At 36.7% G+C, this 60,948-nt stretch overlaps 3 protein-coding genes and 1 long non-coding RNA gene across 6 annotated transcripts in view; 2 read left to right on the forward strand and 2 right to left on the reverse strand.

Annotated features, from left to right (window-relative positions):
* Nucleotides 1–305, forward strand: part of LOC145062132 (cytochrome P450 76T24-like) — a 2,001-nt gene extending 1,696 nt beyond the window's left edge. Inside the window, exon 3 of the mRNA XM_079009767.1 lies at nucleotides 1–305. This exon is cut by the window's left edge and continues 512 nt beyond it. Coding sequence (XP_078865893.1) covers nucleotides 1–97 — 97 coding nt within the window. The 3' untranslated portion in view covers nucleotides 98–305.
* Nucleotides 306–14,591: 14,286 nt separating this feature from the next.
* LOC145062767 (uncharacterized) lies at nucleotides 14,592–17,475 on the reverse strand. Of its 2 annotated transcripts, XR_013687711.1 has the most exons (8): nucleotides 17,075–17,475; nucleotides 16,883–16,924; nucleotides 16,663–16,784; nucleotides 15,906–15,998; nucleotides 15,791–15,822; nucleotides 15,597–15,686; nucleotides 14,975–15,066; nucleotides 14,592–14,867 (listed from the first exon to the last, which is right to left on the reverse strand). It is a non-coding gene; the product is annotated as an uncharacterized LOC145062767 (long non-coding RNA). The 2 variants fall into 2 exon arrangements; XR_013687710.1 differs by lacking the exon at nucleotides 15,906–15,998.
* A 19,918-nt stretch (nucleotides 17,476–37,393) lies between these two features.
* On the forward strand, nucleotides 37,394–57,694 carry LOC145063102 (BEACH domain-containing protein C2-like). 2 transcript variants are annotated; one of them, XM_079010694.1, is made up of 32 exons: nucleotides 37,394–37,507; nucleotides 38,092–40,115; nucleotides 40,201–40,985; nucleotides 41,294–41,941; nucleotides 42,024–42,158; nucleotides 42,233–42,337; nucleotides 42,498–42,611; nucleotides 42,983–43,059; nucleotides 43,169–43,250; nucleotides 43,585–43,896; nucleotides 44,583–45,193; nucleotides 45,679–45,763; nucleotides 46,138–46,332; nucleotides 47,175–47,738; nucleotides 48,280–48,423; nucleotides 48,508–48,960; nucleotides 49,573–49,718; nucleotides 49,872–49,941; nucleotides 50,036–50,119; nucleotides 50,631–50,687; nucleotides 50,758–50,826; nucleotides 50,901–50,987; nucleotides 51,070–51,186; nucleotides 52,093–52,242; nucleotides 52,352–52,436; nucleotides 52,524–52,644; nucleotides 53,142–53,238; nucleotides 53,320–53,433; nucleotides 54,290–54,659; nucleotides 55,340–56,118; nucleotides 57,056–57,178; nucleotides 57,297–57,694. In XM_079010694.1, exons 2-32 carry the CDS (start codon nucleotides 38,138–38,140, stop codon nucleotides 57,369–57,371), a joined length of 8,832 nt encoding a protein of 2,943 aa, XP_078866820.1. In that variant the 5' UTR covers nucleotides 37,394–37,507; nucleotides 38,092–38,137; the 3' UTR covers nucleotides 57,372–57,694. The 2 variants fall into 2 exon arrangements, with proteins under 2 accessions (XP_078866820.1, XP_078866819.1); XM_079010693.1 differs by lacking the exon at nucleotides 37,394–37,507 and adding an exon at nucleotides 37,514–37,709.
* A 949-nt stretch (nucleotides 57,695–58,643) lies between these two features.
* LOC145061811 (Tetratricopeptide repeat (TPR)-like superfamily protein) lies at nucleotides 58,644–60,720 on the reverse strand. Its single transcript, XM_079009386.1, has 2 exons — nucleotides 58,837–60,720; nucleotides 58,644–58,749 (listed from the first exon to the last, which is right to left on the reverse strand). The coding sequence occupies exon 1, from the start codon at nucleotides 60,649–60,651 to the stop codon at nucleotides 58,864–58,866; it is 1,788 nt and encodes a 595-aa protein (XP_078865512.1). The 5' UTR covers nucleotides 60,652–60,720; the 3' UTR covers nucleotides 58,644–58,749; nucleotides 58,837–58,863.
* Between the last annotated feature and the right edge of the window lie 228 nt (nucleotides 60,721–60,948).

Consider the following 60,948-nt stretch of genomic DNA (forward strand, 5'->3'; position numbering starts at 1 on the left):
TGGAAATATAAGAGCACAAGATATGGATATGGAGGAGAAGTTTGGACTCACATTGCCAAGAAAAGTACCACTCATGGCCATTCCGATTGAACTTTGATGGTTTTTAAATCATTGTATTTGTTGTTTTAGCTCTTGTTGGGATCATGGTATCGGTATCATATAACTTTTAATAATGTTAGCATGACATATATATGAGTAGACATGTATGATTAGCGATCAGTTGGGTCGGTTAATAAGTAAATGTATAAAATAAGAAAACAACAACTATCGATGATTTTATGGTTTTATGTTGCTATTTAAGTTTAGTCCCTGATATAAATTTTTATTGATATTTTAGTTGAAAATCAATCTTTGTATTGATGAATACTTGAATGTAATATAAAGTGGCAGATTTGTTCCAGGATTTAATCCGTTGTAGACACTTGCAATTATTTAAACTAGGTAGAGTAACCCCGCTTTGCGGGGCCAGATGTCTGATTTTTTTGTGTAAGTCATCAAAGACATACAAATGATAGAGAGATATGAAGCTACTAAATTTCCAACAAATTTGATAGTTTTGACCCCTGTTATAACCATTTTATGTTTTTAGTAATAAATGAATTTTCGACAAATCACTTGAATTACTAGGGAACTAAAAACATTGATTTTCCTATGCTTTATCCCAAATTTAAGACCTAAGTGTTGTGGTACTTAGCTGGCACCTCCAAATCTGATGTAATTAAAATAGGAGATAAAAAAAGTATCGTGAACAAATGTGGTATAACAAAAGGTCCAAATTTGTATTGAGCATAATAAAGAAACTAACTTTGTTATCTTAAAATAACTGAAATATTTCCAATATATCAACCATGTTTAGCTAATTTTCTTTATGTGAAATAGTTGTGAACACAAAAAATACTAACTTTTGCATTTATGTAATAAGCAAATGAGAACACTATTTAATGTGAGAACGTGAGAACACTACTTTATGTTACTATTCTACTATGAATTTAATATGTATAGTATTATAGTAATTATAATATGAATATATTCAATTTTATATTGCTATTCTACTATATATATATATATATATATATATATATATATATATATATATATGTGTGTGTGTGTGTGTGTGTGTGTGGTAATTTAGTAAATTCTAATGTGAATGTTAAATATGTAATGTCATAAAGTTGTACATACAAAATTTTAATGTAAATATTAATGTGTGATTGTTCGTATATTTGTTGATGAATAATGTCATATCGTTGTATATACAAAATTCATAGTAGAATAGTAACATAAAGTAGTGTTCTCACATTAAATAGTGTTCTGATTTGAACTTAACCCTATAAATTTAGTAAGAAGTTATTACACATAGCTATGGAATTCCAATTCATATGTCAACAACAACCTACAAAAATATACATAGATAGATTCAGGAAAAAAAACTTAATATCATAATCGGCCCCAGGCGAAGAAGCCCAAAATATGTTGGGGATAAACCTGTTGTTAAGGTATGTGATTTGATGAATTTCTAATTTTCTACCCTTTGAGTTGGTTTGAAATTCAGAAAATAACAATGTACTTAGCATCAATAACAACTATATACATTTCATAGACACTAAAAGTCACAAATTTATATTTTTATAGTATGTTGTGATGCTAATTTCTACACAAAGAAAGTGCATTTATCTCCAAAATTTATTATTAGCTGCTAAATGCATGTAGGTTACCTAAGTTATCCAAATCATCTATATGCGAAATTAATAAAATATGTTCGATAAAATTCAAGTTAATTGTTGCTATATTTAGTAAAAATAAAGTTACTTGATGATATTTTCTTTCTCGATTAACAATTTTTATCTTTCCGTTTAACTTAAATGCTTCGTCTTGCATTCTATAGAAAACAAAAGATGTCATGTGTAAAAAAGACAAAAATACCCTTGGTATTGAATTTTCATCAAATTCCATTCCTTCATATGCAAAGCGTAAAGAAATGGAATTGAATTCCATCAACTAACCCAAATGTATGTTAAGTCATTTTTCTGATGATGAAGATGAAGAGGGAATTGACTCTACCCTTTAAATCCATTCAAGAAGCAACAAAACCACCATTGGTCAAGTAAATGATGAATCAAACGAAAGTAAGATAATGCAAACAAAGAATAATCGCTCTTTCCCAAAGCTCATATTTCTTGAAGCATGTATCAATTCAATCAACTATTTTGCAAATGAAAGTATAAAAAAACATATTATCATAATATAAAAGGTGGTAAATGACAGTGGTATGGGTTTTAAACAAAAAGCCACGCAAATTGGTCAAAATGTTTTTTTTGCTGTGTTTCTATTTAATGTAATTGTATCTAATATTTTTAATAAATTTAGAATGAGAATTTAATTTAGGGACCTTCCTTGTTTACCTCTATCCAGTAATAAATTAAAAATAGAATGGGAAAATAGGTTATTGAATAGAAAAAATTACATGTTAAATCCATTAGAGGTTCTTTGTTAAAAACCGGTACCGATGTGAACAAACAATGAACACGAACAAAGTCTTTAAGAGGCAAGCGGTTGTTCCAAAGTGGAACTCTTTACATTAATCATTTTTCTTCTTAGTAAAGTAGAAAAGTTATATAAATTAAATTATTAGATAGTTAAAAGTTAATAGAATGACAATTATAAATTATAAATAATATCAGAAACAATAGTTATATACCATCTCAGTCATTGTATCATCATTTTCCTCCAAACTACTTCTAGGAGTATAAAATGTCATGTAGATTCCAATCCCAACATCCCAAATGAATATGAGGTTTAAATGAAAGATGACATGGGGAAAATAACGTGCCTGAGTAAAGTGATTAATACCCCCCATACTTACTCGCTCCAATCCATACATAAAAGAAGTTTCTCATTACTCTGTTCTTAAAAATTCTTAATTGAAAAAAAATATGTGAAACTTTCTTATATTTTGGCTATTCAAGTGGGAAAAGAAGCTCATATAGTTGAAATTTTCATTTGTTTTTTCGTTTCCAAAAACACGCTTGAATAATGAAAAAGACGGAATGTCATTGTCTAGAATTATAACAATGTGTCATTTGTAATGTTGAAAACCATCAAGTAGTTAACTTTAGGTTGAAGTTTTGTAATTCCCTAAACTGTCCGTGTATCAGTCAGATCCGTTTGATGGTGCGGAATCTCAATCAAATGGATGATGTCAAATAAAATAGAAGAGAAGAAGGAAAAGAAAAAGATGAATCTTCGTATGATATGATTAGAATTATGATCCGGATACAAGAGATTCACACACACATAAGCTCCAGTTTCTCTCTGGCCGTAAACTCTCTACGGTTCATCAATCATCAATCTCTACTCCTCACCCCAACACCTCTATTTATACATGTTGGATATGGGCTGGAAACAAATGGGCCTTAAATGGGTTTACGGCCGTAAGGTGTTTACGGCCGTAAACTCAGCCGTAAACTAGACCGAAAACTCCACAATTATTACACAAAAATACAATGCCCAGAAAAGTAAAGTATAAACCATATTTTGACCCAACAATCTCCCCCTTGGTTTATAGCTTTCTTTTCTTAATTGACCCAACAAGCTCCCCCTAAAAAGTAGTTGACTTTCTTGATAATCTTCATTGGGAACTTGGCTTCAGTATTAAGCTTCAAATTCTTCACAGCATCAGGATGAACATATGAATCTTCCATGAATGACTTCATCTTGAGCAGTTGGGCTTTTCTTCAGAGTTTGGCATTGATCGCACATTGGGTGAGGAGGCTTCTTGTACTGATTCTTGAAAGATGGCGCATTCAGCTTTAGAATCTTCAGAGAGAACATCAGAGAGAACAAATCTTCTGGATCACTTCAGCAAGTTCATAGACAGCAGCAGACTGATTGAGGAGGCTTCAATGCAATTCGTCACATAATCTTCAATTGCAGCTTCACCTTGCTTCTGGGGTTGAAGGATTGAATGTTGAAAAAATAATCTTCATTTCTTGCTCCTTCGAATGCGAATTCTTCGATGCTCACGGACGAGGCTTTTGCTCAGAAATCTTCAACACAAACTTCATGAGCTTTACCTATACCTGAAATCACTATTCAAGACAAAACAAAACTAAAAGAAAACTTAGCACACAAATTAAAACAGAAACAAAAATATTTTTGTAATTTTTTTTTATTTTTTTTTATTTTCTGAACAAGAAATAAAACATAAATAACACTATTTTTGGATTTTTAATTTTTCTGATTTTTCTTTGATTTTTGAATTTTTTTTTTAATTTTTTTTTTTTTTTTTTTTAATTTTCATTATTTTTAATTTTTTAATTCTCCCCTAATATTTAAATTAGAAGAAACTATGACAAATTTAACAAAAATAAAAATGATATCTAACTTTAAGAGAGATTTGGGATCAAAGTTTTTAAACAACCTTTATCCACTTGTCGGTACCTTCCATATTCACATCTTTGTCTGGTCGATCGTCGGTATTGTTGTCCACTTAAACACGAAAAATTTGTGACTTATTTAGGACATACTACTTGTAACAAGACAAAGTGAACTTAAGTTCCTAAAAATTATATCTAATCCTAATTTCTTAGATACTATATCTTAAGGTCCATTCATCTGACGACGACCAGGGATATTGTTGTCCACCTAAATTGAGCAGCGAGATCTATAGACAATCTTTGAGTGTTCAATTTTAAGTGTACTAGAACGTGTTTCCCGCTTCCTGCTATGCCCCAGCCATCAAGAACTTCCAGAGTACTCCTTACACCGGGTGAGCAGACAACCATTCAGAGAGAGAAGAGATACAGAATTTTATTGCTAACTACTTCAGAGGGGTTGAGAAGAAGAAGGTTGCATATGCTGTGTACCAGGTCGGATTAGAAGTCGCGCAAAGGAGACAGCATATGGCTAACAGATGAGAAGTTTTTCACACATATATTTCACGCACATATATATTTCCTACAGAGAAATGGAGTTGCATATGTTGTGTACCAGGTCGGATTAGAAGTCGCGCAAAGGAGACAACATATGACTAACAGAAAGAAAGAAAGAAAACGATTTTCTACAGACCTAATTTATTGGAATTTACCAGTCGCCCCATCCAACCGGAATTAAGGACAGAATCCGCATATCGAGGAAAAGTTAAGCCACGGTTCCAAGTACGGGTTCAATTAATGTGATGAGTAGATTCCCATATATATCTCCCTGCTCAACCTATCCGAGCGTCGTATTGTCAGGCTGAACGTATCTAACTAAGTCAAGATTTTTCAAGTCTATAAATTTCCTAAGTTCAAATCTTCCTAGTCAAGTCCATTTAAAATTTTTTCGTGCCTACCGACGCATCAAGTCAGAGCATAGACCCTTCAACTTCGGGTACGTTACACAGACGCAGATTGCCTGTTATCACTTGATAATATCACTTCCCAAAACATCTCCCTCAAGCACAGACTCATAACCAATATATTTTTTTTTGATTTTCTGATGTTTTTGGATTTTTTTAAAATTTTAAAATTTTTGTTTTGTTTTTATTTCTCCCCCTAAATTTGTGCATAGGAGAGAAACGAAATTAAATGCGCAAATTTAAACTATCCTAAAACAAAAATTAGTCTTTAAAGCGAATCAGGTTAAGAAAAACTTAGGAGTATAGAGAAGAAAAAGCAAACCGTAAGTCACCGATTGAATTTGCATCCAGAAGGTCTGAGAACAGCACACATAATCTCATAACAGATCCGAAAATTCTTCATATCATTAAGCACTAACCCCATGTGATCCCTTCTTTTCTTCCTTTCCCGCAAAAGGACACATACTCTCAAACAAAATTCTGAATGTTGTACAGTTAAGAGATGCCTCCTATCATGTGCCTGGAACAACCACTACCAACAAATCGAAGTCTGATGATATGCCTCCATAGCTGCTCCGACACATAGCAGGATTAGTTGGTCTTTGGAACCCAGTCCATTTTGAAACTGGGTCGACCTTTTTCATCCTTGCACGGTACTCTCTCCCATGACATGTCCTGCTTATCAGAAACAGAAGATGTAGAAACATTAGAGTCATTAGGAGATTTGGGAGAGTGAGCCTTTGGAACCCATTTGTAATTGGGTTTAACCCATTTCTTTTTCGATCCTATGGGTGGCTCAGTACTTGATTTGGCACTTGAAGCCGATCTTCGAGATGACTTTGACCTAGCCGGTCTTGGTTTTGTTGGGGCATCTCTTGGATTGGACTTCTTGGTCGACATTCCCTCCTTGCCCTTGGGATTTTGATTCTTGGCCTTGGAAGATTGATTATTGGCCTTCTGCGCGTTCCAATCAGCATTATCTGAACGTGACCTTGAGGGGCTTCCTTTGGAGTATCTCCCTCTTGGCACGTTCTGCCACCCTTGTGCATAGTAAGGAACGTATGCGCGATTTGGGCAGTTTCGGGCAATGTGTCCAGGTGTTCCACAGTGAAAACAAGTCATTTTCTTCACTGGGAAATTGTTTCTTCCTGCCCATGGTGGCGTATCCTTTCCTTGTCTCTTGTTGTTCCCATATGCACACTTACAACAAGCACTTTGTTGCGCTGGAATTGGAGGCCTATATTTCTCAACGGCTGGTTTGTTAGAAGCAGCCGAGTTCGAAGCAACAGATTAGAGTTCAAGGAGTCATTGGTTTGTTCAGAAGAACTCTCCTTGTTCTCATCCTCTGCTACTTTACCTGCACATGTAACAGAAACATCAATGTTTTCAACATTAATAACTCTTTCTGACACAAATCCAGCTGGTTTGCCATATTTAAGATGTGCCTCCTTGTCAATTTCTTCTTGTTTCATGGGGATGGATGTGTAGTTATGATTGAAAGGAGGAGGTACACTATCATACCCTAGACCCTTGTTTTGATTCCTTTTAAACTGCATGCTTTGGTCTATCATATTTGCAACCACCTCACTTGAGAAATCATATTTTCTAACATCAAGTTTGGCAGTTTCAAACTTTCCTTTCAAAGATTCAACTTCAGCCACTAGCTCAACATTTTGTTTGACTACATAATCATAGTTTTCACATTTGTTACTGTAGTCTTCCTGAAGTTTTCTAAAGTCCTTGGTTTTAGCTTCTAACTCAGCCTTCAGGGGTTTCTGTCCTTTCCTGAGTTGATATCCTTTATATCTCAGGTCCTCAACTTCCACTTTTAATAAATCAATTTGTTCCCGAAGAAATTTAATCGTATCTTCACATGATTGAGAACATGAAACTTCACATGAATGAGAACACGACACTTCATTGACCGGAAGGTTTGCTGAACTCATTGTTTTTTGACAATTCAAAGCGTTAAGTTCTTCAATTATATCAGCCAGACTAAGACGATTGAGATCTTTTGTCTTCTTGATGTCAGCCACGTCCATGTCCCACGATTTTGGAAGTGAATTCAATAGCTTTTTGTTGATCTCGGACTTAGTCAAGAAGATCCCGGCTATATTCATCTCAGTAGTGAGTGTAGTAAACCGCTGCAACTGAGTTTCGAGCGTTTCTCCAGGGACATAATCAAAAAAGTTGAAATTTTGTCTTAACATATCCTGACGACTTTCTTTCATGTTTTCAGACCCCTCGTAGACTTTAAAATCAATTAATTAAAAAAACAACTAGAAGCAAACGTAAAATTTAAAATGTCTTTTTTTTTTTTTTTAAAAACAACCTTAAAAGTCAAATTTAAAAAAAATTAAACTTGAAAAGTCAAACTTAAAAGTCAAACCGAAAAGTTACATTTGAAATTTTAAAGGTTAAACGAAAAAGTCAAGTTTTAAAATCAAAGGTCAAACTTGAAAGTCAAAATCAAAACTTAAAATAGAAAGTCAAAAATAAAAAATAAAAACAATTTATTATTATTATTATTATTATTTATTAAATTTTTTTTTTTTATTTATATGAAAGAGGAATTTAAAATTAAAAGGAATTGAGTTTTTGGGTTAAAAGTGTCAAATTTTCGAAAGTAGGTGCGAAAAAGACGGGTTATATTTTAATTTTCGAAGGAGAAGAACAAGGAATCAGTTGGTCGACTTGGTTAAGTGGCTGCCTTGTGAACTAGAGGACCCGGGTTCGAACCCCGGCAACCCCCAAAACCCTTTCGACTTTTAAGAATGCGCTAACGCGAGCTGCTGAGCTGAGCCCTCTTCTACCGAGCCGCGATTCACCAAGCCGAGACCCGTAAGCCGCCTAGTCGCAAGCCGTTGCCGAGCCGAGATCTCCGGAAACCCTAGCCGTAAACACAAACCCGCCGCCGGCCGTGAACTGTTTCCGGCCGGAGCTACTCCGGCCGTAAACTCTTCCAGATTACGTGAAAATTCGACTTTGAAGCTCCAAAACTCGATCAAAAACCCTTTTTTATGAAAAACACAAAGAACAAACCCCCCTTATTTTTGCGAGATCTATCCAAAAACGCAAAAATATTTCGAAAATAAGATCAAATAATGCTCCAAATAGAGTTTACGGCCCAAGAACTCGGTGTTTACGGCTGTAAGCTTGGACCGTAAACACAGAATATTTGATTTTTTGATGAAACAATAAACCTTTTGACTGATACAACTTGGCTCTGATACCAATTGTAATTCCCTAAACTGCCCGTGTATCAGTCAGATCCGTTTGATGGTGCGGAATCCCAATCAAATGGATGATGTAAAATAAAATAGAAGAGAAGAAGGAGAAGAAAAAGATGAATCTTCGTATGATATGATTAGAATTATGATCCGGATACAAGAGATTCACACACACATAAGCTCCAGTTTCTCTCTGGCCGTAAACTCTCTAGGGTTCATCAATCATCAATCTCTACTCCTCACCCTAACACCTCTATTTATACATGTTGGATATGGGCCGGAAACAAATGGGCCTTAAATGGGTTACGGCCGTAAGGTGTTTACGGCCGTAAACTCAACCGTAAACTAGACCGAAAACTCCACAATTATTACACAAAAATACAATGCCCAGAAAAGTAAAGTATAAACAATATTTTGACCCAACAAGTTTTGGTAAGGGAAAGTTCAATTGATATGGGATATAGCAAAGCAGAAATCATCGCATGTAGTTACGGCCAAACAACATTTACTTAATTCCATTGGGTGAAAAAGATTTTGTATATTGGAATATTTCTCAGTCTAAAAACTAAACAGATTATGATTGATCAAGTAGAGTAGTGAACCTCTACGATACATGTTGCCCCTTCTCCATCCTAGGCTATATATTTGGCAAGCCTTGAATCACCTGAGCAATATCAAAAAACACTTGTAAATGCATATAGCAAAAAAGGAAAAATGAGAGCCTGGAAACTTATCAGAACAATAAAACCCCTTGACAAAAACAGGTTAACCCATTATATCTAAATACCACACATATATACCAGTAATCAACAACATAAACTACAAACTTTCACATATTCAAAAGCATTCATTCACCAGCAAAACTTATAAAATCAAGTTATCATTAAGTTTTGATGGTTTCACAAAATCTAAATGCCACATGTCTTATTGTTTGTTTGTGGACAAAGAACATCCTTCTACCATGTTTCCGATTAAAGTAAAAAAATGTAAGCATGTGTTGGGAATTTAGAGTTTGTGGTGGAGATCTGGATACCAACTTGGATCGTGATATCACTTTCTGAACTGATATTTCTACCCTATGTCTGGGTTACAAGAAATTCAGCCTAGGATAATCCAAGTGGACACTTAAGTTTCTAGGCACAGAAGACGTAAGACAATATGCTAGAGGATTCTGTGAAAGCCTGATGAAAACGAGAGCTTAAGATCGTAACCCTCTTCTATAGAGGAAGAGCTGTTTATATGTTAAACACGATTAGGGTTTCATGAGGGTTGGGCCGTCATTAGTTGTTTTGGAAGCAAATAATGTTAATCTGGATTTAATGAGGATTTAGGGTTACCAAAAACTAACGAGTTTCGTTAGTTTTACTATAATCACCCTCAAGAAATTGAATTTTCCATTATGTTCCCATATGTAAAATTCGGTGAGGTTTTGGGGCGCTACCTTAAACCCCGCGGGGGCTCTGCCCCTCAACCCCGCCCGCTGACCTGGCAGCAGGATCCTAGCTAGGGGATCTGCTCCTTGGACCCCGCTAGGGGAGCTTCCCTAGACCCCGCCAAAGGGGCGTTGTCCCTTTGGAAACCCCGGACCCGGGGGTGCTGCCCCGGAACCCCCGACTAGTCGTCGAACCGGCTTCTGATTCGATCTTATACATGTGTGCACTCTGCACAACCTCGTACATATATTAGAGTATAAATCCTGAAGCCCCTTAACTCACATGTTGGTTCCAGTTACTTAAAATGACATGGTGACACTAAAATCACCAACAGCATAAACATGAGAATGGAAAAAAGAAAAAAAGAAAAAGTGGAAAAACCTACATTGTCCCACGTAGACATTCATTTGGGCCAGAGGAATCCCATGTAAAAAGGTTATAAGATACATCCCTGAAAAAACATATATTGGGAAAATATTATACTTTTAGTTTTACTTTTTGATTATTTAATGATGTAAATTATGTAGGGAAAGATGGATATTTAAGAAAATATTGTACTTACACAGTTTTGTAGCTTGAGAAGACCCATCCAGGTATAAGTCTAGTAAGATAATTGTCTGTCAAATAACTATAAAACAATGTCACTTTTTAGAAAATCGACAATACTTATTAGAAGACAACATAATATTGTTGAAGATAATTCAGTTACATGTAATATGTTTTAGTTCAAAAAAAGATGATGGGATTTCACCAGTCAATATATATCATGAATAAGTTACAAGACAATGTAATTTTAAACCTATATTAACCTTTATACTTACAGAGTTTTCAGTGTTCTCAGATTCCCCACGTATTCAGGGATTGTCCCATGGATCAAACAATTTCTAAGTACCCTGTGTAATTCCTGATGGACCAAGTATTTGCCTACATCCAAAAATGAAAGCGTAATTTTGAAGCTATCAGAATTGAATTGTAAAGAGAAACAAAAACCGACCTAGGCGGGACAGGGTGGTGGTGGAGAGCGACATTCATCTGCTTGGTCTTGTAAAACACATTCAATTAATTTGATAAACAAAACTTGCAATAGCAAGAATACGAAATAAATGAAAATAACAAACCTGCTGACGTACCTATCAAATTAAATGAAAAGTCATATGCCTACCAAAATAAAACTTTCCAAGAGTTTGAGAGTGTTAGAAAGGGTAGAAATCGGACTTACAATAATTTTGGGCTTGTCCGGATCGTGTTGTGGTAGAGGTTGACCAGATGGCATCTACTGTGAGACAAATCGAACTCATTGAAGTCAGTAGCGACCGGAATCGAATAAGAGATAAAGGAAATTAGGGATCGCCTGTGTTTGTAGTGGTGGAGGAAGACCAGTCAACGTCTGTTGCGGTAGAGGTGGACTCGCCAATGTCTATGGTGGCCGACTCCATCTCCATCTTCTCCGGTCCCAGCTAGTAATACCCTCCATCTCCACCATCTCCATTCCAAATCTAAAAACGAAGAGAAAAAAAATAAGGGCTCCAACTATGCAGGGATCAAACACCGATCCAACTCAAATAACATAAAAATTGTAACGCCCGTGTTTCTAGGCTAGACATTAATAATGGTGTAACAGTCTAGGTAAACCTTTGTAACTCATTTTGAAATAATAAGAATGTATTATTTGAGTATTATGTGTTTTATGCTTAATTGTGTGGCTTAAATGAATTAAGAATAAAAATAAGCGTAAAAATAAAATATTAGATAAGCCCAATATATATGAAGGAAGTTGTAGTGGTCGTGACATGGGTTCCGGATATATAAAGAATGCCGAAATCCAAGTTATAACAAAGAACTTATGACATGTCGAAGTTTCGCGACAGAACCGGCACGACGTTGTATGACGTAAAATATGAATTTAAGATAGAGTGATATTTAACCTTAGTGATCTAAACGAAAGTTGTAGAATACGTTAAACCGAGAGCGTGCATAAAAATAATGTCTAAATCTGACTTCGTATGAGGAAGTTGTGATTTTTCTAAGTTTCGACTTAGCGGTATGCAGCCCGAAGTTCGGATTTGAGATCGAGAGATTTCTAGCCGAAACAATCTAAACGAGAATCAAAGATCACGTCGATAGTAGTCCAACGGTAAAAAGACAGACGAAAACGGATGTCCAATGAAGAAGATATGCATGTCTAACGGAGTTTTCCTGTCCCGACCTACTAAAAATAATAGAATAAAAATAAAAGTCAAAATTAGCTAACGGAGTCTAAACAAAAGTTGTAGAGCATAATCTCACCTACGCGTGGATATAAGTAACGTCAAAAACGGAGATCGTATGCGAAAGTTATGAATTTCTGAAGTTCGAGGCACGCATCCCAAAATGGGAACGCCCTGCGTTCAGTGCTTGGCTCCGGATTGGCCACATCGATGCTAACTCAACGGATAAGGGATAGGATCGGAACCCCGCTCTTACGCACCGCGTTTGAAGGGAACGCACTGCGTTCGTTTGGGGAACGCACTGCGTTCGCGGCAGACTTCACCCTATAAATAGATATCAAAGGGCAACCGTTTGTGGTTGCCAAATCTCTTCTCTCTCACCCTTATTTCATCGATCTACATTCAAATTATACCCCCGAAGCCCCGGTATCATCCCGAGACCCGAAGCAAGTCCCGAAGCCCCGAAGATCCCGAGAAGTAAAGTTTCGGAGCCGAAACTCTGCCCGCAAGAAGCCCGGTTTTTGTGAAGATCTCCCAGTTTCACCGAAGAAATACTACTCTTAAAGCCGTAGTGTTGTCCGATCATCTTTTGATCAAGTGAGTGTATATTCTTTTTCTTCTAACACATAGATATGAAGTATCTACTTTAGAATACATGTTAGGTGTGTATAAATATTCGTGTATGTATATATATATATATATATATATATATATATATATATATATATGTTATCTGTTTATTTGGGATGAGTATTGAATGAGTATCTTTATCAGTTTTTAAGTTGCATATGAATGCATATGTATGTTATTATCTACAAAAATGTTCGGTAAAACTTGGGTATATAGTTGATGTGTGATAAACTGATGAGAGGCCTCGATGTGATTGTGATCTAGTCATTCAGCAGAAAATGGATGACGACCACAGACTCTTTCTAGACTGTCCTGTGGAATGCTGGCAGGCTCATAACCTGTAGGTGTTAGTGAACTTGGGTGTTCATTTGTTGTATTTCATCCCCCTCATGGCTGCCTTTAAGATATCTATTGTTGAGGAAACCCCTTTGCAATATTGTCTGTCCTGATGAAAATCCTAGATTAGGTTCCTTGTGATAGTTGTTGTTTTAGGGACGTAAAGTGAGGATAACAGGAATGGGTAATTAGGTTATTGTTGGTTGGTGAAATTAAATATAATTATTTATTGTGAGTTGAAATCCTTATATGCTCACCAGGCTCCCAAGCCTGCACTCGGTTTCTTTGTATTACAGGTAGTGGCGCAAGAGCATAAGTTGGAGAACTTGTGAAGATGTTTTTGTTTATAGACCAGTAGTTATATATAACTGTGTAAGGTCTATGTTTTATTGTTTATGCTTTTATGTCTGTATCGGAACATAACATCCCGAGTTTTGATATATGATGAAAATACATTTCTTTAAGAAATGCTTTGATAAACTTTATTTTATCATGTATTAGTTTGGGGACAAATTCCGCAACTCTTTTAAATCAATGGGTTAACTCTGAAATTATTTTAAAAGCATAAATGAAACCGGTCTTTTCTGGCCGTGATTTTGGGGATGTCACAAAAATGGACGAAATTGCAACTTCAAGAGAAAGGCGGCGGAGGATAACAGTCGATCCCAAATGGTGACGATTCAAAAGAAAAAAAACAGTGCGACAAAAGATGAAGCGGTGGGTTTATGGGATGGTCCGTTGAAACAAAACTGGAAAACAATTACACCAGTCAAAATGTGATTGGATATGAAAACGGTAAAGAAGATACGCTTAACAAAAGGCAAACACGTGGACATAAACTATTAACAAAACAATAAATACTACCCAAAATAGAAACCAACCCAAAACATCACATACGGGGATAAACAAAGGGCCATTCTTGCCAAAAACAGTTGGGGTTCATTATTCCTAAGAAGTGTCCATCTTTAATATACATAGTATAATAGTCGGCCCGGGTCAAAACCATTAAAATAATCAAATCATATTATAATGCTACTTTACCAATCCAATTTAAATAAATAAATATGCAAACTAATCAAGTTTTCCATTATAGTAACTAGGGAAGAAACCCATGCTCTGCATGGGTCAGGAGAGTTTTTGTTTTTTGTTTAACTATGTAATTGTTTTTTGTTTAATTGTGTAAGCATAGTGTAGTAATATGTAAAAGTGGATTAGGTTGTCTTGATTGGTACTTTGCCAATAATAGTATTCTAACTATGTTTCTTTAAATATAGAAGCAAAATACAAACAAACTCATACCTATAAAGTAGGTTCTTATTATGGTTAAAAACTATAAGTACATTGTTATTATAGGAATAAGGCAAAGTCGCAGATCTTTTGCTGCTTCCCGGATAGAATTTAGAGGCATAATGGTATTTTGAGCTGGCTCTTCCAACTATACGAACCTTATTCTTTCTTGAAAATACAAACAAAATTTTTCCAAATAAAAAAATTCATACTAAGAATTCAAGAATCAAGATTTATAATTTTCGTTACAAATGTAATAATGTTTTTAGGATTTGTCACCAGGTGTTTGTAACATTCCTTCCAAGGTTCCTCATTCATACCAAAGTTGGAAAAGTCTGATAAATCAATATCTTGAAGTCTTCATGACTTTTCCTCAAACCCATCAATATCCACTTCAAATATAGTCCTAAAAGACATAAAAGAAAGGTGGGACCTATTATAGAAACATAAACTTATAAATCTAGTTATATATGAAATATGATATTTATTTTAAAAGGTTAATATGGTCATTACTTATTTGAAGGAAGTGGTGAAATTGAGTCAACTTGAAATATAGCCCTCGATATTCTTCCTTTCATCTTGTGTCTTTGCATTTTCCAAATTCACTGGATCAGAAAGAAAAAAAAAATCATAAATGTGTGAGTTATAGTTTTAATTTAATAAAGCACAAGGACAACTATGAGACGATAAAAGTCCCAACCATGCAAGTTCAAATACATCAATACAAACACCAACAACTCCCGAATGATTAAAAAGGTATTTTTGAAGCAAGAAGTCTATAGCACTATGGATTACATCTTAAGAAGCTTCTTTGATGATTCCAAATCTTTTGAATTTTATGTTGATTCTATGAAAGATAATCGAAATTAGATCGATTGGAGTCGATTAGAAAAATAAATAGACCATTTTTATGAAAAATATGGAATAATGAAAGTAAGGATTACTGGATGATTAATCTCTAGCATCACCAGAAGAAGCATCCATGACAGATTTTACTAAAGGGATTCTTTTAAAATGAAACTAAGTAAATTGGTTAACAAAAGGAACACCAATAAAAAGGTTAACAAATATACCTCATGGAACACAACAGACATGAAAAATGCAACCAAGATAAGAGCACCATGAATACACATACCACTTATCATTGACCCACTGTCTAATGTATCTGGCTCCATGTAAAATGTTGCTCGGAATGCAACCAGATGAATATTGTATGCAGGTGGCACTGCATATGACATTCACATATCATAACATTTATTTATTAATAAACAAAAATTCTAAAAGAAAATAAAATACGCAAATTGATATTTGAAACAAAAGTCCACTCACCAATTGAAACAAAGCTTGTGCACCTTGCATAACTGTCAAAAATAAAACAAAACAGAAAATGTAATGAATTTTCAAATTATATGCCATATGCAATGAGAAAGAGGAAGCAACATACGTGTAACAAATAGCACTTGACTCATCTATCAGTTAAATATGGACAACATTACAATTCACCACCAGAAAGATTAACAACCTCTCGATCCATTAACTGGCAAATATGAAGAGATTTCATGACATTATTTCCACAACCAAGAATGTTTGTTAAAATGTAAGAATATTCCAATAGATCTTGAAATAAGGAGTTATACATATAACATTTAAAGCCAAGTCTCTAATTTAGAAATAAGCAAATAAAAAATAATATGAATATTGTGAATCAAATCGAGTAATCTCCACCACCTTTCTAACAATTTATCAAAGCAACCAAATCAGTAATCAAGAAATTATATAGAACAATAGCACGTAGCCAACACCATATAAAGAAAGTATTAAGATTTAACATAAATGGTGGCATTATAAATACCTCTTCCTTGTTGATCTTTTCTGCAAATGCAACAAAGGACAAAAAATGCCCTTAATTTAATGGTTGAATGTGCTCCTATTGCTTGAAGATTGATAATTTTATGGTGTTTATTTGGAAAATTATCTGTACTTTAAGAAAGTAATATATGGAATAAAGTTATATAAATAATTTTACCCTTACCCTTTGATGATTCTGATTTTGATCTTACCAAAAAAGGTGTAAATTTCTTCATACACAACTAAATTTTGATCTTTTCAAAAGGGGTGTACTTAACAATTATTTTTCAATTACATGATTTTATTTCAACATATTTCATTATCAATTATCAATGATATGATGTAAATGTTACCTCAATCTTCTTCAGTTCAGCTTGTAAGTCTGCTTTCTTGTTGTTCTTTGATTTCTTGTTTTATTCCCATGGTCTAATTAGAATGTCTTTCTTCTCTGTTGAAACTCTATCAAGAACAGCATCTGAAGAAGTAATCGATTAATTAATTTGTTTAAACTTTTGAAAATGAAAACCAAAACTGGAATGACTAAGTGTGTTCTATTTATTTTGTTTGAATTACCTCCGTGGACTTAACCCTCTTCTGATTTATCCTTGATATTCTCTGGCAAATCAACAAACAGTTAGAGTGCAATATTTGTTAATAAACACAGTGTGTGAAGGAATTTGTCATCTGAGGTAAAAGCTTCGTTTTCATCACAAATTACTTAACCGCAAGGATAAAGGGTCGTAATTCATGTTTTTTCTTACTTACATCCGATGCCAGAATACTTAGAGGGTGGTTGGATGGTGTTGCTGAGGATGTGTGGTTTCTTCTTTGATTTTCCTTTCGATTTTAGCTGGGCTAGGGATCAACCAACAGATTCATATCGAGCACAAGGGGTGTAGGTGGTAAGTGATGAAATCGAAAAGGAATTTGTCATCTGCAAGGATCAAATGAAAAGATTACACAACACACGTAATTAAATCGAAAAGGAAATAGGTGGTTGAGAAAGAGAAGACAATCATATCGTCGATTTAACAGTTGTTGACGACGATGGTGGTGGTGAGGCTCGCTTATCGGTGAAGACGATGGTGGAGGAAATTTGCGATGTCGTAAACCTTTTCATGAAAGCAGGAAAAACATATAGGCAGAAGATGTAATGGCGGTGGGGTTTAGGATTTGTCGATCAGAAGAAATATAGAGAATTGGGAGTAGGGTTGTTCGATAAAACTGAATTTTCCAATCGGACAATTTGGATTGGACTATTTTGTTTGGATATTTGGATTTTTGGATTGGTTTTCAACAAAACCGAATTATTATTTTGGATTTCGGATTGGTTTTGGTTTATAAAATAATAACCGAATAGTCCAGAAAAACCGAATAAACATTTATTATTTATTTATTTATAATATATATCTATAGTTATTTATTAATTTTGTAATTTATTTTTTCAAATAAGTTCAAAATGTCTTACCCGATAAAAAACATTAATATGCATTTTTTTTCTCAAAAGTTTTGTATCTATAAAATATTTAATTATAATATATCTTCTTAGTATTTGTTTATAAATTTCAAATCACAACTAAATAAATTATTTTTGCTTCTTGTGTAGAGTTGTGTAATATTATAATTATATGTCGTTTTAAAATGTTTCGGTTTTTGAAAACCGAATTATAAAAACCGATCCAACCGAATTGTAATTGGATTGGATCAGATTGGATTTGGATTTAGTTTGGACTATTCAGATCTATATTTTGAAAACTGAAATCAATTTGGATTCACTTGATTGGATCGGATCAAACCGATCCATCCAAACGAATACCCCTAATTGGGAGGAGAAAACACATATCTTTAAAAGGCGGTGATCCTGGTTTAGAAACTAACCCAAACAGTACTTGTGGTCAGTAGGCGGTGGTATGTTGAGGAGATAAGTGACAACAACAATTAAAAAAAAAGGTTTTGGTCTAGTAAGAACAAAGAATTGTTCCTTAAGGAACAAACTTTTAATTTGTATATAAATTAGAAGCAAAGTAGAAATTTCAACATGTCAAATGAATTTATGCTATATTCATATATTGTACACATCAACAAAATAATATATACTTATTTCTTCTAATTTTAGTAGTGGGATACATAAAAAACCGAGTAAAAAGCCTTCTTTTATCTTTGTAAATGGGCTAACTATAAAATTTAGGGAAAATGTCACCGTAGCCCCACGAACTTTCACATTTTGGTTTAAAAGGTCCCTATTGTTATTTTTTGGCTTTATAAGGGCATGGATTCTCTTTTTACTGGCTAATTAGGGATTTTGCCTCATTTCAACCGGTTTCTTTGCCTAGTCATCACCTAACTCAGTTGCAGAGTCAACTCACCCAACTCATATGGCACATCAACGACTCACTAACGACTTGCCTTGCTTGGGCCCTAAGGGTACAGTGGTCACCCAATTCACCACCCATTTTCATTGCTAAATTTGTGAGATTCATCAAAATGTTAGGTTGTCAGCCATCTCATCGTATCTTAACATGAAATTGAATTAGGGATTTTTGGATGATGCAGAAGCGTATGGATGAAGTCCTTGACATGGATCTTGCCATCGAAATGGTGGAAAGGGCATCCAGGGCTGGGGGCAGAAGCCATAGCCAACGAACAACAATTGACGATTCTTATCCATGATTGTTAAATCTTTTGGTCATTTGTTTTGGAATCGATCTTTCTGAGTAATGGCATTATCGACATCAAGTACCTGCGGAGGACTAAGGATTGGGTCCTTACCCTTGGTGGGAGTGATGAATTGAGAGTATTAGGGTATAGTGATGCTAGTTTTCAGACTGACAGGGATAATTTCCGCTCTCAGTCGGGCTGGATCTTTACCTTAAATGGAGGGGCAATTTCTTGGAAGAGTTCCAAGCAGGAGACGGTGGCTGATTCGACTTGTGAATCAGAGTATATAGTAGCGAGTGAAGCAGCAAAGGAGGCGATATGGCTAAAGAACTTCATCGGAGACCTTGGAGTTGTACCAGCTATTAAGGACCCTATGGAGATTTTCTGTGACAACAATAGTGTGGTTGCCTTAGCCAAGGAACCAAGAGATCATGGCAGATCCTGACACATTGACAGAAAATATCACTTCATAAGACACAAGATTGAAGAAGGACTCCTCGTGGCAAGGAGGATATCATCGGATGAGAATCCTGCAGATCCCCTTACGAAGGGACTGACGAGGGTTAAACATTTTCAGCATGCGAGGCGCATCGGGCTGAGGGACGATATTAGTTTTACAAATTAGATAGTTTTCCTGAAACTTGTAAAATGTAATCGACATTTGATGATGAATAAAAAATTTGTGATTTATTTATGAGTAAAGTGTTACTATCATTGTCAATTATTTACTATTGTTTCAGTTTTGCATGTTTTGACTTCCATAATTAATTTATTCAAACCTACACAATCGATCATACATCGGAAGTAGGTATGAATCAAGATTGTCATGAATTGTGTTTGTAGATGGCTAAAGGTGTTTAGACATGGCAATGGTTGCTGCAACATTCATGAGTACTCATAAGTTATGAGTATTGGTATAAACCCACGCTCACTTGTATCACTTCATGGAATTTATCTCGAGTGATCGTGAGACGATAATATTATATAAATCTTCAAACCTAGAGATATGAGTTGTTACCTATGAGTTGGTTGTGCATTGATTGCACGTAAACGCATCAGTAACTTGATGTTATAAAACGTGCCTTTGTGTACAATTCAACAAGTAGTAGAACAAGCATATGAGTCGAAGTTTATCTGTTCCTTCTAGAAATAGAAGCGATATCTAGGCCCCTCGATGATTTTGTGTTGAACCATGTACCGGGCCCGGTCAGAACTAAACTGATGTGTTCAGTGAAGTTCTTTGTCAAACAAATCGGAAATCGAGAAACAATTGCCAGACAACAAGCAAGACATAGTTCCATGTGTTTGTCCGGCTGATATCATGAGAACAGAGGATTATATGATCACTTGTCTTAAAATGGAGCTTCATAGTTCGACGGAGTTTTCGAGAGCTACGATTGTTGGTTGGTTCCTGAAGTTATATAGGCAAATACAGTTATTAGACTTATCCAAGTGGGAGTCTGTTGGATAAGGTGTCTAAGTCCATAACTTATTTGGTATATACTTGACCCGACCGGCATGGTCCATTTGGGTTGCATCTCATCCAAACTATTTATGGATAATTTTATGAGAGTTATACACATATGTTTATTAATATATTATAAATTATAATATATTAATATGAAGTTATGTTATTTAATTAGTCTTAGTCTTAAATTAATTATGAATTAATTTAGAGATTAAAAGGAAGACTAATTAGATTATGTGTTATTGGTTTTATATGGTGTGGGCTAACACTCATTTGTTAATGGGCTAGGCTTGGATGGAAGTCCATGGATGATCCATGGAGCTTTTAACCCATGGATCCTTGGAAAGGAAAGGTCATGGGTTATTAGGGTTTCACCCTAACCATGCACACTATATAAGCATGCTTATGGAGCATGAAATGGCAACTAGTGAACTAGTGTGTGTGAGCTTGTGTGTGGCCGAAATATACAAGTGTGTATACTCTCTCAAAGTTTTCCAAGAGTTTGTGGTGTTTTGTGATTCCATTTGAGGCATTCACACTATTGGTGCTTGGCCCTCAAACTCCTCAAGAACCAAACTCATCAAAAAGGTATGTAATCTCTTCTAACTCTTTTATGTTGAAATGTTCCCCATGCCATGTTAGATAGGTTATAAACCTTGGAAAATTATTATTTTGCATGTATTTAGACAAACATAGATCCAAGGTTTATTAGGGTTGCATGCACACTTAGGAAGTGTTAGATTGCTCAAAACCCAACAGTGGTATCAGAGTCTAGGCTTGCTTGTTTGATACTTGATGCAAAATAGTTGAAAAAGTCGAAAAACTTGATGTCTGACTGATGAACTCGCCGAGTCCATGGGGGGACTCGCAGAGTCCATGTGTATCTTCAACCTACTCGCCGAGTAGGTTCGTGCACTCGACGATTAGGAGCGACAGAGTGCAGATTTTCGACTTTTGCTGCTGGAAATGGACTAGAAACATTACCCTAAACTGTTTTGGTGTTTTAAAACTTGTTTTAGTTGGTGTAATGGTTGTTCTAATCCATTTACAATAGCATATACCAAAATTCCATGATTTTTATGTGTTCATATAGTTCTTGAAATTTTGATGATTATGTTCATGTTCTTATGAATTTAGAAGATGATAGGAATTATTTGCTGAATTGTTTGGAATTAATTCTTGATCATTTATGTGTTTTAATGGAATCCATAATTTGTCCTCAAGTTATGGATATCCAAAGGTCACTTTCTTTAACACACACATTTAAACACATAAGTTACATGAAAGTGAAGAGTCTTCATTTTTATGAACCTTTAATTCATAAGTTATGAAATGAAAAGTTTTGGATAGTTACAAAACTTGTCCTCAAGTTTTGGAATTTGTAAAGTTTCACACACTTTAATAAACTTTAATTCCAACCCTTAGAGTTTTAATAGTTAAAATTCAACCCTTATACTATTTATAACATTAATGGTTAATTATTATATATATATGTATAAGAATAAGTCGTTCTACCGTTAGTAGGCCTCATTCACGAAGCCGGTCTATAAGGTGGGTATAAGGTTGTTGCCTATAAAATGGTGACTTAATGGGTGTCCATTCTCACCCACCGCTTGCTTGACTGGTGGAGGGTCGTTAGCCGAACGGGCAGGACAATGACTTTAAATCCTCATTAAAAGTATAATGATTATTATAAAGTAACTAAACCTTTTAATTCCCAATCTTAGTTATTTTAGGAAAAATGTGAACATGGTGCTAGTCCATGGAATTCACACTTTGTACCTTACCAAGTCGTTGGTGGAGCGTGTGTGGTTAACCGACACACTAACTTGGACTAGTAAGGATCACGAAGGGTGACTTAATGTTTGTCATAGATCAATGGAGCGTGTGTGGTTAACCGACACATTGATTAGGTGTTAATATTAAGGGTACCAAGTGAATTAGCATGGTTATTCACACCTTGTTTTGTGATCCTCGGCATCCCAGTCACAAAACTTGAAGGGCACAATCGAGATTGAAACATGCCATTGAAAAGTTCAATGAATCTCAAAAGAATCTAGGAATTTCAAATCCAATTAAAACCTAATAATTCATTTTGTTTTCATGGTGGAAATTGGTGAATCGTCATTCACCTACCTTTCAAATATATTATTACTTAGATTACGGCATCCCTCTTCTAAGTATAATATATTGTGACTGGGTCCTAGCCTTAATATTACATTTGGGTGTCTTATTAAGGATCCTATATATCTAATCTAAAATTGCTCTCTTCTTTCAGATGTCTTCCAACACTAATGCTTCAGGCTCTAACCCAACTGGTTCTTTCTCTCTCATGAATCTTTGTGGGAGGGTCATCTTTGATGGTTCCAACTTCATGGATTGGATTAGGAACATCAGGATGGTTACTCGTTATGAGGACAAGGAATATGTCCTCGATAAGGAGTTAAAAGAACTCGATGAGTCTACTGCTACTCATGAGGAGATCGCTGAATTCAGGACACATGAGAGAGATGCTACTAAGGTGGCATGTATCATGATGGCCACGATGACAGCTGAGCTCCAAAAGTCATATGAAGATTACTACCCTTTTGAGAAGCACCAGGACCTGATGGAAAGGTACCATCAGAGTGCTCGTCAGGAGCGGTATGAAATAATCTCCTCCATAATAACTACCCGCATGAAGGACGGTGATTCCGTCACGGCCCACATGCAAAAGATGCAAAGGTATGTGGACCGTTTGTTGAAGCTGAATGTGAACATCCCTGAGGAGTTGGCAATTGACATCATTTTGCACTCCTTACCTTCTTGTTATGACCATTTTCGTATGACATATCATATGAACAAGGAGGAAGTTACCCTCAGCAAGCTTCAAGGACTCTTGAAGACCGCTGAATCCGGTCTTAAGGGCAAGGCGGTTGTTACCTCTCCTACTCCTACTCCAACATCTACCCCTGTTTTAGCTATCGGGCAAGGCAAAGGGAAAAAGAGGAAGCACCCTTCGAAGGGTACCAAGGGAAAGTCTCTTTAAGGCTCCTCATCGAAGACCAAGAGCGGTTCTGTCACTCCTTCTGCCATTCCCAAGGATGCTGAATGCTTTTATTGCCATGAAAAGGCACACTGGAAGCGAAACTGCCCTAAGTACTTGCAGGATTTAAAGGATGGGAAAGTGAAACCCACCCATGCAGGTATTTACACTATATTGTCTAATTACTCAACATATTCTAACTCTTGGGTGCTTGATACAGGATGTGGTATTCACATATGTTCTGATTTGTAGGGCCTAATAAGAAGTGAGGATGTGGAGCATGGGAAGATAAACTTGATCATGGGGAATAGGAAGGCTTCACCTGTTTCCAAGATTGGAGTTTATACTTTGTTGCTTAATAATGGGTTAAAATTAGATTTGAATAAATGTGTATACTCGTCTGAAATGGTGAGGAATATTATTTCTTTTCATGCTTTGTACAAACAAGGTTTTACCTTTTCGTTTGATAATGAATGTGGTGGTATTAATGCTTTCTATAAAAATGTGTTTTATTTTAAAGCGTTACCTTGTGATGGTGTGTATGAAACTGTGTCGATTGTAGACAACTTAGGAAATAATGTGTTGTATATTGATTCTTCTACTAGCCTAGATAAAGCATCATTGTGGCATTGTCGTCTTGGACATGTAAACAAGAAACGCATAGGCCAACTCCAAAAGAGTGGAGTCTTGGAATCATTCGACCTTAAATCGGATGATAGTTGTGAATCTTGTCTACTTGGAAAGATGACAAAATCACCCTTCACTGGAACTTGTGAAAGGGGTGAGGGTTTGTTGGACCTAATACATACTGATGTATGTGGGCCATTTAAAACCGCCACAAGGGATGCTAATCGGTATTATGTGACTTTCATTGATGATTTTAGTAGATATGGGTATGTCTACTTAATCAAACATAAGTCAGAAACCTTTGAAAGGTTTAAGGAATTCAAACAGGAAGTAGAAAATCAATTGGGCAGGAACATTAAGATGCTTCGATCCGATCGAGGTGGTGAGTATCTTAGTACTGAGTTCCTTGACTATCTTAAGGAGTGTGGGATTGTCTCACAATTGACTCCTCCCAGGACACCACATCTGAATGGTGTAGCTGAGAGGCGTAATCGAACCTTGTTGGACATGGTTCGCTCTATGATGAGTCGAGTTTCGCTACCAATCTCTTTTTGGGGGTATGCCTTAGAGACTGCCACCCATATCCTTAATCTAGTCCCTACAAAGAAGGTTACCAAAACACCTCATGAGATGTGGACTGGGAAGGTTCCCAATTTGGACCACATCAAGATTTGGGGTTGCGAGGCTTTCGTGAGGCGTGAGACTCATGATAAGCTCGAACCCCGAAGTGAAAGGTGTATTTTCATCGGCTACCCACAAAAATCCTTCGGTTACCTCTTCTACAGACCAAGTGAGAATGTGGTCTTTGTAGCAAGAAGAGGGGTCTTTCGTGAGAGAGAATTTATAAGCCAAGGAGACAGTGGGATGCAAATTGATCTTGAAGAAATTCAAGAAGCAATTGGTGAAGGAACCTCAGACACTAGCAATCAACCTGAGGAGGAAACTCCTATTGAGCAAGCTGACATGTCTGTACCTACGAGGCGTTCCACACGGGTTAGGAACACACCTTCGTTTTATTATGGCTTTCATATTACTACGGAAGGTGATACGTTTATCAGTGATAGTACACTGGTAAATTTGGATGAACCTAGCAGTGTTAAGGAAGCCATGGCAGGCCCGGAGTTTGCTAAATGGAAGGAGGCTATGAACAGCGAGATACAGTCCATGTATGATAATCAGGTTTGGAACTTGGTTGATAATGTACCAGGCCATAAAACAGTCGGGTGCAAATGGATCTTCAAGAAGAAGACCGACATGGAAGGAAAAGTGCATACTTATAAGGCTCGACTGGTTGCGAAGGGTTTTACTCAGACTCAGGGTATTGATTATGATGAAACCTTCTCGCCGGTAGCAAAGATTAAGTCCATTAGGGTTATGCTAGCCATTGCAGCATTTCATGATTATGAAATATGGCAAATGGATGTCAAAACCGCTTTCCTTAACGGAAAGTTGGCTAAGGATGTGTACATGAATCAGCCAGAGGGTTTTGTCAGTGCAGAGTACCCCAATAGAGTATGCAAGCTTGAGAAATCCATTTATGGATTAAAACAAGCATCTCGTAGCTGGAATCTTTGTTTCGATGAGAAGGTAAAAGAGTTTGGCTTCTCGAGAAGCGAAGATGAGTCTTGTGTGTATGTCAGAGCTAGTGGGAGTATAGTTAGCTTCTTGGTACTGTATGTGGATGACATACTACTTATAGGAAATGACATCCCAACCTTGCAGGAGGTTAAGTCCTGGCTTGGGAAGTGCTTTGCTATGAAGGACCTAGGGGAGGCTGCCTATATCCTAGGGATAAGGATATTAAGAGAAAGGAGTAAAAGACTAATTGGACTTAGTCAGAGTATCTACTTGGATAAGGTGTTGAATAGGTTCAACATGCAGAATTCCAAGAAAGGAGATTTACCGATCCAAAGCAATACCAAACTGAGTAAGACTCAGAGTCCGAGTACAGAGGCAGAGATAGCTGAGATGAGCCAATTACCGTATGCTTCCGCTGTTGGCTCGATCATGTATGCTATGACTTGTACCCGCCCTGATGTAGCATTTGCTTTGAGCATGGTCAGCAGGTATCAGGGGAACCTTGGCAAGGCTCATTGGACCGCGGTAAAGAACATTCTCAAGTACCTGCGGAGGACTAAGGATTGGGTCCTTACCCTTGGTGGGAGTGATGACTTGAGAGTATTAGGGTATAGTGATGCTAGTTTTCAGACTGATAGGGATAATTTCCGCTCTCAGTCGGGCTGGATCTTTACCTTAAATGGAGGGGCAATTTCTTGGAAGAGTTCCAAGCAGGAGACGGTGGCTGATTCGACTTGTGAATCAGAGTATATAGCAGCGAGTGAAGCAGCAAAGGAGGCGATATGGCTAAAGAACTTCATCAGAGACCTTGGAGTTGTACCAGCTATTAAGGAACCTATGGAGATTTTCTGTGACAACAATAGTGCGGTTGCCTTAGCCAAGGAACCAATAGATCATGGCAGATCCCGACACATTGACAGAAAATATCACTTCATAAGACACAAGATTGAAGAAGGACTCTTCGTGGCAAGGAGGATATCATCGGATGAGAATCCTGTAGATCCCCTTACGAAGGGACTGACGAGGGTTAAACATTTTCAGCATGCGAGGCGCATCGGGCTGAGGGACGATATTAGTTTTACAAATTAGATAGTTTTCCTGAAACTTGTAAAATGTAATCGACATTTGATGATGAATAAAAAATTTGTGATTTATTTATGAGTAAAGTGTTACTATCATTGTCAATTATTTACTATTGTTTCAGTTTTGCATGTTTTGACTTCCAGAATAATTAATTTATTCAAACCTACACAATCGATCATACATCAGAAGTAGGTATGAATCAAGATTGTCATGAATTGTGTTTGTAGATGGCTAAAGGTGTTTAGACATGGCAATGGTTGCTGCAGCATTCATGAGTACTCATAAGTTATGAGTATTGGTATAAACCCACGCTCACTTGTATCACTTCATGGAATTTATCTCGAGTGATCGTGAGACGATAATATTATATAAATCTTCAAACCTAGAGATATGAGTTGTTACCTATGAGTTGGTTGTGCATTGATTGCACGTAAACGCATCAGTAACTTGATGTTATAAAACATGCCTTTGTGTACAATTCAACAAGTAGTAAAACAAGCATATGAGTCGAAGTTTATCTGTTCCTTCTAGAAATAGAAGCGATATCTAGGCCCCTCGATGATTTTGTGTTGAACCATGTATCGGGCCCTGTCAGAACTAAACTGATGTGTTCAGTGAAGTTCTTTGTCAAACAAATCGGAAATCGAGAAACAATTGCCAGACAACAAGCAAGACATAGTTCCATGTGTTTGTCCGGCTGATATCATGAGAACAGAGGATTATATGTCACTTGTCTTAAAATGGAGCTTCATAGTTCGACGGAGTTTTCGAGAGCTACGATTGTTGGTTGGTTCCTGAAGTTATATAGGCAAATACAGTTATTAGACTTATCCAAGTGGGAGTCTGTTGGATAAGGTGTCTAAGTCCATAACTTATTTGGTATATACTTGACCCGACCGGCATGGTCCATTTGGGTTGCATCTCATCCAAACTATTTATGGATAATTTTATGAGAGTTATACACATATGTTTATTAATATATTATAAATTATAATATATTAATATGAAGTTATGTTATTTAATTAGTCTTAGTCTTAAATTAATTATGAATTAATTTAGAGATTAAAAGGAAGACTAATTAGATTATGTGCTATTGGTTTTATATGGTGTGGGCTAACACTCATTTGTTAATGGGCTAGGCTTGGATGGAAGTCCATGGATGATCCATGGAGCTTTTAACCCATGGATCCTTAGAAAGGAAAGGTCATGGGTTATTAGGGTTTCACCCTAACCATGCACACTATATAAGCATGCTTATGGAGCATGAAATGGCAACTAGTGAACTAGTGTGTGTGAGCTTGTGTGTGGCCGAAATATACAAGTGTGTATACTCTCTCAAAGTTTTCCAAGAGTTTGTGGTGTTTTGTGATTCCATTTGAGGCATTCACACTATTGGTGCTTGGCCCTCAAACTCCTCAAGAACCAAACTCATCAAAAAGGTATGTAATCTCTTCTAACTCTTTTATGTTGAAATGTTCCCCATGCCATGTTAGATAGGTTATAAACCTTGGAAAATTATTATTTTGCATGTATTTAGACAAACATAGATCCAAGGTTTATTAGGGTTGCATGCACACTTAGGAAGTGTTAGATTGCTCAAAACCCAACATGTTCTCCCTTAATTTCGTGCTCTCTTGTTCGTATACATTAGGTGACATCTTATCTGGCAAATGAGTTGGCTTTTTTAATGATGTGTACAAGATAACTGGCTGATTGTGAAAGAGGTGACCGGGTGACCCCTTCACTTTCTAGAAAATGGACTTAAAAGTCGTTAAAAAGAGAATTCATGCCCTTATAAAGCCAAAAAATAACAATAGGGACCTTTTAAACCAAAATGTGAAAGTTCGTGGGGCTACAGTGACATTCATAGGCGGATCCAAGGGGATCCCGGGGTAGCCCGGGATACCCCTCAAAAAAATTTCGGTAGTGTAATGTTTGTTTATGAATTCTTCATTTTTTTTCGGTATAATGTATATATATGTATCCCTTCAGTTATAAACACAAACAAATAGTAGAGCTACTGGTTAAGGTGCTGCCTTATTGAAGTAAAGCTCTTAGGTTCAATTCTTTCTCCTTGCATATTCTTTGTTTATTTTTGTTTTATTTTCCCAGCTATTCTATCCCATATCGCCAAACATATGTAAACTCAACCATTTTTGTATATTATATAAGTCTGTTATCCTCATACTTCATTTGATATTTACTTTGAATCCCACATCGATTCAAGTATCAAAATATATTTAAACTTCATGTTTATATAACAAGACTTGAGGTTACCTAAGGATTCGATTAAGGTTTGGGTTTAAAACTGAAATTGAACCGGGGAAGCCCAAGTACCCTGGAAAAAAATTTGGGTTACCCTAAAAATAAAATTGGGATACCCCTTTACTTTGATCCTGGCTCCGCCACTGGTAACATTTTCCCTAAAATTTACTAGATGGCCTATTGTTTAGAAATAAATTGTAGCTCATTATTGACCGTATCTTTTATCTAATGCGTTAGAAAATCAAGGTTTTGATTGTTTGGAATAATGAAAGTCGTGATTACACTATCAAATTGAAGTATTTCGATGATATCCTCAAAATCCCAGTTGGATAAAACTCAATGGTAGTAATCAAGAATAGAGAATGAAGAAGTATAGTTTTCTTGTGTCCAGAGAAAAACGAGAATGACTAATCAACAAGAAAATAACTTCATTGTCTCAAAACTGCCAAGAAACTACCATATGACAGTTTCTTAACCATAAAAATAATTGTCACCAAAATCGGGTTTATAATTACTAGTCAAAACCAGGTTAAAAATCATAAATTCGAGTTTTCATGCATTTTCTATAAAGCAATATTAACCTAAATAAAAAAAAATAGGTAGGGGTTCTGCCCCTTGGACTCGTTAGGGGTTACTACTAGGGGCTTTGCCTCGGGACCCCGTGGTTCAGGGCATTCACCCCTAAATGACAATATACTTTAAATATAAATAAACTCAAACTAGTATGCACTCCATACCACCCTTATTTGTTCAATATTTATCAAGATTAAAATAGTCAACAAGTTAATCATATTACACTTAAATAATTAGTGATACAAATCACCAACATATTGTAAACAGTAAACACTAACCGAGAAAGACTTTCATTGATTATGTTCTTCCTCTTGAATTTTTGTTTACAAGTTGATTTCGAATAAAATTTAAGATCATGTGACGATTATCTTCAATCATTCGGCTTCATGTTGGAAAGTTGTGATCCAAATTACAATCGTCAGAACATCTCATACTGGTTATGATATCTATATTGCAATTTTTATACACAGTGCAAAGATACCATTATTTAAGTTGATTTAGAAGTTACCGGTCCACTTAGATTTCATCAATGATGATAATGTGCCCCCTAGCACGGGCAAGAAGTTGCGCTCAGTCATTCTAAAGGCCCCCAAGGCAGGCCGATAGACCAAGCTACTCCTAGCGTAGCCGCCCCGACGAAGCCTTGCGCCCGCGGGCGTCCTTATAGAGTTGGACGCCCATGTGGAAGGCTCAACCCTCATCGGGTGCCTTCCACTCCGTGACAAACCCAACGGCTCCAAGCGACAAGGATTATGCTCAGAGCATTACTACTGGAACCAATCGTTAGCTCTGGCATAACTAGTATCACAATTAACCAATCAAGGCGCCAGATCCTGTCGGATCTGACGATCTTGTCCCACGTATGTACTCGTATGAGGTCTCAATATAAAAGGTCTCCTCCGCCACCTCAAACAGTAAGCTATGCTCCCTCATCTCAAACCATACACTCTCGGTTCAGTCACTAATTTGACTGTCGGAGCGTTTTTTTGGGAGCTCCTCCCAGAGAACAGTTGCAAGTTTTTCCCTTTTGTGACATTGCAGGTCTTCTCGGAGCATCCGGAACCACCCACAATGATCAAAACCACCACTTCAGCTAACTGGAGGACCAGGTTGCATCATTTGGCGTCGTTCGGTGTGTGACAAACGATAACTAAAAAACACACATCATCAACCTTGAAGATGACTAAAAACACCGACAAAGCTAGCGAAACGCTGAGAAGTCTAATCAGATCCATGATGCCGTTAGAACCAGGCATCACTCCCATCACCAAATCAAGTCAATCGACAACCGTCGTGACCACTGCGTCATAGTCTGGTGGCCCAATGACGATCAACACCATGATAAGCAAGCTTTGGAGACCAATAATGGAAAAGTCGATACCCTCTGCCACAATGTCGCCACATACCTTTTATTTCAACAAACATCAAGCGACGTTAATTCTCAGCAGCACAACATCGCCGATAGTACAAGCCACGGGTGGAGCATTCGCCTTCGCTCAAACGTCACCCCCGTTGGTAAACCAAACCGCCTGCGAACAAACTACCGCTCCCCACCCAACCTCGTTTACAACAACCACGCCTTTCTCTATACGCTATTACAACAACTTCCATTTTTCACATAAAATCAATTACTCTCGATGAACCAGCCGTTCACGACAACCCATCCGTTGACAACATGCCAACCATTTACAACAAATCTGCCACTTACCTTCCCATTTCAACCTCAAAGCTTCTATAGCTTAACTCCAACGCATTTCTCAACGAACAGTAACATGTTGGTGCAACCATACCTCACCACTCAACAGTTCCAATCCAATCACATCCTCCAGATCCCAAACGAAAACTGCTTGTCCAGAAGTGTGACATCCCCATTCAAAAAGGAGCTCTTAGACTACGAAATACCAAATACTACAAAGTTACCACACCTCAAAACATTCAATGGGACTACAAACCCATACAACCATATCAATACGTACAAATGGACTATGACCTTGCTATAGCTAGACGAACGGTTCTGATGCACGTATTTCCCAACAACGTTAGACGGCAACACAGGAACGTCGTTTAAGACACTCCCCCATAAAACATCTACAACTTTGGCCAGCTATAGTATCTTTTCTTGACGAACTTCATGCAACTACGGAAGTACAATGGAGACTCCTACTCCATTATCAGTTGTAAACAAAAAGGATGGGGGACGTGAGAGAATACTTTGCGAGATTTATCCAATGTCACCTTAGACGTTCCAGGACACGATGAAGGGCTGATAGTGGGATCTTTTACGTGGGTTCTTCTTCCCGGACCCCTGTCCTAGAAACTCATGGGAAATAAGCCCCAAACACAAGCCAAGTTGAAAGAGAAAGTAGAACGCTACCTAAGGCAGGAGGAAGGAGAGGCAGCAAAGCAGACATACTTCAATGCCATGATCGCCCCAACCAAAAAACATCATCAACCTACCTACCATCAAGAGAGCCAGGGAGGAAGCAAACACTTTGGACGAACGAGGCACCCACAAGGGTGCTTCAGGCCATTCCCATGAGACGAAAGAAAAGGGCAACGATCGAACATCTATGTTGTCACCGATAGACATATAAGAAAGGGGAAAAGGACGTTGCTGCGAATACCACAAAAGCAAGACTCATGATACCATCAATTGCTCAATGTTAAAGCGAGAGATGGAGGAGAAACAGTTAAAAGGGAACCAGATAGAGATCGCGCGAAGCCTCCGTGCCAAATTCAATGTTAAGAGTGCCAAGGATGGCACGAAAGCAAACGATCGTCCCCAGGAAATCCTGACCATACAGGAAAAGAGATGAAGGTTAGGGGACAACAATGGAATAGACAATATCATAAGATCCACGCAAGGCCTAACTTTCTCAATGTCAGATCTATGTCATGTAGGATGGCAGGGGGACAACCTGTTGATAACCCAAGGATCCATAAGAAACACCATTATCCATCGCGTGTATGTGGACACTGGCAGCTCAACGAACATCATCTACACACATTGTTTTCGCCTCATTCCGGATAGATGGAAGGAGGGTCTTAAGCCTGCAACAGGACAATTGATAGGATTTACGGGGCACAACTTGTGGCCCTTAGACACGGTCTACTTACCGTTCACACTAACTAGCCATGACAAGACGAGGCGGAAGACGACTCTCATTGACTTCGTCGTTATACGACGCCCAACAGAACACAACATTATACTGGGACGAGAAACTTTGTTCAAGTTCAGAGCAATACCATCTACTATACACGGAGTAGTGAAATTCGACACAGCAAAAGGATCGGGGACAATCTTGGCCACACCACCAAAATAATTACGATACTATGAGATCATGCATCCAAAGGAAATCACAAAATAGGCCAAAAGGCAATGATCATAGTTTCCTAACGGAAGGGTGATCGTCAATACGAAACACTCGGACCAACCAGTCAACATATGAACCAACCTCCCCCCAGCAATAAGACAGGAGTTGATTGACCTATTGAAAAAAATACAAACATGCCTTCACCTTGACACCCACAAGCATGGTAGGGGTGAACAGGGAGGTCATAGAACACAAGCTAATGATAAAGCTAGGGACCAAAGAGGTAGAACAAAAGAAATGTGTCCAAGGAGGAGACAGGAATAAAGTGATCAATGTCGAGGTAGCCAAGATAACCAAGTCAGGGATACTTTAGGAAGCAATATTCCCGACATAGATTGCAAACCCGGTCATAGTCAATAAGCATGATGACATGTGGTGTATGTGCGTCGATTATTCCGACCTAAACAAGGCCTTCCCCAAAGACTGCTACCCCTACCAGAAATTGACCAAAAGGTGGAGTCCTTGCAAGCGTTCAAACTGAAATGCTTTCTAGACGCATACAAGGGGTATCATCAAATCTTGATGAGAAAGGAGGACGAGGACAAGACTGCCTTTTACACGGTCCATGGGACATTTTGCTACCAAAAAATGTTGTTCGATATAAAGAACGCAGGGGCAACTGTGACAACCCGAAATTTCTATCTTGTAAAGCCATTCAATTCAATCAAAAGTCAAACCTGTTTCGGCTATCTTTTAGCATTGTTAAGGGTCTATTTGAGTGTTCATAGCCTAGTACATTCAAGGATTGGGTGTTAGGAAGTATATACTAGAGTTCATTGTGCAACATTCAAGCTAGAAAACTCCATCATGTGGAGTTTACGGTCGTAAACTAGAGCTTATGGCCGTAAGCTCTTGTTTGGTTGTGAACTAGTCCTATAAGTAGGATATTCCTTCATTATTCTCCGCTTCTCACACTTCCAAGTCAAGAACACTCCATTCTCTCTCAAGTATCATCAAGAACACCAAGAACACACACTAGTTTCTTTGGGCCGTAAACGTCCTTTCTAGCTTCCAAATCATAAGTATCCTTTATATATACTTGTTATTCATTAGAAGCACACGTTTAACATCCAAGAAACAACCATTTAAGCATGATCATCAAGAGTTTATGACCAAAAACTCTTCATATGGCCGTAAACCCTTTAGGTCATGGCCGTGAACATCCCTTGGCCGTAAACACACCCTTGTGTGGCCGTAAACACCTTTTGTGCAATCATATGTGATTGTAACACTTCATTCAAAGTGTTTCCTAGTCCCTAAGGTTGTTCCCTATCATGATTAGTTGTTATATACACTAATTATATACACATATGTGTCATTATATGCTTAGTAGGACTCGTTTGTGCTCGAGACTTCACTTGACACTTAGCATCCTATATCGATCTTACATTCGAATCATCCACTACAGGTGAGTTCATACCCCTAAACTTATCTTTTAAATGATTTTAAATACTTTTATGGGGGGGGGGGGATACAAGTAGAAAACATTATAGTTATTGTATTAATCACATGTGATTAATAACTATCAAACAAGTGGATTCCTTATACTTCAAAACTGTGTTATCAAGCAAACTATTTCAAAACATTTAATAAGCCGACATCAAGTCATCAATAATCATTCAAATGGTTAAAACTCTTTTATATGCTAAACTCTTTATCAAACTCTTTTAAACTTATATATTGTCAAAATCATGTCTATATAGATATATTTATATAAATAAGGTTGAAAGGGCTTAGGAATGATAACTCGCTTTATTTCCTGTTCCTTGTTTGGTTGTGGACTTAGGGTATCGGTTTGTCTGAGTGTCGTTTGAATCTTAGATATATATTATGTATATATATGTAGGTATAAAAGTTCTTTCATCAGTTCATTACCGTTGGGTAGCAAAGGTGTACAAACAGGATCAGTCATTCAAACAACATTACTAGTAAACTATAATAGGTATAGTTTAGAGGATTACTACTCACTATTTCTAGAACAATGAAACATACAAGAGTCAGTTCATACATGAGTCAGGTCAAACATATTATAACGAGAAACATAAAGAACATACAATAACGAGAAATATAAAGAACATACTATAACGAGAAACAGAAAGAATATACTATCAAGAGAAACATGGAGGAACATACTATACACTAGAACAATGAGAACATACCATACAAATACAATAATACTATAACATTAATGTGAGCCACTACTTCATGGCATGACAATATATTGTTGTGTCACGTTTTGTAACCAGAGTCTCCTGGAGGGAGAGTGTGAATTTGTGTATAGATTTATACGGGATTGACCATCCTACACCTTGCTGCTAGCTATAGTGGGACCTGCAGGTCTACGGTGACGAATGTCATACCATTTCGACGTCTTCGAACGTCGTGTTTTACTAAGTCGATCAAGTATGGTTATGATCTCATCACATTTTACCTTAATTAAACAATTGGTTTAAGGTAGTTAGTGCAATGGTAGTTACTATATACAATACTACAATACATCTTTATTTTCCCATTACATTCATATTGTGATCTTCTCACATAAACGGTAATGTAAACTATATTTTTGGTAATGATAGTCATACTTGGGAAAAATACTCACTTTTACAAAAGAACAAACATACAGAACAGTAGGGTCTTGGTAGAAGACTACATTTCTTTATAAGTAGAAAATATAGGATTTTCTAGGAGATACAAACATTTACATCGAACACTTACAAACATTTACATCAAACACTTACAAACATTTACAAACACTTTCATCAAACTTATACAAACATTGACACTAAAATACTTATGAACTCACCAGCTTAAATGCTAATCTACTTTTTCAAAACAACTTGTATTCTCAGGTCACCAGTAGACAGATATACTGGACTAGGTTTTGAGAAGACGGAGTGTGTTCAAGACTCGTCTTTTATTTTGATTCATATTTTGGTGTCTTTCAAACTATACACAGAACACACTTGTATTAAATTATATTATTAATGCAATGGATGATGTTGTTGCTTGTTTACTATTGTGCATTGTTATGATACTGTACATGACGTCCTCCGCCCCCGAACGTTTCCGCCGTTCCGGTTTGGGGGCGTGACAACAACCTACCAACGGCTCGTCGACTCGCTTTTTCGCAAAGCAGATTCGCAGGAACATCGAAGTATATGTAGACGATATGGTCATAAAAAACCCAGACGAAGGAAGACTGTTGGAAGATGTGGAAGAGACACTTAGGAACCTAGAGAGGGTCAAAATGAAATTAAACCTGGGGAAGTGCACCTTTAGAGTAGAGGAAGGGCAATTCCTGAGATACTACGTCACTCAGGAAGGGATCCAACCGAGCCCTATCAAGGTGGTCGAATTGATAAAGGTTCCATCTCCAAACACCTTAAGGGATGCCCAAGGTTTAAATGGCAAACTAACCGCTCTAAGCCGGTTCATTTTCAAATCAATAAAAAAAAATCCATGCCACTTTTCCAAACGCTCAAAGGGTGCATCGAAAAAAGCAATTTCCAGTGGACACCAACAACAGAGGCAACGCTCCAGTAATTAAAAGAAGTTTTATGCAAGTTGCCAACACTGGCTAGCCCTGTTCCCAACGAAACGTTGCAAGTGTACCTATCGGCTTCAAAGGATTAATCCCAAAATCGAAAACAACAAACCATCAAATTCGAAAATATTAGGGCTTGTACGAGATGAATAAGTCATTATATTGTTCAGGTAATATGATTATTCAATGGTACATGACCTTAAAGTTACCTTAACTTAGGCCTCCATGATTTTTTTGAAAGATAGCAGAGAATACTTACAGACGTTAGACGTTGGTGATGGCAATAACAAGTAGCGTAGGTTTAGGGTTGGAAGCGTATGATAAAAGCTAAAGCAAGCGGAGGCACAAGTACAGTTGATTCCTTCTGAAGCGGTTTTTGGCGAGAGAGAAAGAAGTAGGAAGGCGTTGTGTAGTCCAGAGTTTAATATACGTAGAAAAATATGGTCTTGAAGGTGGTAGTGATTATCTGACGTTGATCGTGGGCGGCGACTGTGTTTCGATTCCAAAATTAAAAACAAAAAGTAAATTAGGGCTAAGACCAAAAAAAATATCATAGTCTTGCTAAATCGTCTGCAAAACACCCTCATATCTCGATCGTCACTTCAATCGTATCTCTTTCCACCGGAATCACACAACCTAAACATATTATGTAAGGTCTTATTCAGTGCAAATACGCCGAAGTGGGTGGAGCAGAGTAAAGAGGCGGTAGAAAACGAGAGAGTCGATTGTTGTGTGTTTGAGAGAGGAGAAAGAACAATGGAAGGTACTGGAATGATAAGACGATCAATCAAGGCGGTGACCCTGATGGACTAACTAACCCCGTAAACAGGTTAGATATTGTTCATAAGGGGCTTCTTTATATGTACATATTAATAAAAAAAAATGACCCAAATAAACACCTAAGCATAGTATAGGGGCCAAAATACATATTGCAGCCCCAAACACAAACGCAGGCTGGTCGACAATCCTCTAAACTCGGTCGTATTAACATCGCCGGAATCAGGTTATTCTTCCTCCTCTATTTCATCCAGTGTTCTTCCGTATCTCCGAGGAAGTGATATTTTGAAGTAGAAAAACCCTCGAAATATTCACGATTTATACCAATCGTCAGCATTAAAACACTGTATAGATCTGCACAGTCATTATTGCTCAACATTGATAGCGATCTCACTGCAAAACACTTGATCAGATTTTAAGAAAATTAGGTAATTTTTGTGGTTTCTACTCTCCTTTGTCCAGTAGTCCATGCGAAAATTCGAAGAGACTCATGTGCCAATGTAAATCTTAAATGCGTATTTAGTGCCATGGCTGAAACTTGAAAATGCTTTTTGATATCGTCATTGTTTTTAGTTCATTTGATGGTTTTAAGATGAGAAGTAAGTTCTGATTTTCTAAAATGTGTGTGAATTAGTGTCTGTATCGCTTTAGATCTCGAATTAGAACATTTATAACTAGTCTTTGAACTTTATTCAGATCACATGTGTGAATTTCACTTGCAAATAACCTGGATTGAGATGATTACTGGAGTTCGTTATTTGAAATGTCTTTTCGATCTCTGTAAGTGACTGTGATTAACTCTTATTTCAGGTGACTGATAAGGATTTGTTAATTGACAACTAATAGCCGTAATATTATGGAAGAAGAAGAAGAAAAACTAGAACACGTAGAAATTTCTGGTGGTGATTCACTTCCTGAAGTAGGTGGAGGCAGTGGGTCGGATTTAAGAGTGGAGACATCTGATTCAGAAATCGGTACTGTTAATATAAACATTGCAGATGTTGTGGGAAGGGTTGATTCTGAAAGTGGATATGTAGATGAGGGCATGTTTGAGCAGGTATCATTAGATAAAGAGAAGATTGTTGTGGATCTGGATAATCTAAGGACCTCATCTAGTGGAAACGAGGAGGCATCTGGAGTTTCCATTAAAGGGGGAACAATGGAGGATGATTCTTCACTGGCTGTTGTTCAAGTACACCAGGATAGTAATGTCTCAAGCCGTGGATCAGGGGGAAAATCACCTCATCTCTCTGAGCAATCATCTGCTCGGACCAGTTATGATTCCCCTTTATATGCATATGGGGATCATGGGCACTCACCTCCAAAACCTAAACCAAAACCCATGCCAAATGTTTCACCTGAGCTTTTGCATTTGGTGGATTCTGTTATCATGGGGAAGGCAGAAAGCATGGAGAGCTTGAAGAACATTGTAAGCGGTGTAGAAAGCTTTGGGGATGGGGAAGAGGCAGAAAGCATCGCGTTATTAGTGGTTGATTCACTTCTTGCCACAATGGGTGGCGTTGAATCTTTTGAGGAAGATGAGGATAATAACCCACCTAGTGTCATGTTGAACTCCAGAGCTGCTGTGGTATCAGGCGAGCTTATTCCTTGGCTTCCATGGTTATCAGATACTGTCGGTTTCATGTCCCCAAGAACACGGATGGTTCGTGGATTGCTTGCTATTTTGCAAGCTTGTACAAGAAACAGAGCTATGTGTTGTTCATCAGGTTTGCTAGGGGTCCTTTTGCAGTCAGCTGAGAAGATTTTTCTTGATGATTCAAGTAAGCAATTGAAATGGGATGGAACTCCGTTATGTTCCTGTATCCAATACTTAGCTGGACATTCCCTTAGTGTAACGGATTTGAACAATTGGTTTTCCACAATTACAAGAACAATCAACACTCCATGGGCAGCTCGATTGATGCTTTGTATGGAGAGGGCTTTGGGCAGCAAAGAGTCAAGAGGTCCAATGTCTTCATTTGAGTTTGATGGTGAAAGCTCTGGTTTACTTGGTCCAGGAGAGAGCCGTTGGCCTTTCCCTAATGGGTACGCGTTCGCGACTTGGATTTATATCGAATCATTTGCAGACACTTTAAACACAGCTACTGCTGCTGCAGCCATTGCTGCAGCAGCAGCAGCTAAATCAGGGAAATCATCAGCTGTGTCTGCAGCTGCTGCAGCCAGTGCACTAGCGGGTGAAGGCATGGCACACATGCCTCGGCTTTTCAGTTTCTTATCTGCTGATAATCAGGGAATGGAAGCGTATTTTCACGCTCAGTTTTTGGTGGTTGAAAGTGGTAGTGGGAAGGGTAGGAAGGCCTCTTTACATTTTACCCATGCATTTAAGCCACAATGTTGGTATTTTATTGGTCTTGAGCATACTTCCAAACAAGGGTTACTTGGTAAGGCAGAAAGTGAACTGAGATTGTACATTGATGGAACCTTGTATGAAAGTCGTCCTTTTGAGTTCCCTCGAATCTCTAAGCCACTTGCTTTTTGCTGCATTGGGACAAATCCACCACCAACAATGGCTGGTTTGCAGAGACGAAGACGCCAATGCCCTTTGTTTGCTGAGATGGGACCCGTGTATATCTTTAAAGAACCAATTGGTCCAGAGAGGATGGGCCAGTTGGCTTCTAGAGGTGGAGATGCACTTCCATCATTTGGTAATGCTGCAGGTTCACCATGGTTATCGACATTTTCTCATGTGCAAAAGGTTTCAGAAGAAAGTGCACGTTTAGATGCAGACATTGCAGGGTGCCTGCACCTTCTATACCATCCTAGTCTACTAAGTGGTCGTTTCTGCCCCGATGCTTCACCTTCTGGCGCTGCAGGTTTTATAAATTTCTTATATTGTAATGATTACTAAGGGCAAAAAGGTATTTTTGGTGCCTGAAAAGATACTTGTTTTTGTTTCAGGAATGCTCAGACGACCTGCTGAGGTGCTTGGGCAAGTACATGTAGCTACAAGGATGCGGCCTGCAGAAGCTTTATGGGCTTTAGCATATGGGGGTCCAATGTCTTTACTTCCATTTGTAGTAAGCAAAGTTGATAATAAAAGTTTGGAGTTACAAAAGGGCGATCTTGCTTTGTCAGTAGCCACAACTGCTCTTGCTGCACCAATATTTAGGATTATGTCACTTGCAATTCAACATCCAGGTAACAATAACGAGCTGTGTCGTACTAAAGGGCCAGAGGTTTTGTCAGTTATCTTAACCTATCTTCTACAAACCTTATCTTCACTTGATTGTTCCAAGCATGGAGTGGGTGATGAGGAAATCGTTGCAGCAATTGTTTCTTTATGTCAATCTCAGAAGAATAATCATGCACTTAAAGTGCAGCTTTTCAGTACGCTTTTACTGGATTTGAAAATTTGGAGTTTATGTAGCTACGGGTTACAGAAGAAGCTTTTGTCTTCTTTAGCTGATATGGCATTCACAGAGGCTTCTGTGATGCGTGATGCAAAAGCTATTCAGACTCTTCTTGATGGATGCAGGAGATGTTATTGGACAATTCGTGAAAAGGATTCTGTAAATACTATATCTATTAATGGAGCCACACGTCCGGTTGGTGAAGTGAACGCTTTAGTTGATGAGCTTTTAGTACTTATTGAACTTCTTGTGGGGGCCGCTCCTCCTTCAATGGCTGTGGATGATATTCGTTGTCTACTCGGCTTCTTGGTTGATTCTCCACAACCAAATCAGGTAATAATATTATAGCGCATAACATAATTTTATGAGTAAATTACAAAATGGTTCTTGTGCTTTCTATTTTTACCGTGTTTAGTCAAAACTCAAAATTTGAATTCTTCTTCAGTTTCAGTCCTTGGAACCTTTGAAATAAAGACTAAAATCGATATGAAACCTTGAAATTAGAACCAAAAATGAAAAATGCATCAACTTTGGACTAAACACGGTAAACATCAAAAAGCACATAGATCATTTTTGTAATGTACTCTAGTTTTGAAGAGAATAATATCAAGTGAAGAACATTCTGATATTTGTTTTTTTAGGTTGCAAGGGCATTGCACTTGATATACAGGTTGGTAGTACAACCAAAAGCTTCTAGAGCTCAAACATTTGCAGAAGCATTTTTATCATGTGGTGGCATAGAAACACTTCTTGTCCTATTGCAACGGGAAGCAAAAGCTGGAGATTATGATGTAACATTACCAGACCCTTTGGTCAATAATGAAGAATCTAAAGCCAATGGTGGCGATGGTTTGGAAAATAGCAATAATGATGAGTTGTCATCTAATGAACCTCAGACTCATACCAGTGTCAATACCATTCTCATAGGGTCTAGAATCGAAAGCAAGTCCTCGGTCTCTGAGAGTCAGTTAAAAAAGATTTTGGGTGGTATAAATTTTTCCATCAGTGCTGACAATGCAAGGAACAATGTGTACAATGTTGACAAAAGTGATGGTATTGTCGTTGCAATAATTGGGCTATTTGGTGCTTTAGTTATTTCTGGGCATCTGAAGTCCGGATCTCAAGCTTCTAACGATATGACACGTGGCATGCATCGGTTGCTTGAGGGAGGGGGTAGCATGTTTGAAGATAAAGTTTCACTTCTACGTTATGCTTTGCAAAGGGCCTTTCAGGCAGCGCCTAACAGGCTTATGACTAACAATGCCTACCTGGCTTTATTGGGCGCCTCAGTATGACTTCATATTCAGTATTGTATCTATGAATTTTTTTCCCCTTTTAACAAACTAAAAGAAGAATATCTTTTTGTACCAGTTAAATGCATCCACAACAGATGAGGGACTAAACTTCTATGACTCACAACATCGCTTTGAGCACTCACAGCTTCTGTTGGTTCTTTTGAGTTCACTACCACATGCACCAAAGTCTTTTCAGTGTCGCGCATTACAGGTACTGCTGTTTCCATTTATACCCTTGTCCCTGAAAAATCTATTTTGTATATTTACTTCTCCTTTTGATTTCAGGATCTTCTGATTTTGGCTTGCAGTCATGCTGAAAATAGAAACAGGCTCACTAAGATGGATGAATGGCCTGAATGGATCTTGGAAATTCTTATTTCTAATTACGAGGTGACATTATATTAAATATTAACTATCACCACCAATTTTTTTTTCTTTCAAGTTGCAACTGATACAAGTATAGTAAATTTGGAAGTTGTTCCTCTAAAAGATTATACACTTTATTTTTAATTTCATTTTAAATGATATATATGCATGCTTGTTCCTACAGACGTCTGGGAAGAATGCTTCAATGTCTTCAAGCTTCAGAGATGTTGAAGACCTTGTACACAGTTTCCTTGTTATCATGTTAGAGCATTCCATGCGTCAGAAGGATGGATGGAAGGTAGATATAAGTGATATTGATTGTGGTCCATAAGTTTTCTTTTATAAGCTTTCTTTGATACCTTTCTGAATTTACATAAATTTTCTTTTATCCATTCCCAAAATTACATCTTGTCCCATTAACAATTATTACAAGATGTTCATGATGATATTACAAGATGTTCATGATGATATTGTTTTTGGTCCATATGTATTCTCCATTTTGTCTTCTTAAGGAGTATTTTTGGTATTTGGCTTTTAGTCAAATATTTTTATTAAACTATGCTCCCTCCTTGTTTCCTTTATTGTCAAAGTTGATTGAAGCATGTGTAGTCTGAACTTTCAAGCACTATCAGTTCATTTATATTGTTTGGTCATACTTCCCTTTGACAGGATATTGAAGCTACAATTCATTGTGCAGAGTGGCTTTCTATGGTAGGTGGATCTAGCACAGGAGAACAGCGCAAAAGGTATACCATTCCATTCACTACAAACACACACATACACTTTTACATATGACTGACTATATGTAATGCTGCTTCATGTAATTAACTTCTCTAATATTTATTAATTTGACAGACGTGAGGAATCATTGCCCATCTTTAAAAGAAGGCTCTTATGTGGGTTGCTGGACTTTGCTGCTAGGGAGCTGCAGACTCAGGTAGACCTTCCACATCTTAACATTTAGAGTAAATTACAGATTTGGTCCTTATGCTTTACCCAAAATTGCAAAATTTTGAAATTGTCCTAATCTCGTCCTCAAGTTTGCATTTCGTTGCGGATATGGTCCCTGACACATATAAAATGACTTCAAAATTTAGACTGAACTTGTGATTTTGAGTAAAGCACAATGACCATATCCATAACGTAATGCAAATTAAAGGACCACATTGTGACAATTTCAATACTTGTACTGAACTTGTGATTTTGAGTAAACCATAGGGACTAAGTTTGTAATTGACTCTAATATTTATATTTTCCTTCCTCCCTTGCAGACTCAAGTGATTGCTGCAGCAGCTGCTGGTGTTGCTGCTTATGGATTACCACCAGAGGTTTCTAAGGCAGAAGCAGAGAATGCTGCTCAACTTTCTGTGGCTTTGGTTGAGAATGCAATTGTGGTGTTAATGCTTGTTGAAGATCATTTACGCCTACAAAGCAAGCTTTTTAGTTTTTCTCTCGTTCAAGGGGGTTCTGGTTCTTCTCTTCCATCTGTGGTTCGTGTTGGCAACAGCACAAATCTCCCCACAATCCCAGAACCACTTGAAGCACGGGCGTCTTCTAATGACTCTAGAACTCTTCCCCTTGATGTACGTTTGCACTTAATTTCATGGTTACCATGCTGATGTGTCATTCCATTTTCGTTAACATGTTACCCCTTAGGCAGTGTTTGGTATGCTGTAATCAAAGGGGAACGGAATGGAAAAAACATGTTTGTTTGCCACAAAGGAATGGAATGGAACGGAACATTCCTCACAGAATGTGATTCCTTCTCATGAACTAATTTTCGTTCCATGGGGGAAGGGTGTTATTTATTTTTATTATTTTCATTCCTTGAAGGAATGGAGTGATATATTAATTAATAATTACTTTTATTTATATGATCTTCAATAACAATTATATTTTTTAAAAATTTCAAAACTTCAATTTAATCATTTTTAATTATCATTCTATTTTAAGATTTCATGGTATTTAATTTTTTACTTTTGTAAACAGTTTTTTAAAGTTATAAATAAAGTGACCATTTGATGCATATAGTATATATTTCAAATGACACGACATGAAATATGTTTATATAAACAAATAACATTTTCCTTTATCTATCATTTTACTTCCATTTAGTTTTTAAATCTCATATAAGTATATAGCAAACAACATGATTGAATGGTTTATTCCATTCCTTACACCCAACCAAACATGATAATGGAGTGTAATATTCCATTCCGTTATACCAGACAAACCCTTAGTTCTAAATCAGTGTTGTTATTCTTAAAAGGTGCTTGCGTCTATGGCCGACACCAAGGGGCAAATCTCAGCAACAGTGATGGAACGGCTTACAGCTGCAGCAGCAGCTGAACCCTATGACTCGGTTTCCTGCGCCTTTGTATCATATGGAAGCTGTGCTGTAGACTTAGCAGAAGGTTGGAAATACAGAAGTAGATTATGGTATGGAGTCGGTCTTCCTTCAAAAGCTTCCGACTTTGGTGGTGGTGGCAGTGGGTGGGACGCCTGGAATTCTTCTTTGGAAAAAGATTCAAATGGTAACTGGATTGAACTCCCTTTAATAAATAAGTGTGTTTCCATGCTACAAGCTTTGTTGTTGGATGAGTCTGGACTTGGTGGTGGCCTTGGTATTGGAGGAGGTTCTGGTACAGGGATGGGAGGCATGGCGGCTCTTTATCAGTTGTTGGATAGTGACCAACCTTTCTTGTGTATGCTTCGGATGATACTTGTTTCCATGAGGGAAGAAGATGATGGTGAAAGTAATATGCTTACAAGGAATCTTAGTGTCGATGAAGGGTCATTTGAAGATAAGATTGTTCCATCATCATTAGAAAATAGTCCACGGACATCAATGAGGCAGCCCCGCTCTGTATTATTGTGGAGGTACGCCTATTTTATAAAGGGAAAATTGCTGAGAATAGCAACTTATTTTACTATTGCTACACCAATATGGGCTATGTATTTTAGTTTTTACCCATAATACAAATGTTGTAATTACATTTATTTACCGATAATAGCAATGTACTTACATTTTGCTGCCAATATGGGTATTATACTTTATTTGTTACATATTGCTATTATCGGTAAAAAAATGCAAGTACGTTGCTATTACAAGTAAAGAATTGTAAGTACGTTGCTAATATATGTAAAGAAAATGTCAGTACATTGCCTATATTGGTAAAAAGAGTAAAGTATGTTGCTGTTTTCTGCAATTTGCTCTTTTATAAATCATCTTGATTTAATGAATTTTCAATAAGTTCAATTATCTCTTTGCTCAATGCTCATTCTAGTTATTCTTTGTGTACATATTTTCGTAAGACATTTGAGGCTTTGATGGGTGAACTAACTTTTTCATTGATGATGAACAGCGTGCTTTCACCCCTCTTGAACATGCCAATTTCCGAGTCCAAGCGACAGAGAGTGTTGGTTGCATCCTCCGTCTTATATTCCGAGGTTTTTTCAAATATATAGAAATTCTTTTAACTTTTTTTTTTCTCCTAAATTGTTCCTTATACGCTTCCCTTCTTGTGAAAACTGTAATCATTGGCTTGGCACATAGTTTAAGAAAACGTTTGACCAGTTATCAAATATCTCAAGCACCTTTCGTTAAGGAGAAAATAAAAATTTCTAGTGGACCGAAATCAACATCATCAATTCCTTGTAATGATTAAAGGTGGCAAAGGGAGGGGGGGGGGGGGGGGGGGGGGGGGGCGTAAATAAGTAATTTTGACATGGGAACTTCCCACAAAGGAAAATCTGCAGTTTTCATGGGACAGAGGGAGCATTCTTTTATCCTTGTCTTGTTATCTTATGAAATGCATTTGTAGGTGTGGCATGCAGTTAGCAGAGACAGGGTCCCTCTCAGAAAACAGTATCTAGAAGCTATTTTGCCTCCCTTTGTTTCTATTTTAAGGAGATGGCGACCTTATTTAGCTGGAATTCATGAGCTTGTTGCCACCGATGGTTTAAATCCTCTGGCTGTCGATGACCCAGCCCTAGCTGCTGATGCACTGCCTATAGAGGTAAAATTTACTAAATTGGCCGATTATAAAGTTTTGTTTTTAATTCTAGGGTTTTCAAATTTCATGGCTTCATTAAACAATTTCCATATCAGCAATATGTAGTTGGTCTCTTGGTTTTCTCTGTTCGATACCTAAGTGCAAATTGCAAAAATAGTAACACACACTCTCATTTCATTTAATTTGGTCACTGGACTTTAAAAATAGATTCTGAAACCATCCACTTTTAGATAAATATTGTAAAAATAACGCAACTTTGCGAAACTGTTATAAAAACCGTTCAACTTGTCAGCATGTTACATGGTTCTTTTTCTAAATGATCCAGAATATTCAAGGGTAAATTACAGAAGAACCATTTAATTTTGGGTTCCAGACATTTTTCCAAATCAACCATTTTGACATGATATAACAGGACAGAATTGTTACTTTAGAAATTACCAACAAAAATACTGGTGAAAGCCGATATAGCTGCTCAAAATGGTTAGTTTGGAAATATGTTTGAAACTTATATGATTTGATTGGAAAAAATAAAGTATACCGGTTAAACAGCAAAACTACCCAAGATATATATATATATATATATATATATATATATATATATATATATATATATATATATATATATATATATATTTCCCCAATAGCCAATCTGGTAAAGTATTTTTTTTTGAAAGAGACCAATTTGGAAAAGTTAAGTGGTTTAATCAATAGTTTTCAAAATCCAATGACCAAATCAGAAGCAAAGTGAAATCATGTTGTTAATTTTCTTGATAATAAATAAATGTATATTTACTTTGACATCATCATATTTGCCAAAACTTTGACACTTGAAGTCATGCAATCAGGGTGCTCTTGCTATGATCTCACCTGGATGGGCTGCTGCTTTTGCATCTCCACCTGCTGCATTGGCTCTAGCAATGATTGCTGCAGGTGCTGGTGGAGGTGAAGCTGCTACTCCTGCAACAGCCGTGCATCATCTAAAACGTGACTCTTCTGTAGTCGATAGAAAGCCAGTTAGACTTCAATCTTTTTCTAGCTTTCGAGAACCAATGGAGGCACCTAACAAGTCGTCGTCATCATCATCATCATCATCTGTAAAAGACAAGGCTGCTGCAAAAGCAGCAGCACTAGCTGCTGCTCGTGATCTTGAACGCAATGCAAAGATTGGTTCTGGAAGAGGTTTGAGTGCTGTTGCAATGGCTACAGCTGCACAAAGACGGAATAGAAGTGATATGGATCGTGTAAAGAGATGGAATGTTTCTGAAGCAATGGGAACCGCTTGGATGGAATGTTTGCCATCTGCTGACAACAAACCAGTTTATAAGAAAGATCTCAATGCTCTTTCGTATAAATTTATTGCAGTTTTAGTCGGAAGCTTAGCTCTAGCAAGAAACTTGCAACGATCAGAGGTAAAGTTTTCAAAGCACAATGTCCGCATAAAAAACCATTGAAAGTACAATGCCTTAATAAGAAAAAGGTTGTAATAGAAAAAAAAAGAAACTAATTGATAGTACGTTGCTGTTTCTTGCTTTGAACCCTAAAAAATGATGATGCACCCCGTTACTTGTAAGAAACATATATATAGTTGAGCACTGAGCACAATGATCTTTGAAACATATAGCTACCACCAATGATCTTGGATGAGTACTTCAAAATTGGAACCAAAATAGATTACAACATAGGGCTAAATGCAACAATATTATACTTTCAGTCTTTTTTTTTAATCAAGGCATTGTATTTACAAATCTTTAAATTATAGCATTGTACATCCATTTTTTTTTGTTATTAGGACATTTACCTGATTATAGCAGTGAAAATTGTTTTCTATTTGGATGACATTGCTATAATTGGTTAAAATTTCAAAGTATGATGTTGTAATAGGAAGAAATGAAGGTAGGATACTAACTATAATGAACAGCTTAGGAATGTAATCTGAATCATATTTTTCAGGTTGATAGACGGGCTCAAGTTGATTCCATTGCTAGGCATCGTGCACTCACTGGCATACGCGCCTGGCGGAAACTCATCCATTACTTGATAGAAACAAAATGTCTCTTTGGGCCCATCAGTGAAAATCTTTACAATCCTGAGCGAGTATGTTCATGGCCATGGCCTTAATTATCTTTCTAATTGCTTTCTCATGTAAGTTTCACATATCTAAAACTATATATTTTATAGATTTTTTGGAAGCTAGATCACATGGAAAGTTCTACAAGGATGCGGACATGTCTGAGGAGGGATTTTGAGGGATCGGATCATTTTGGTGCTGCTGCAGATTTTGAAGATCATGTGGAACCGAAACATGATAAAGAGACTGTAGTCAGTCCTAAAGCTTCTATTTTGCCTTCAGAAGCTATTTCAATAGAATTAGTCAATGAGGATGATGAACAAGAAGATTTTAGTAATGTGGAGGGAAAGACGGATGATATTCAAACAAGGCAATCTGGGAATGCAGAGCAGCCATTGCAAGTGCCAGATTCTACAGCGTCTCAAGTTGGGAATGATGAAGATTTTGGGAGTTCATCATCAGTTGGCCCTGGTTATATTCCAAGTGAGGATGACGAAAGAGTTATTCTTGAGATTTCAGCATCTATGGTCCGGCCATTAAAGGTTTGGCAAGGAACATTTCAGGTAAGCTTTAATTGTCATTCATCTCGTTTGCAAATTGCAACACTTACCTTTTCTGTGGTGTCCCATGACAATGACAGTAGTTTCTTAATTTAAATTTTATTGAAGGGTATTCTAGCTATTTTCTTGGGACGAAATGGGTATTTTAGTATTTTACACCTTTCATTCTCAAAATAACTAACTGCAAAACTTTTTAATGTGTAGCAGTAAGTTATGAGTTCTCGACCTTTGGCCTGTATGACCATAAAGTGGATCATCCAAAAATGGAAAAGTGAACAAGTAGTTAGTATTGCCTTTGAGTAAATTGTTTGTTTATGTATTTGCCTTTTCAGACAATGATTGAAATTCCTTACTATTTATAATCAACCATGAAATAAACATATGCTAATTTCATATAGTAAAAAAAGAGAACGTTGGTCTAATTTTGTGTTGGCCAGTCAATTTTTTCGTTTTATGGGTCCTATGATATTGTGTGATAAGAGATAACGGATAGAAATGGTATCAACAAACAGATTGTTGGTTAATATTTAAACTTCTATACTCGGCATCTTTTATGCATGTGGTATTCTCTTATTATCTGAACTTTTATAAAACATGTGTGATGGTCGTTTCCAGATAACAACGAAAAAGATCAACTTTCTTCTTAACAAATCTGAGGGCAATGTCCTTGAGGATGGATCGGATAATAAAACTGAAAGCAAAGTTGAAGATAAGGATCGGAGTTGGTTAATGTCTTCTCTTCATCAAGTATACAGCAGGAGGTCAGATGAACAGCTTATTATTTTTCACTTTTATCTGATGATTATTTTAAGATAAAATGATGGTTCATCTGTCGCGATCTTTGTGTTTTATAGTACTTCTTTCTACTTCCTTTTTTGGTTGTTACTCACCTCACAGTTATACCGCTATGACAGATATCTTCTAAGAAGAAGTGCTCTGGAATTGTTTATGGTTGACCGGTCAAATTTCTTCTTTGATTTTGGGGTATTTACCATCACAATTTCATCTCTATATGTTCTTTGGTCAACTATATTGGTGACTTTCTACTTATAAAACGGTTTATTGTTTCTTGGTTCAGACTATGGAGGGTAGGAGGAGTGCATACCGAGCCATTGTTCAAGCACATCCTTCTCATCTGAACAATATATACTTGGCTACCCAGGTTTTTATGTTTTTCCCTTTCTGTGACTTGGATCATAAATGTCAATTTGTTAACCAAATCGAGAAAAATTATACTAGCTTTATGAATCATTAATCATGAACTAAATCATACATAACATTTCTAAAATTAAGCATTCTACTAATTTTTTAAACAGAATATACTGATGAGGATGATACCCATTGTCTTGTCATATTAATTGCTTATTACAACTTCACCAGATACTTCCTATTACAGCATTCTACTTTGAGAAATCTACCTGATTATAGCAATGCCATCCAAATACAAGGCAAATTTTCATTGCTATATAGTTGGGTAGATTTTTCAAAATACAAAGTCCTAATAAGAAAGAAATTGATTACAATGCCTTAATAAGAAAATAAAATGCTTTGTAATAGAAAGAAATGTGAGTAGGATGCTATAATAAGCATATAAATGAAAGTACGTTGCTATTTCTTACCAAAACTTACTTTATTGGAGGACTCATATCACTGTGCTTTAATCTTTTCCTTAGAGACCGGATCAACTTCTCAAAAGGACTCAACTTATGGAACGTTGGGCAAGATGGGAGGTACAATAAAGAATGAAATATGTCTTTTGTCCATTTATAAAAATTCAGCTTCTCACTTCAAATTTTGCAGATCAGCAACTTCGAATATCTTATGCAACTCAACACACTGGCTGGGCGTAGTTATAATGACATCACTCAGGTGAATATAATAAAATAACAAACGTTCTTAATTATCTAATCCAAATGCGTGGACTAACTTTTCTTTTTCTGCAGTACCCTGTTTTCCCATGGATTCTTTCGGATTACAAATCAACGCATTTGGATCTTGCGAACCCCTCATCTTACCGAGATCTATCGAAGGTCACAACGCTTTGCTTTTTCTTTTTAAACAGATTTTAGGATGAGATGTTGATTATTGACCCTGATATTATATTTTTTGCAGCCTGTTGGAGCACTAAATGATGATCGGTTGAAAAAGATTCAGGAGAGATACTACAGCTTCAACGATACTGTCATACCCAAGTTCCATTACGGTTCCCATTATTCAAGTGCCGGGACAGTAGGTTTTCTAATCATTTTCTTATTGATTTACAGGATGGTTTATATACGGGATTAAGTGCATGAAATAACAATGTACTTTCATTGATTTGTTTATTATAGTATCTACTATCTTATCATTTCTTTCTGTTTCAACATGTACTTTGAAAAGTCTATGCAATGATAGCAATGTCATACAAACACAACAATTTTCACTGCTATAATTGTGTTGGTTTTTTCAAAGTATAACGTCTTGCTGAAAACAAGTTGAAAGTACAATGATATAATTGGGCAAGCTTTGCAAAATACAGTGCCTTATTAAGACAAAAAAATCCGGAAGTACAATGCTGTAATAGAAAGAAATGAAAGTAGGATGCTATGATACATAAATAAAGAAAGTAGGTTGCTAGTCCTTATATATATGGAATAAGATGCAATAATTCAGATATTATCATCACAAATCTAGGCTCTATTCCTTTTGTATCATTTACTTCCATTCTCCATAACGAAGTTCTCCTCGTATCAAGTTAATGGGACCCACAAATACATATTCATTTCTCCTCATGTCATATAATTAAATATGCTATTGAAGGAAAAATATTTTTTCTGCCATTGTAGTCAACAAACATATATATATATATATATATATATATATATATATATATATATATATATATATATGTATGTATTTTATTTGGTCATCATGCCTCATAGTTCAATCACTTTTTGTTCATCATTCCTGTTTCTGATAAAATCTCTCACTTTAAGAGATATTTGACCTTAATGAGCCTTGACTATAACATCATATTGATAAAAGGGTAAACTAGCCAAATTACTCTAGTTTTCCCAGAGTCTTTTTTAATGACATTATGACCCTTTCAATCGACAATGTGCAAGTGTAAAACTAAAATTCGCTTGTTTGTTACAGGTCTTGTATTATCTCATGCGAGTGGAGCCATTTACTACTCTCTCAATTCAATTACAAGGTGGAAAGTTTGATCATGCAGACAGAATGTTTTTAGATATTCCTGCTACTTGGAATGGTGTTATGGAGGACATGAGTGACGTGAAAGAATTGGTAGAAATACATAACAAAACTACAAAATTGATCTTTTGTTTGTTGTAGAAAAGGTTTTAGCTTCTTATGTCAAAATGTAGAATAAAACCTGCTTTTCTTTTTGTCTTAGGTTCCTGAGCTGTTTTACCTTCCAGAGATATTATTAAATGAGAATTCTATTGATTTTGGTACCACGCAACTTGGAGATAAGCTAGGTATGGACTATGAACTTTAAGTGATCACTTTTTTTTTATTCTTCTGTTTTAAGGGTTGTAATTTGATACTATTGTTTTACTTTTCAGATTGTGTTAAGCTTCCTCCTTGGGCCGAAAACCCTGTTGATTTTGTGCATAAGCATCGCATGGCTCTTGAGAGTGAGCATGTCTCTGCACATTTACATGAATGGATAGATCTCATATTCGGGTGAGCTCTACTTCATTCATATTCTAATAGTGATGGGTTTTATTTTGTTTTGATGCTTTGACTTTGTAAAAGGTTGAAATAAATCAATTCGGATGCTAGTCTTGTATGCCATTTACATTCTTCTTCATTTTGTGGGTTCCTTCAAAATTCTGATATATTGAACCCATTATCATATCTTTATTTCTTCTTGCACCATATAAACATGCAAAGAATTTTAAGGTGTTTGGATGTGCGTTTTGTAAGAAACTATTGCAACTCAAAAGAAATAGATCATAATCAAATAATCAGTTGATTAAAACTGGAGATAGGTCATTTTTATGTGGAACTTAACAATTGGTTTCCTTGAGCAACTTGTGTTTTAGATTTCCCAATCTGATTATTTTGACCTTAATAATCAGAATTTTTCCCGAAACATCATCACTGATTATTTAGTTTAAATGCACATCCAAACACCCTGAAAATACTGTAAGACAACATGACAACTTTTTATATGTCAGGTATAAGCAGCGAGGAAAAGAAGCTATTTCAGCAAACAATGTATTCTTTTACATCACATATGAAGGGACTGTAGATATAGACAAAATCACGGATCCAGTAAGTCTAATTGTTAGTCGATTAATTAAGTTTTTTTTTATATGTTGGTTTTTTATTTCTTTTATTTTTGATCATGAAAAGGTCCAACAACGCGCTATGCAAGATCAAATTGCTTACTTTGGACAAACCCCGTCACAACTTTTAACTACTCCTCACATAAAAAAGATGCCACTTCCAGATGTTCTTCAAATGCAGGTAAAGTTATTAATGTTGTCACTAATATAATTTCCATGCCCTTTGTATAGTCCTAAGGACATGCATTTGTTTATTACACCCTCGTACTTCTACTTTTTCCTATTACAGTATTGTAGAAAAATCTACAAGATTATTTAAATCTCATTTATATGCAAAGAAATTTTCAATGCTATAATTTGGTAGAATTTTCAAAAGACAATGCCCTAAAGAGAAAAGTCGAAAGTACAATTCTATAATTGGGTGGATCTTTCAAAGTACAATGCCATAATAAAAAAAAGTGAAGTACAATGCTGTAGTAGTAAGAAATGAATGTTCAATATTGTACTCTGAAAAATCTACCCGATATATAGCAATGCCCTGTATATATATAAAGCAATTTTCACTGCTATAATTGGGTAAAATTTTGCATAGTACAAAACTACAAATGTACAATGCCCTAATAAGAAAAAAGTTGAAGGTACAATGCTATAATTGTGTAAATCATTCATATACAAAATAATTTTCATTGCTTTAATTGGGAGTATCTTTCAAAGTACAATGCCTTAATATTTTTTTTCCTCTAAAGTACAATGTTGTATCAGAAATAAATGGAAGTAGAATGCTATAATTGGGTAGAACTTTTGAAGTACAATGCCTTACTAAGAAAAAAACGGACATACAATTCAATGTCATCCATATACAAAGCATTTTTCACTGCTAAAGTTGAAAGTAGAATGCTATAATTTGGTAAGGCTTTCAAAGTACAATGCCACAATAAGAAAAAAAAACAGAAAGTACAATCCTGTAACAGAAAGAAATGAAAGTAGGATGCTATAATACTAAAAAAAAGAGTAAGTTTCTATTTCTTGCATTTCAGACCATCTTTCGAAATCCAGAAGAAGTGAAACCATACAACGTTTCATCCCCAGAGCGATGCAATCTACCTGCTTCTGCTATTCGGGCATTTTCAGATTCTCTTGTGATTGTTGATACGGATGCTCCAGCAGCTCATATAGCACAACACAGGTGGCAACCAAATACACCAGATGGGCAAGGAACACCGTTCCTGTTTCAACATGCCAAGGCTACTGCAAGCTCAAGTGGTGGAAGTTTCATGCGTATGTTTAAAGGACCATCAGTGTCTGGATCAGAGGAGTGGCTATATCCACAGGCTCTTGCGTATGCAGCACCAGGTCTTAGAAGCTCTTCCATTGTCTGCATCACACATGACAATGAAATTATCACAGGTAAACAACTTTTCCCTTCTATCACTATATTAAATTATATTGTAAGGTCAAATGGTAAGGCTAAAATTATAGAAAAGCTTGATTGAAATATAATCCAAATCAACTGCATCTAAGAACAAAATACAGAAAACACCTTTTTGTATACAATGTCTTTTTCAGCTGTCAAAAAGGTATAATGGTTTAGATGTTTAATCGCTATAGAAAAGAGTTAAGTGGCTAAATCATTACAATGTGAAAGTCACAAGTGCTTTTTTGTATTTTGCCATATATGTAACAGATTTTTTTTTTTTTGAATCCCTTAAATAAATGCAATGTTTCTCTTTTGTCACTGCTATAGGATATTTTCATGATTACTTTAACCTCCTTAATTACAAGTAGGTTGTGAGTGATTCAGTTAATCTCATTTATTTGTGTATTATAGCATCCTACTTTTATTCCTTTCTATTATAGCATTGTACTTTCAATGTTTTTATCAAAGCATTGTACTTCAGTTTTTTTTCTTCTTATTATGACATTATACTTTGAAAAATCTACCAAAAATTAGTTTGCATTTGGATGACATTTTCAAAGTACAATGCTGTAATAAAAAGAAATGAAATTACATTGCTGTTTCTTCCGTTTAACCCTTTTATATAAGAAGTCCCCAACACCTCACTTTAAGTTTTCTGGATTCCAACCAGGTGGACACGTGGACAACAGTGTGAGACTAATATCATCAGATGCTGCAAAAACCCTAGAAATAGCTCGAGGCCATTCCGCACCCGTAACATGCATGTCTCTCTCACCCGACAGCAACTACCTCGTCACCGGTTCCCGAGACACAATGGTCCTTGTCTGGCGGATCCACCAATCCACTGACCCTCAAAAAACCAGCATCTCCGAATCACCACCCCCCTCCACCACACCAACTTCCGCTAAATCCACAAACAACAACCTACTTTCATCAGGCAAACGCCGCATCGAGGGTCCCGTCCAGGTCATCCGGGGGCATTTTGGGGAAGTGGTTTGTTGCTGTGTTGATTCCGATCTTGGAGTCGTTGCTTCATGTTCTGATTCATCGGATGTTTTGCTTCATTCGGTGAGTCGGGGTCGGTTGCTTAGGAGGCTTGATGGTGTGAAGGCACACATGGTTTGCCTTTCACCAGCTGGCGTTGTGGTGACTTGGAATCGGTTGTCCTGTACTCTCTCGACTCATACGCTTAATGGGAAGATGATTGCTCGAGCCCAGATTCCGGGATCATGCACCGTTAGCTGTATGGAGGTTTCTTCTGATGGACAAAGTCTTTTGATTGGGTTGAATTCGTCTTCCGGAAATGATGATTTCAGCAGTATCCGGTCCAAAAGGGAAGAAACTGAAGGTGTTGATGGTGATGATGTTGAATTGAATGAAGATGGTGAAGTTGAAAGATTGGAGTTTACATCTCCTTCGGTTTGCTTCCTTAATCTTCATACGCTTGAGGTATTATTAATTTGCAAGTTGTGATTACTGATGAGGTCAAAAAGACTAGAGTTAAATGCAAGAAATAGGAATGTGCTTTTGTTGATTATCAAAGTCTTAACCAATTATTGCATTCAAAGTAAGAAAAATCCGAAAGTAGAATGCTGTGATAGAAAGAAAGGAAAGTAGAGGATACTATATATAATAAAAAACATAAACAGAAGTATGTTGCTGTTTCTTTCACTCAACCCAAAAAACAATATTTGAAGTTCAAAAACAAAACAGGGTGTGAGTCTTGTGATTTCTTGGGAATAAAGAAATGAGTTAAATGCAAAGAATTTTTATTGATTAGGGAGGAGGGAGTCGTTCCCTCCCAACCCACCGAACCCACTGCCACATCAAATTTTGTCTCTTCTTTTTCTTCATCTTTCTCAACCCACAACACGCGGAAATCCTATCTTTTTGAACCCACTCAATTAAAAAAAAATACAAAACAACTAAGGTACAAGTTTTAAAACACATGGTACAAGAGAAAAATAAGAAAGAGAAAGTAGAGAGAGATGATGAAGTGGGTTAGTGAAACCAATCAACCCATTCGTTGAAGCGAGAATGGTACCGCCGATAACTCTATTGCAAATTAAGATTTTACATTTGATTGTTTTGTATTTTTTTTAATTGAGTGGGTTCAAAGAGATAGGGTTTCCGTGTGTTGTGGGTTCGGAAAGATGAAGAAAAATAAAAGAGAAAAAATGATATGTCAGTGGGTTGGGAGGGAATGATTCCCTCCTCCCTTAGAGCATCGTAACATGCTTTTATTACAAACAAACATTGTAATCTAAAAGATAAAGCTAAATCTGATTATAGAAAATGTGATCCAATCCAAATACAAAGCAATTTTCGTGGTAGATTTTTCCCTAATAAGAAAATAATTGCTGACAAGCATAAAAAACTGTGGCAGGTATTTCACAGTTTGCAGCTGAAAGAAGGGCAAGATATAACAGCAATTGCGATGAATAAGGACAACACAAATCTCTTGGTTTCAACAGCCGACAAGCAATTGATTGTCTTCACAGATCCTGCTGTAAGTTGACAAAACTAGCCTTTCTAGAATTCTAATATTGATATGACCTGACCTGACATGACATGCAGTGTTGTTGACTTACTTTTTGGTTGGTTGGTTGGTGGTAATTGTATTGTAGTTGAGCTTGAAGGTGGTAGATCAGATGTTGAAGCTTGGTTGGGAGGGTGATGGGCTTAGTCCATTCATGAAATAACTCTTTTTGATCCTGCTACTACTAGTTGAGTAATGAGGTTGAGTCAACACATTATTTTCTTCAATGATTTCCTTTGTGGTGTAACATAAACATATAATAGGTGAGGTGAGGTGAGGCAAGGCAACAAGTTGTTGGTGATGGTATATATAAACTAGAAAACTATACATCTAGATGTACAATAATAGACTGACCTACACGTTATGTTATGTGGTATTTGAGTTTGGTGTTGTAAATTTTGAGGTTGTGCACTTTTTGATGTAAAACTAGATGATGGATGATGGATATGATGTTTTGCTATTTGTGAAAGAAAGCTGATTACTACATTGCAATGCAGCCAGTAAGTATAATTGGTCCCTCTGGGTTTACCTTTCTCTCTTTCTTCTTCGCCATCTATTGTTTCTCCTCCCACCGCCTACAACTCGTCCCTAACTCTCAGCAGTTTGATTTTGGTTCTAAATTTTGTCCCTTCTATTTGTGATTTTGATTGTGATTACATCTGTACTTCCCATTTGTGATTATCATTTGATTTGTAAGCTAGGATTTTAATTTGTTTTAATTTTAAGTTTGGGGATTTCAATTTAATGGTGATGATGATATCAATGGTGGTGGCAGTTGGTGGACAAGCGTCTGGTTTAAGATTTGAGGTTCAGAGTGGGGATTCTGAGTGGAATGGTACGCGGGCCTCTTTTATTTAAAAATTAAAATAAATATAATAAGAAAATGACAAAAACAAAACCAATCTTTGACATTTTACATGTACTTATCGGAGGGTTATTGACAAATAGGAACCAACCGTGAAAGATTTTGTAACCATAAAAAACAACCTTATCATGTTTTGAAAACTTGGACTCAAATTGCAGATAGGTGTAAACCATAGTGACCAAAACTTTAATTTATTCTTGACGATAACAACTTTAGGTTCTATCCACAAGAGAACTGGATTCTAACTCTCAAGTCTCAACACTAGTTTTATAATTATATCCATGGAATATATTAACGATGCATGTAACTAAAAAAACTACAGGTAGCAAGATAATATGGGTTTTGGACTTTATATTTTTGCCCATAATAGCAATGTGCTTACATTTTTTTTATCGATAATAGCAATATACTTTGTGATGATACTTTTACCCACAAATTATATAAGTAGTATCCAAATAGTGATGAAACTTGTTCAACAACTTTTGACTTTTTCAATAACAAGTCAACAAATAGAACAAGAAAACAACTTATGATAAAGGCAATCATCAAAAAACAAACCAAAGAAGTCACTTAACATACCAACCAACTGCCCTTGTTATTCTTTTGATGGTTAAAATGGTAAAAGCTACATGAAAAGGTCTTCAACAAATCATGTTTGTATAGTTTTCTCTTCGATCTATAGCATGGAAAAACAACAAAAAAAGGCCTAACTTCAAATACGACTCTTTGTTTCAAGAAAAACAAAATACAAGATCTGTCATACCTTCTTCATAACCACCTACCAAAAACTTCATGTTTCAACACTCACATTTTCAGTCCCTTTTGCCTCTTCTTCCAGTTCTTTAACAGCTCTCACAAGTGATTTAGTAATCCCATTAAGATGTAAACCTTTCCTTTCCATTTCCTCCATTAACTTCTCACCCATTCTCCAATTAGCAGCCTTCAAACAAACAGACTGAATCAACTTACCATACTCATCACTATTAGCCCTAACCCCATAACTTTCCATCTCATTCAACAGCTTCACAGCCTTTCCAAATTTCTCAAGCTTACAATACCCACGGATCATTGTATGATACGTGACAGGTGTCAGCTTACAGTGGCTCTTCTTTGCCTCCACCAACATTTTCTCAGCTGCCTCCATTTCACCACCTTTTGCATACCCACTCATGATCACACTGTAAGCAAACACATCAGGCTTTAATCCCCTACCTTCCATTATCCTCATTGTCTTTATAGCTTCTTCCATATTTCCCGATTTAGAAAGCCCATTGATGATAGTATTGAACACTGCATTTCCAGGAGGTGGACCTTCATCGATCATTTTGGACAACAAAGTTTTTGCCCCTTCAAAATCGTTAACTCTACACAGCCCTTGAATCACACAAGAAAACTGTTTGATTGCGTGTTTCTGTTTTTCACCATTGAAATCGTCCAACATCTTTAAAGCTAAGTGGACAGAATCGGAATCTACTTTCTTTCGATCACAGAGAGAAGTGATTAAAAAGTTAACAGATGGTTGAGGTGGGAATTTTTGTTTTTCTTTTGCTGATAGATAAACAGAATGAGCTTCTTTCACCATTCCAGCTTTGCATAAATACGATATGATGCTTCCAAGTTTTCCTGCTTCAGGTAGTTTATCTTCACTGAGCATTCTCTCACAAACTAAACCAACTCTGTCGAAAATGGATCGCCTACAAAGAGTTTCAATGGTGAAATAATATGAATCTGCATTGGTCAGACATGAGAAATCTTCAAACTTGTTGAAAACTTCAAACCCAGCCATTCCTTTACCCAATCTTGAAAACACAGAGATTAGAGAATTAAGCATCTCTGTGGTCAAAACATTGTTTTCTTTGACACCCAGATCCTTAATCAAATCCCACAAACTATAAGCAACCTTCTTTTTGAGCTCTTTGCAAACAGCCTTCACAAGTGCATCGAGAGACCTTGTTGTAACAGAGAACACTTCTCCATTGTTCACTCCAGTAGCCCACTTGAAGAAAGCAATCAAATTCTCCCCATGAATATGTGGAGTTTCTAAAACTCTCACCACAAACTCTTTGTTCAGATTCAAATTCATATCATCTAGTTTCGATTCTAAGGACACAGTAATAACATCAGAATCACCATCTCTGATTTTAAGAAGAGATAGCACTCTCTGTAATTCATCCATATCAACCTCGTGCGTTTCTTCATTAACTACTTCTATCGATTCCTTAATTTCCGAATCAGAAACATCCATTTCTAACACGCTATTAGCCTCGTTAATACCATCCTTCCACATTTCGCCAAAACTGAAGCTATCATTGTTTTCGTTTTCAGCCCCAATTACATCACTGTTGTTACCGGTACTCACTTCAGCATCCGTAACTGAATCTGTCGAACTGGAACTAAAGAATCTAATGGCGTTTGATTGTGGAAAAAGATCTTTTGATCTGAAATTCTCCAGGTGGCGATATGATGCCAGGGTTTGAAGGTTGTGTACCTGAGAATGCAATTGTGGAAAATCGGATTTGGAATGCGAGAATCCTCTGATAGATCGAACTCTTCGTGCTATTACTCTAGATCGCCACATTTTTCCTGAGTGTGATGTTTGGAGCAGTGTCCAAAAAGGCAAAACCCTTGGCGTGTTTTAGGTTTTAGGATTTGGGTGTTTGAATTTGGTGGGTCGGGCCGGTGGAATAAATTGTCATATTTGTTTTTTGAATAAATTATACGAATCATCTTGTGCAACCAAAATATATTTTCAAATGGACGATGCAAATACTTCTTATATTTTTGATAGTAGTGGCACAAAAAATAGCAGTGACACGAGTTTTTATACACGTTGCATCTTAATAGAAAAAAAAAATTACATAACGGAGCAGAAACA

Source organism: Lactuca serriola, chromosome 7 (assembly GCF_051521515.1).
Source record: "Lactuca serriola cultivar US96UC23 chromosome 7, Lser_US96UC23_V15, whole genome shotgun sequence".
NCBI classification, from domain to species: domain Eukaryota; kingdom Viridiplantae; phylum Streptophyta; class Magnoliopsida; order Asterales; family Asteraceae; genus Lactuca; species Lactuca serriola.

Coding starts and splice junctions, on each gene's coding strand:
- LOC145063102 (XM_079010694.1), top strand. CDS start 38,138: ATGGAAGAAGAAGAAGAAAAACTAGAACACGTAGAAATTTCTGGTGGT. Junction 45,194..45,678: donor CGCTCTGTATTATTGTGGAG/GTACGCCTATTT, acceptor GATGATGAACAG/CGTGCTTTCACCCCTCTTGA. Junction 49,719..49,871: donor CATCAAGTATACAGCAGGAG/GTCAGATGAACA, acceptor CCGCTATGACAG/ATATCTTCTAAGAAGAAGTG.
- LOC145061811 (XM_079009386.1), bottom strand. CDS start 60,651: ATGTGGCGATCTAGAGTAATAGCACGAAGAGTTCGATCTATCAGAGGA.